We start from the raw sequence: 71328 nt of genomic DNA, 5'->3' as shown, positions 1-71328 counted from the left end.
CCCTCACTCACTACTCCATCCCCTCCCTCACTATCCATTCCTGCACTATCCCCTCCCGCACTATTCCCTCCCTCACTACCCCCTCCCTCACTATCCCATCCCTCACAATCCCCTCTCTCCCTCACTATCCCCTCATTCCCTCTCCCCTCCCTCCCTCTCCTCCTCCCTCACTCTCCCCTCCCTCCATCTCCCTCCTCCCTTCCTCTCCCCTCCCTCACTCTGGCCTCCCTCTTTCTCCGCTCCCTCCCTCTCCACCTCCTGCCTCCCTCTCTCCACACACTCCCTCCCTCCCTCACTCTCCCTTCCCTACATCTCTCCTCTCTCCCTCTCCATCTCTCCCGCCTCTCACCCCTCTCCTCCCTCACTCTCCCTTCCCTCCATCACACTCCCCTCCTTCACTCCGTCTCCCCTCCCTCGCTCCCAGTCTCTCCCTCACTCAGTATCCCATCCCCTCCCTCACTATCGCCTTCCTCATTATTCCCTTGCCCTCACTATCCCCTCACCATCCCTCCCTCACCAACCACTCACTCTCCCCTCCGTCGCTCCACACTCCCTCCACCTTACCTCCACTCTCCGCACTCTCACTCTCTTCCCCTCCCTCCCTTCCTCAATCTTCCCTCTCTCCCTAACTTTCCACTTCCTCTCTGACTCTCCCCTCCCTCCCTCACTCACTCTCCCCTTCCTCCCTCTCCCTTCCTCACTCTGCCCTTCCTTTCCTCATTCACTCTCCCCTCTCCCCTCCCCTACCTCCCTCACTATCCCATCCCCTCCCTCACTATCCCCTCCCGCATTAACCGCTCCCGCACTATCATTTCCTGCACGATCCCCTCCCGCACTATTCCCTTCCTCACTGTCCCCTCTCACTATCCCTTCCCTCACAATCTCCTCTCCCCCTCTCACGATCCCCTCTCCCTCCCTCTCCCCTCATTCCCTCTCCCCTCCCTCCCTCTCCCTCCTCCCCCCTCTCTCTCCACTCCCTGCCTCCCTCCATCCACGCACTCCCTCCCTCTCTCCCCTCCCTACCTCCCTCCATCACTCTCCCCTCCTTCTCTCATCTCTTCCTCACGCTCCCCTCCCTCACTCTTCGTCTCTCCCCTCACTCCTCCCTCACTCTCCCCTCCCTCCCTCACTCTCCCCTCCCTCACTCCCTCTCCCCTCCGTTGCTCCCACTCTCTCCCTCACTCTCCCCATCCTCACTCACTCTCCCATCCCCTTCCTCATTATCCCCTTGCCCTCACTATCCCTTCCTGCACTACCCCCTCCCGCACTATTCCCTCCCTCACTATCCCTTCCCTCGCAATCTCCTCTCCCTCCCTCACTATCCCCTCTCCCTCCCTCCCCATCCCCTCACTCTCCCCTCCCGCACTATCCCTTCCTTCACTATCCCCTCCCGCACTATTCCCTCTCACTATCCCCTCCCTCACTATCCCCTCTCCCTCCCTCCCTCCCCATCCCCTCCCTCCCTCCTCCCTCTCTCCTCCCTCCCACTCCCCTCCCTCTCTCCACTCCCTGCCTCCCTCTCTCCACGCACTCCCTCCCTCTCTCCCCTCCCAACCTCCCACCCTCACTCTCCCCTCCCGTAAGCACAATCCCATCCATCACTCTCATCTCCCTCAGTCTCCACTTCCTGCCTCGATCTCCCCTCCCACTCTCCCCTCCCCTCCCTTGCTCTCCCCTCCCCTCCCCTCCCTCGCTCACTATCCCATCCCCTCCCTCACTATCCCCTCCCGCACTATCCCTTCCCGCACTATGCCCTCCCACACTATTCCCTCCCTCACTATCCCTTCCCTCACAATCCCCTCTCCCTCCCCATCCCCTCACTCTCCCCTCCCTCCATCTCCCCTCCCTCCCTCTTCCATCATTCCCTCTTCCCTCCCTCCCACTCCCTCCTCCTTTCTTCTCCCCTCCCTCCCTCTTTCCACTCCCTGCCTCCATCGCTACACTCCCTGCCTCCCTCTCTCCACGCACTCCCTCCTTCTTTCCCCTCCCTACCTCCCTCCCTCACTCTCCCCTCCCTCCCTCTCTCCTCCCCTCGCTCATTCTCACCTCCCTCCCTTACTCCCTCCCTCTCCCCTCACTCTCCCCTCCCTCCATCACACTCCCCTCCCTCACTTCCTCTCCCTCTCTCCCACTGTCTCCTTCACTCTCCCCCCCTCACTCAGTATCCCATCCCCTCCCTCACTATCCCCTTCCTCATTATCCCCTTGCCCTCACGATCCCAACACCCTCCCTCCCTCACCAACCCCTCACTCTCCTCTCCGTCGCTCCACCTTACCTCCACTCTCCCCACCCTCACTCTTCCCCTCTCTTCCTCAATCTCCCCTTCCTCAATCTCCCCTCTCTCCCAAACTTTCCACTTCCTCCCTGACTCTCCCCTCCCTCCCTCCCTTACTCACCCCTCCCTCCCACTCCCCTCCCTCCATCACTCACTCACTCTCCCCTGCCTCCCTTCCCTCCTTCACTCTCCCCTCCCTTCCTCACTCTCCCATCCCCTCCCTCACTATCCCCTCCCGCACTATCCCCTCTCACTCCCTCCCCATCCCCTCTCCACCCTCCCTCCCCTCATTCCCTCTCCCTCCTCCCACCACCCTCACTCTCCCCGCCCTCCCTCTCTCTCTCTCCACTCCCTCCCACTCTCCACTCCCTGCCTCCCTTTCTCCACTCCCGGCCTCCATCTCTCCACACACTCCCTCCCTCTCTCCCCTCCCTACCTCACTCTTCCCTCCCTCCCACTCTCCTCCCTCCTTCCCTCTCCCCTCCCTCACTCGCCATCTCTCTCCTCACTCCCTCTCCTCCCTCACTCTCCCCTCCCTCCCTCACTCTCCCCTTCCTTCGCTCCCTCTCCCCTCCCCCCAACTCTCTCTCTCACTCTCCCCTCCCTCATTCAGTATCCCATCCCTCCCTCACGATCCCCTTCCTCATTATTCCCTTGCCCTCACCATCCCCTCACTCTCCCTCCCTCACCAACCCCTCACTCTCCCCTCCCTCCACCTTACCTCCACTCTCCCCACACTCACTCTCTTCCTATCCCTCCCTCCCTCAATCTCCTCTTCCTCAATCTCCCCTCTCTCCCTAACTTTCCACTCACTCACTCCACTCTCCCCCCTCACTTCACCCTCACGCACTACACTCTCCCCTCCCTCTAATCTCCACTCCCTCCCTCCAATCTTCCCTTCCTGCACTTTCCCCTCCCTCCATTCTCCCCTCACTCCCTCCACTCTCCCCTCCATCACCCCTCCCTCCCTCAATCGCCCCTCCCTTCACTCCCTCCCCCTCCCTCCTCTCACTCCCTCCCCCATCACTCTCTCCCCTTCTCTCCCTCCCTCCCTCTTCCCTCTCACTCCCTCCCCTTCACTCCACCTCCCCCTTCCTCCCACCATCCTCTCCCTCCCTTGCCATCCCCTCAATCCCCCCGCCCTCCCTCAATCTCCCCTCCCTTCACTCACTCCATCTCCTCCCTCCCTCACTCTCTACTCCCCCCTCCCTCCCACCATCCCCTCTCCCTCCCTCACCATCCCCTCAATCCCCCCTCCCTCCCCATCCCCACTACCCCCTCCTCCCCATTGCCTCACTCCCCCCTCTTCCCCATCTCCTCACTCCCCCTCCCTCGCCATACCCTCAATCCCCCCTCCCTCGCAATCCCCATCCCCTCACTCCCCATCCCCTCACTCCCCCCTCCCTCTCTCTCCATTCCCTCACTCCCCCTCCATCCCCTTCCCCACCATCCCCTCACTCCCCCCATCCCCATCCCCTCACTCCCCCCGCCCCCATCCCCATACTCCCCCCTCCCCATCCCCTCACTCCCCCCTCCCCATCCCCTCACTCCCCCATCTCCTCCCCATCTCCTCACTCCCCCCTCCCCATCCCTCCCCCCTCTCTATCCCCTCATTCCCTCCTCTCCATCCCCTCACTCCCTCCCCATCACCTCACTCCCCATCTCCTCTGTTATGTATGTAAACCTGTAATTACCATGTCTATCCACCAGAAGACTTATCCCCTGGAGTCCCAAGGGATCTTTATCGAAGACATAGCAACTGGCGACGAGACACAGATGATGAATCCCAACGCAACAATGTAGAGAACTGTGGGTATCCTGGAGAAATTTTTGGAGGGAGATGTTTTTGGGAAACCTTTGTGGAGCGACTTGACCAATACTTCGTAGCCAACGAGCTGGAAGGAGAAGGGAACACTGCCAAACGAAGGGCGATCCTCCTCACCGTTTGCGGGGCACCAACATATGGCCTCATGAAAAACCTGCTCGCTCCAGCAAAACTCACAGACAAGTCGGATGATGATTTGTGCACACTTGTCCGCAAGCATCCAAACCCAAAGGAAAGCGTTGGCGATCTGTCAGTTCTACACGTACAAGAGGTCTGAAGGCCAAGAAATGGCGAGCTACGTTGTCGAGCTAAGGCGCCTTGCAGGATATTGCGAATTTGAAGGACATTTGGAACATATGCTCAGGGATATCTGTGTACTTGGCATTGGCCATGAACTAATACTTCGCAAACTTTTGACTGTAGAGACCCCAACCTTGAGTAAAGCCATAGCGATAGCCCAGGCGTTTATCGCCACCAGTGACAATACCAAACAAATTTCCCAGCACACTAGTGCTGCTGCAAGTACTGTGAACATAGTAACGTGGTTTTCGAATCGAAATGTACATGGCAGGACTTAAACGCCTGCAGCTGCACGTCCGCAGATGACTCAGAGTCCGCCATCAAGGGTGGTGAATGCAAGGCCATTAACACCTTGTTGGCACTGCAGGGGTGATCATCAATTCCATTCATGCCGCTTCAAAGAATACATTTGCAAGGGCTGTGAAACAATGGGACACCTCCAACATATATGTGCAGGCGAGCTGCAAACCCTGCTAATCCTGCAAACCACCATGTTGCAGAGGAGGACAGATCCATGGTGGATCATGACGAACCAGAGCCTTAGACCGAGGAGGCAGAGGTATATGGGGTGCACACATTTACCACAAAGTGTTCCCCGATAATGCTGAAGATTGAATTAAATGGACTCCCAGTGTCCATGGAGCTGGACACGGGCGCAAGCCAGTCCATAATGAGCAAAAAGACTTTCGATAAATTGTGGTGCAGCAAGGCCTCAAGGCCAGTCCTGACTCCAATAAACTGAGAACGTACACAAAGGAACTGATTCCAGTAATCGGCAGTGAACATAAAAACATAAGAATTAGAAACAGGAGTAGGCCATCTAGCCCCTCGAGCCTGCTCCGCCATTCAACAAGATCATGGCTGATCTGGCCGTGGACTCAGCTTGACTTACCCGCCCGCTCCCCATAACCTTTAATTCCCTTATTGGTTAAAAATCTATCTGTGATTTGAATACATTCAATGAGCTTGCCTCAACTGCTTCCTTGGGCAGAGAATTCCACAGATTCACAACCCTCTGGGAGAAGAAATTCCTTCTCAACTCGGTTTTAAATTGTCTCCCCCGTATTTTGAGGCTGTGCCCCCTAGTTCTAGTCTCGCCGACCAGTGGAAACAACCTCTCTGCCTCGATCTTGTCTATCCCTTTCATGATTTTAAATGTTTCTATAAGATCACCCCTCATCCTTCTGAACTCCGAGTAAAGACCCAGTCTGCTCAATCTATCATCATAAGGTAACCCTCTCATCTCCGGAATCAGCCGAGTGAATCGTCTCTGTACCCCCTCCAAAGCCAGTATATCCTTCCTTAAGTAAGGTGACCAAAACTGCACGCAGTACTCCAGGTGCGGCCTCACCAATACCCTATACAGTTGCAGCAGGACCTCCCTGCTTTTGTACTCCATCCCTCTCGCAATGAAGGCCAACATTCCATTCGCCTTCCTGATTACCTGCTGCACCTGCAAACTAACTTTTTGGGATTCATGCACAAGGACCCCCAGGTCCCTCTGCACCGCAGCATGTTGTAATTTCTCCCCATTCAAATAATATTCCCTTTTACTGTTTTTTTTTCCAAGGTGGATGACCTCACATTTTCCGACATTGTATTCCATCTGCCAAACCTTAGCCTATTCGCTTAACCTATCTAAATCTCTTTGCAGCCTCTCTGTGTCCTCTACACAACCCGCTTTCCCACTAATCTTTGTGTCATCTGCAAATTTTGTTACACTACACTCTGTCCCCTCTTCCAGGTCATCTATGTATATTGTAAACAGTTGTGGTCCCAGCATCGATCCCTGTGGCACACCACTAACCACCGATTTCCAACCCGAAAAGGACCCATTTATCCCGACTCTCTGCTTTCTGTTTGCCAGCCAATTCTCTATCCATCCTAATACATTTCCTGTGACTCTGCGTACCTTTATCTTCTGCAGTAACCTTTTGTGTGGCACTTTATCGAATGCCTTTTGGAAATCTAAATACACCACATCCATCGGTACACCTCTATCCACCATGCTCGTTATATCCTCAAAGAATTCCAGTAAATTAGTTAAACATGATTTCCCCTTCATGAATCCATGTTGCGTCTGTTTGATTGCACTATTCCTATCTAGATGTCCCGCTATTTCTTCCTTAATGATAGCTTCAAGCGTTTTCCCCACTACAGATGTTAAACTAACCGGCCGATAGTTACCTGCCTTTTGTCTGCCCCCTTTTTTAAACAGAGGCGTTACATTAGCTGCTTTCCAATCCGTTGGTACCTCCCCAGAGTCCAGAGAATTTTGGTAGATTATAACGAATGCATCTGCTATAACTTCCGCCATCTCTTTTAATACACTGGGATGCATTTCATCAGGACCAGGGGACTTGTCTACCTTGAGTCCCATTAGCCTGTCCACCATACCCCCCTAGTGATAGTGATTATCTCAAGGTCCTCCCTTCCCACATTCCCGTGACCAGCAATTTTTGGCATGATTTTTGTGTCCTCCACTGTGAAGACCGAAGCAAAATAATTGTTTAAGGTCTCAGCCATTTCCACATTTCCCATTATTAAATCCCCCTTCTCATCTTCTAAGGGACCAACATTTACTTTAGTCACTCTTTTCCGTTTTATATATCGGTAAAAGCTTTTACTATCTGTTTTTATGTTTTGCGCAAGTTTACTTTCATAATCTATCTTTCCTTTCTTTATTGCTTTCTTAATCATTCTTTGCTGTCGTTCCCAATCTTCTAGTTTCCTACTAACCTTGGCCACCTTATACGCATTGGTTTTTAATTTGATATTCTCCCTTATTTCCTTGGTTATCCATGGCTGGTTATCCCTTCTCTTACCGCCCTTCTTTTTCACTGGAATATATTTTTGTTGAGCACTATGAAAGAGCTCCTTAAAAGTCCTCCACTGTTCCTCAATTGTGCCACCGTTTAGTCTGTGTTTCCAGTCTACTTTAGCCAACTTTGCCCTCATCCCACTGTAGTCCCCTTTGTTTAAGCATATTACGCTCGTTTGAGACACTACTTCCTCACCCTCAATCTGTATTACAAATTCAACCAAACTGTGATCACTCATTCCGAGAGGATCTTTTACTAGGAGATCGTTTATTATTTCTGTCTCATTACACAGGACCAGATCTAAGATAGCTTGCTCCCTTGTAGGTTCTGTAACATACTGTTCTAAGAAACAATCCCGTATGCATTCTATGAATTCCACCTCAAGGCTACCCCGTGCGATTTGATTTGACCAATCGATATGTAGGTTAAAATCCCCCATGATTACTGCCATTCCTTTTTCACATGCCTCCATTATTCCCTTGATTATTGCCCGCCCCACCATGAAGTTATTATTTGGGGGTCTATAAACTACGCCCACCAGTGATTTTTTCCCCTTACTATCTCTAATCTCCACCCACAATGATTCAACATTTTGTTCATTCGAGCCAATATTGTCTCTCACAACTGCCCTGATATCATCCTTTATTAACAGAGCTACGCCACCTCCTTTCCCTTCTTGTCTATCTTTCCGAATTGTCAGATACCCCTGTATGTTTAAATCCCAGTCTTGGCCCCCCTGCAACCATGTTTCTGTAATGGCCACCAATTCATACCCATTTGAATTTACTTTATTTCGAATGCTGCGTGCGTTTAGGTAGAGTGTTTTAATACTAGTTTTTAAACCATGATTTTTAGTTTTGACCCCTCCTGCAGCCCCTTTATGTTCATACATATTGTCCCTTCCTGTCACCATGTGGTTTACACTTACCCCAGTGCTACTCTGCTCTGTTGCCTCCTGCCTTTTGCATTCTTTCTTGGGGTCCTATTCATCTGAGTTCTCACCTACTCTAACTAGCTCAGAGCCCTCTCCTGGGTTCCGAATACTCCTTGCATTGAGGCACCGAGCTTTCATGCTTGCCTTTTTATTACACTTTGACCATTTAGAATTTTGCTGTACAGTGGCCCTTTTGGTTTTTTACCTTTGGTTTCTCTGCCCTTTTACTCATCTCCTTTCTGTCTTTTGCTTTTGTCTCCATTTTGTTTCCCTCTGTCTCCCTGCATTGGTTCCCATCCCCCTGCCATATTAGTTTAACTCCTCCCATAAAGATCTCCTATGATGGAGCGGTGCATGAGTTACCACTCTCGGTGGTACCGGGCAATGGTCTCACGCAGTTCGGCAGGAGCTGGCTGGGAAAGATATGCTGGAACTGGGAGACGTCCGAGCGCTTTCATCCGTCGACAACGCCTCGTGTCCAGGTCCTAAACAAGTTCCCCTCGCTGTTCGAACCAGGCATCGGGAAGTTCCAAGGAGCAAAAGTGCAGATCCATTTGATTCCGGGGGCGCGACCCATCCATCACAAGGCAAGAGCGGTACCTTACATGATGAGAGAGAGGGTGGAGATCGAGCTGGACCGGCTGCAACGAAGGGCATCATTTCCCCGATCGAATTCAATGAGTGGGCCAGTCCAGTCGTTCCAGTCCTCAAGGCAGACGGCACCGTCAGAATCTGTGGTGATTACAAAGTAACTATCAATTGTTTTTCACTGCAGGATTAATACCCGCTACTAAAAGCAGACGACCTATTTGCGACGCTGGCGGGAGGGAAAACGATCTCGAAGCTGGACTTGACCTCAGCCTACATGATGCAGGAGCTGGAGGAATCATCGAAAGGCCTCACCTGCATCAACACGAACAAAGATCTCTTCATTTACAACATTTACATCCCGTTTGGGATTCGATCGGCTGCGGCGATATTCCAGAGGAACATGGAAAGCTTGCTTGAGAAAGCTGGGAAGCTGTTACGTTCAAACAAATTGCCTGTGTTGTACGATCCATGTAAGCATTTGGTACTAGCATGTGATGCGTCGTCGTACGGGGTCGGGTGTGTATCGCAACAAGCTAATGAATTTGGGAAATTGCTTATGCATCCAGAAGTCTGTCTGAGGCTGAGAGGGCCTACAGTATGATCGAAAAAGAAGCGTTTGCATGTGTTTATGGGGTAAAGAAAATGCATCAATATCTGTTCGGGCTCAAATTTGAATTGGAAACCGACCATAAGCCAAGTTATAGCCCTCTTTTCTGAAAGCAAGGGGATAAATACTAATGCATCGGCCTGCATCCAGAGATGTACGCTCACGTTGTCCGCATACAACTACACCATCCGCCACAGGCCAGGCACAGAAAACTGTGCCGATGCTCTCAGTAGGCTGCCATTGCCCACCACAGGGCTGGAGATGGCACAGCCCACAGACTTAGTTAAGACAATGGAAGCATTCAAGAGTGAGCAATCACCTGTTACCGCCCGACAGATTCGAACCCGGACGAGCCAGGACCTTTTACTGTCCTTTGTAAAAAAACTGTGTGCTCCACGGGAGTTGGTCTAGTGCCCCGTTAAGAGATGCAGAAAGAAATAAAGCCGTACCAACGGCGCAGAGAAGAAATGTCTATATAGGCAGACTGCCTCCTATGGGATAATTGGGTACTGGTGCCAAAAAAGGCAGGAACACCTTCATTAGTGATCTCCACAGCACCCACTCAGGCATCGTAATGATGAAAGCGATAGCCAGATCTCACGTGTGGTGGCCCGCTATCGCTGCAGACTTAGAGTCCTGCGTGCACAAATGCAATACATGTTCACAGTTAAGCAATGCACCCAGGGAGGCACCACTAAGTTTATGGTCTTGGCCCTCCAAGCCATGGTCCAGAGTTCATGTCGACTATGCAGGCCCATTCTTGGGAAACATGTTCTTAGTGGTTGTAGATGCGTATTCCAAATGGATTGAATGTGTGATAATGTCGGCAAGCACGTCCGCTGCCACCATTGAAAGCCTACAGGCCATGTTTGCCACGCACGACCTGCCTGATGTCCTTTTAAGTGACAATGGGCCGTGCCGAGTTCAAGGAGTTCAAGACCTGCAATGGGATCAAACATGTTGCATCTGCCCCGTTTAAACCAGCGTCCAATGGTCATGCAGAACAAGCAGTTCAAACAATTAAGCAGAGCTGAACTGCTCATGAAAAGGGCACTTAAGACAAGGTTCTCGTTAGTCCACCTTGATCTACACAAACAGGTGGAGAGCAGGCGGCTTCAACAGAATACATATCATGATCACGCAAATGTGTCACGTGAAATTGAGATAAATGATCCTGTATTTGTGTTGAACTATGGACAAGGTCCCAAGTGGCTTCCTGGCACTGTTTTGGCCAAAGAGGGGAGTAGGATGTTTGTGATCAAACTCTCACATGGACTCAGCTGCAGGAAACACTTGGACTAAACCAAATTCAGATTTACGGACTAAACAACCCACAATAGACTCTACCTTTTTCGACCCTCCAACACACACACACACACACTAGTGGCAATCGACCCAACGGTTGACCACGGTGCAGAACTCATCACCCGCAACAGCCCAGCAGGACTCACCACCCACAGCAGCCCAGCAAGGCCAGCTGCGCAGCAACCCAGCGAGGGCCCAACAAACGACTCACCAAAACCAGCATTTGCACCAAGATGACCAGGGAAAGGAAGGCCCCAGATCGACTCACATTGTAAATAGTTACACTATTGACTTTGGAGGGGGGAGTGTTGTTATGTATATAAACCTATAAATACCATGTCTAACCACCAGAGGGCTTATCCCCTGGGATCCCACAATCCCTTGGGAGCACCTGTATATAAGGAGGCCTCACAGGCTGGAGAGGCACTCTGAGATCTGTAATAAAGGACTACGGTCACACTTACTTTGAGCTTGCAGTATCTAGTCTGACCCTTTATCCAAGACATAACACCGCCCCCCCATCTCCTCCCTCACTCCCCCCCCCCACTCCCTATCCCCTCCCTTCCCCATCCCCGTACTCACCCCTACTCCCTATCCCCTCCCTTCCCTATCCCCTCCCTCCCCCCCACTCCCCCCCACTCCCTATCCCCTCCCTCCCCCCCCACTCCCTATCCCCTCACTTCCCCCCATTCCCTCACTCAACCCCATTCCTTCACTCCTCATCATAAGAACATAAGAATTAGGAACAGGAGTAGGCCACCTAGCCCCTCGAGCCTGCTCCGCCATTCAATGAGATCATGGCTGATCTGGCCGTGGACTCAGCTCCACTTACCCGCCCTCTCCCCGTAACCCTTAATTCCCTTATTGGTTAAAAATCTATCTATCTGTGACTTGAATACATTCAATGAGCTAGCCTCAACTGCTTCCTTGGGCAGAGAATTCCACAGATTCACAACCCTCTGGGAGAAGAAATTCCTTCTCAACTCGGTTTTAAATTGGCTCCCCCGTATTTTGAGGCTGTGCCTTAGTTCTAGTCTCCCCTACCAGTGGAAACAACCTCTCTGCCTCTATCTTGTCTATCCCTTTCATGATTTTAAATGTTTCTATAAGATCACCCCTCATCCTTCTGAACTCCAACGAGTAAAGACCCAGTCTACTCAATCTATCATCATAAGGTAACCTCCTCATCTCCGGAATCAGCCTAGTGAATCGTCTCTGTACCCCCTCCAAAGCCAGTATATCCTTCCTTAAGTAAGGTGACCAAAACTGCACGCAGTACTCCAGGTGCGGCCTCACCAATACCCTATACAGTTGCAGCAGGACCTCCCTGTTTTTGTACTCCATCCCTCTCGCAATGAAGGCCAACATTCCATTCGCCTTCCTGATTACCTGCTGCACCTGCAAACTAACTTTTTGGGCCGCGTGGCCTAATGGATAAGTCGTCTGACTTCGATTGTAACTGTGATGTTATCAGAAGATTGCAGGTTTGGGTCCTGCCGCGGTCAGCTAACTCGCCGCGTGAAATTTCCCAAAAAGATTTTCATGTACAAGGACCCTCAGGTCCCTCTGCACAGCAGCATGTTGTAATTTCTCCCCATTCAAATAATATTCCCTTTTACTGTTTTTTTTTCCCAAGGTGGATGACCTCACACTTTCCGACATTGTATTCCATCTGCCAAACCTTAGCCCATTCGCTTAACCTATCTAAATCTCTTTGCAGCCTCTCTGAGTCCTCTACACAACCCGCTTTCCCACTAATCTTAGTGTCATCTGCAAATTTTGTTACACTACACTCTGTCCCCTCTTCCAGGTCATCTATGTATATTGTAAACAGTTGTGGTCCCAGCACCGATCCCTGTGGCACACCACTAACCACCGACTTCCAACCCGAAAAGGACCCGTTTATCCCGATTCTCTGCTTTCTGTTCATCAGCCAATTCTCTATCCATGCTAATACATTTCCTGTGACTCCGCGTACCTTTATCTTCTGCAGTAACCTTTTGTGTGGCACCTTATCGAATACCTTTTGGAAATCTAAATTCACCACATCCATCGGTACACCTCTATCCACCATGCTCGTTATATCCTCAAAGAATTCCAGTAAATTAGTTAAACATGATTTCCCCTTCATGAATCCATGCTGCATCTGCTTGATTGCACTATTCCTATCTAGATGTCCCGCTATTTCTTCCTTAATGATAGCTTCAAGCATTTTCCCCACTACAGATGTTAAACTAACCGGCCTATAGTTACCTGCCTTTTGTCTGCCCCCTTTTTTAAACCTTGGCCATCTTATACGCATTGGTCATCACCTCCCGCCCCCCCCTCACTCCTCTTCCCCCCCTCACTCCCTCTTCCCCCCCTCACTCCCTCCCCCCTCCCTCCCTCACTCCCTCTTCCCCCTCACTCCCTCCCCCCTCCCTCACTCCCTCTTCCCCCCTCACTCCTTCCCCCCTCCCTCACTCCCTCTTCCCCCCCTCACTCCCTCCCCCCCCTCACTCCCTCTTCCCCCCTCACTCCCTCTTCCCCCTCACTCCCTCCCCCTCCCTCTTCCCTCCCTCACTCCTTCCCCCCTCCCTCACTCCCTCTTCCCCCCCTCACTCCCGCCCCCCCCACTCCCCCCTCCCTCACTTCCGCCCCCCCCACTCCCCCCTCCCTCACTTCCTCCTCCCCCCCTCCCTCACTCCCTCCTCCCCATCCCCATCACTACCCCCTCCACTCACTATCCCCCTCTCTCCCCCAGTGGCCCCCACGAGCCGCTCTCCAGCTCGCGTTCCTCGCGTGGTGACAGCCCATTGGCCGCGCATTTCCGTTTCCCGTTCCTATTGGCCGTCCGACGACCATTCACCCTCTGCTATTGGTCGGTCAAAGGCGACGTGGCCATAGGCCCCACCCCCTCCTGACAGGCTGGGGGCGGGACCCCTGCTGCCCCGTCTCCCGGACCCTGCTGTCTGATAGGTCGCTGTGAGGAGCGCTGTGTTGCGATTGGCGGCTGGAGGTGTCAGTCAGGCGGGCGGCGTTCCGAGTGTCCGGTGCGAGGAGTTGGCGATCGGGCGGCGAGGCGCGGGCATGGCGTACCAGAGCGTGCTGCAGGAATACCGGCAGATCCCCATCGTGACCCGGGCCTACACCACCGCTTGTGTGCTGACCACGGCGGCCGTGGTAAGGACGGGGACCCCGGGCGACAGGCCCTGCCTCGCGCTGTGCAGCGCTCGGTGCCGACCTGGGCGGGCAGGCGGGCGGGCCTGGCTCCGGGGCCCCGGCTGGGGTTTGTCTTCCCTTCCACTCCCAGCTTTCCCGGATTGCCCAGGAGCCTCCTGGAATGGGGCATGGATTCCCCCCCGGGCAGTGTTCCGAGCTGGCTGGGGGAGCCATGACTGCAGCACCCACCCTGTGGCTGGGTAACATCACTCTCCGTGCCAAGAGCCATGACCAGCTAATGTGCACTGGAGTTTAGAAGGGTGAGAGGGGATCTCATAGAAACGTATAAGATTCTAACGGGACTGGACAGGTTAGATGCGGGAAGAATGTTCCCGATGTTGGGGAAGTCCAGAACCAGGGGACACAGTCTTAGGATAAGGGGTAAGCCATTTAGGACTGAGATGAGGAGAAACTTCTTCACCCAGAGAGTTGTTAACCTGTGGAATTCCCTGCCGCAGAGAGTTGTTGATGCCAGTTCATTGGATATATTCAAGAGGGAGTTAGATATGGCCCTTACAGCTAAAGGGATCAAGGGATATGGAGAGAAAACAGGAAAGGGGTACTGAGGTTATGATCAGCCGTGATCTTATTGAATGGTGGTGCAGGCTCAAAGGGCCAAATGGCCTACTCCTGCACCTATTTTTCTATGTTTCTATGACCGCATGGGGCCAAACTTCTCGTGCCCAGATGCCATGATCAAACTTCCAGCAATGCCTCCAACCAGAATTGGCAACCCATGCGCTGCTTAAGTTGCTGCCATCCACTTCATCTCAAAGTCAGGCCATCTCTCCATTCCAACTTTTCTTGGCCATCAGTGAACTGTACAATTCAAGGTATGGGCAGGTGCTCCCTGTAATGTGCCACGGTCAGAGGCGGAGGGTCATGATCCTCCAACCCGGCCGGGCCTGTGCCAGTGGTGGAGCAGCTAGATTTGGGCTCAGTATTCCTGGGATGTGGAGAGGGGAATCAGCCAGTGTTCATGCAACCAGTGCCCCAAATGTGTGTATGTGGACAGCATTGGTGTGATGTCCTACTTGTATGAATAGCCTGCCGACTTGGGTGCTGACTTTCATAGAATAACTGCAATTCATTGACAATCGGGACTGAAAACTGGGCAGGAAGTGGGGCTATCCAGTGCAATCACCAAGGTGACACGCAGTGCATACATAGCATGCTAACTGATTAACAGCAAATCATACATTGTGCTGCTCTTGTAGGCTGCACTTCAAGCACAACTTTAAGCAGTAAGTTCTTATTGTGGAAAGCTTTGCTCTATGTTGTACTGGGAATATTGGGCAGTGTGATGTATGTGTAATATAATGGAGCAAAGTGCGCAAGTTAAGGAGATAGTTTTGCCACCTGGATCTCATTCTGTTTAACATTTCGTGTAAGCTATTAACAAGGGTGCCTCCTCACCCTAAAAAATAACTGCCTGTTCGTTGGCCATGAAGAGAGGGAGAGGAAATGGACGCCAGTGTTAATGCACGCGGTTTGGGATTGACGTCGGAGGGCTTTTATCATTCATGTGTTGTCCCTTTTATACTGGGCTCCAGGTGGAGCTTGAACCTCCACCTGCTCTGGTCCAATCACAACTACCAGCAGACACTTCAGCAACAGTTTCTCTGAGTAACTTATTATGAGCATGTTACTCTAGTCAAGGAGTTCGAGTGAAGTCTGGCTGTGGGACTGTGACTTGAATACTATTCAGCGTTTACTGTACTCGAGAGTTTTAGAACTGCCCTAACCTCTCAGAATGGCCTCTCGCCATCTTTTTGCCCTGAGGACATTCAGCGTCAACTACACAATGTGAAACTGCAGTCACCTGTAGGCCATACTGGGGTGGGGGCAGGTTCCCTTCCCTGAAGGGCAATAGCGACTCGCAGTTTTCAGAGGCATTTACCTGGTGACAGCCAGCCTGGAAATTACTGGGTTTATTAAATTCAGCTTCACAGTTTGGCATGGTGAGATTTGAACTTCTGACCTCTGGGCTCCTGGTCCAGAACCATTAAATTATTGTACCCATATTTCATAACAGAGTAGTCGATCTCCTGTGGTATTACATATGAGGTGTCAAAACCAAGTGTAACTCAAGCGGGGTTAGAGGATGGGGAATAATTGGAGCAGGGTGCTCAGATGTAATTCATTCATTCGATCATCATCATAGGCGGTTACTCGAACGAGGAGGACTTGTTTCCACAAGAGTTCACAGATGTTTCAATGAAGGACCCGATGTTCCAGTCCTGAACTCCAGTTGAGGGGGTGGAAGATGCCTGTGCGTGGATTTTTTTTAAACGTGTGGTGACCGTTGCACATCAGCCACCACACAGGCTTGATAGAGCTACGCCTTTATCCACTGGCAAGCATTAACCAAGACGACTAGAGACCTGCTCTGCTGCACGGACCTAGTGCGCACACATAACGCAGTGTGGGCTGGTCCTTGCTGCCCCTCGGCCCTCGGCTCTTCTGGGCCCCGTACCCTCATTTGCCGCACCTCCACCGCGATGCTCCAGCTCTATAGCCCCGACCTGCGGTGGTGTTCCCACACAGGTCGGGGCAGCCCACAGTGTTCCAGGGCCCGGTGCTCCAGCTCTATTTATAGCCTGACCTGTGGTGGTTATGAATGACTGTCAGCTGTGGCTCAGTGGGTAACACTCTCTCATCTGAGACAGAAGGTTATGGTTCAAGTCTCATTCCAGAGACCAAGCACATAAATCTAGGCTGACACTCCAGTGCAGTGCTGAGGGAGCGCTGCACTCTCTGAAGTGACATTTTTCGGATGAGATGTTAAACCGAGGCCCTGTCTGCCCTCAGGTGGATGTAAAAGATCCCATGGCACTATTTCGAAGAAGAGCAGAGTAGTTATCCCCGGTGTCCAGGCCAATATTTATCCCTCAATCAACATCACTTTACAAACAGATTATCTGGTCATTATCACATTGCTGTTTTTTGGGAGCTTGCTGTGCGCAAATTGTCTGCCACATTTCCTATATTAAAACAGTGACTACACTTCAAAAGTAATTAATTGGCTGTAAAGCACTTTGAGATATCCTGATGTCATGAAAGAATTTATATAAATGCAAGTCCTTTTCTGGCTCCATGTCAAGAGGTGTCGTCTTCTTGGGCGGTCCCTCGTATCGAGGATGACTTGCTTTCACGTCAAAAAGGGATGAGTTCACAGATGTTTCAATGAGGGACCTGACATTCTAGGTCCCGAACTACATAACGTGAGGTGGCCGTTGCACACCAGCCACCACACGGGCTCGACAGAGCTAGGTTTTGGTCCAGTGGCAAGGATTACCCAAGACAACTGGAGACCTCTGCTGCACGGACCGAGCACACACACATATCGCAGTGTGGGCTGGCCCGTGCTGCCCCTGGGCCCTCGCCTCTCCTGGACCCCGATCACTCGCCGCTCCTGCTGCACTGCCCGCGCTCCAATCGGGAGGTGTAGTTACAGAGTGACAGCTTTACATCGGCAGTTTCTATTCAATGTGGAATTTATTATGGAAAAGTTGACGGGAAGACATTTACATTTTATTCTGGATGACACTGTCGAGGCAGGCTTTATTGCCCATCCCTAGTGGCCCTAAGGCATTCGGAATCTATACTAGTGCAGTCACATATAGGCCAGACTGGGTAAGGATGGCTGCTCCCCTTCCCTGAAGGACATTCGTCACCCAACTGGGTGGTTACCACAGTCTGGCGGTCATTCTCCTGGTGCCTGCCCAGAAATGTCCAGGTTTACTCAGTTCAGTTTCACAACTTGTAATGATGGGATTTGAACTGAAAACTCTGGATTAACAGAAGTGGATTTCGCTCCTTTGGTAGTTGGTGTGAGGATTGAGGAAAGGACTGACTGGTTGTGCGGGGACGGGCGGGCAGTAAGGGGATGGGCGATGTGGATATAGGTGATTCACAGTGACATATGATGTGACAATGGAATTGGGAGTTCCAATAAGATTCAGTTACTGCATTATATTTCTGTCCAGAGTTTTGATTGTTTGAGTGAAGATGGTGAGCCTTCCCTTTGAGCCACTGCAGTCAGTGCGATGACTGTGCTAAGTTAAGTATTTTTACAGAAATGTTATTTCACGAGCCGGCTGAGTAAGGGGGGGGGGGGGCGAGGGGGCGACGTTTGTGTGCTGTGGGCATTAAAGGGGTAAGTTAAAGTTTGGATTCGAGAATGGGATCCCTGTAGCACTTCAAGTTTCCTTTGCGAATGGGGCGGTGTTCAGATAGATTGACTATTGATGCAGGGTACAGAGTACAGTTTGACTTGAGCCGAGTTGGGCTGTGCTGTTCAGATACCAGTCAGACACCATGGCTCAGGAAGAGCAGCTGCTGTCTGCAGTGTGACGTGTCCTTCCGTGCACAGATGATGTGGCACTGGGGGTTTCTGCTGACCTCTCTCACTGGATTAGCTCATGTGGATGATCAATGCAGCATTCGGGAGCAAAATGCGTCCCTCTTTTCCAGATATCTCTCTTTCCTTCCCCCCCCCCACCGGCCCCTGAGGGATAGCTGTCCCAAGAAAGAAATAACTTTGTTTAGCAACTTTCTCCACCTCCGAATGTTACAGCCAATGAAGCGTAGTCACTGTTGTAATGCAGGAAACGTGGCAGCTAATTTACACACAGCAGGTTCCCACAAACAGCAATGAGATAATGACCAGATCATCTGTTTTAGTGATGTTGATTGAGGGATACATATTGGCCAGGACACCAGGGAGAATTCTCCTGTTCTTCAAATAGTCCTATGCTGTCTGACGCACGTGCTGCCCAATGATGTGAATGCAGTGGCTGAGATTTTCAGTATTTGTGAGCTGCAGTGAGTATTGGCAGGCTCTTTGTGGGCTAACGCTAACCCAGACCCTAACCCTAGCCCTAAATGCAGGCTTTTTGTGGGCTAGCCCAGGCCCGAGCCGTAACCCTAAATGCAGGCTCTTTGTGGGTTAGCCCAGACCCGAGCCCTAACCCTAATCCTGGGTGGTGTTACAATTGAGCCTGACTTGCTCTTGCCTGCCATACTTGTATATTCACCAGCATGGCAGAGGATCTTTGCTGATTTTTGTCTCTTCCCCTCCCCGCAATCCTAAAGCCCAGGGCACTGACTGAGATTGATTACTGCAGCAGGAAGCATGGATTAATTCTTGGATCTTCTGGTCTGTACCACACCTTACTATGACTAACCAAAGAAATGAGTCTTAACCTGATGACCAGAATCATCTCTAACCTCCCTGAAATGGATAAAGATACAAGTTAAGCACCTGTATACAAGAGCGTGAACATCGACTGTCTCTGGTGTCCTTCCCGTCCCACTGTCTGTAGTTCAATGGGATGTTTGTGTGCTGCTCACTTGTGTGTGCGGTTTTGTTGGGTCAGACCTTTGGTGCATGAAACTGTGTCCTGTAGTGAGCTGATGCCCTGGAGTAAATTCTCACTTGTCTTTTCACAGCAACTGGAGTTCATTACCCCATTCCAGCTTTACTTCAATCCCGATTTGATAGTCAAGAAATACCAGGTGAGTTGAAGAATGCTTTTACCCCACACTTCATGATGCATTGGTCCTAGATTTATTTGACTCTTTAGCATGCTGTGCAGGGAGACCTGCACTTGCTTGATACCCTTAATCCATTACCGCAAACCGCTTCCACAGTCCCATCACCCTGAAAATGTCACCAACCTTTCCATCTCTGTGAACTTGTACTGATCACTGTGATGGGTTAAGGGATTGGGATGTTGTGTATGTGTATTTCATTCATTTCTGTCTTGCCCTTGTTTTGCAGGTGTGGAGACTGCTGACCAACTTCCTTTTCTTTGGCCCCCTGGGGTTTAGCTTTTTGTTCAATATGATCTTTCTGTATCCTTTGTGTATGGTAGAACGGGATGCCTGATGGGTTGAGGTTAGGTAAGTTTCACACACAGACCCAGCGCTGAGTTCTGACCTGGACGTGATGTAATCAAAGTGGTGGGGCGACAACATTCGCTCCCCCAATCCCAATCTGAACTCACTGTGTTTTAGGGGAAGTCACAGGGCAGTGTTCTACTGCTCCTGATTCTTTTAATGCTTGAAGTTAGATTGAAAAAAAGCTTACAGAACGTGAATCCTGGTCCTTCACTGCACTGCTGGGGCCAGGTCGACTGGTTTATCCGGGATCTTGTGTGTGCCTGATGCCGACTCCCAGTGGAACTTGTTCCTGTCCCCACTCAGCACTGACGACCCTTGCCTGCTGATGAGAGCGTTTGCTGTGATCCAGTTTCCCAGTTAACGGAGTGGCCAATGCTTGTATTTAACAATAGGTTTCATAAGTTTGAATTTTCAAGTTGATCCCTTGGGTGTAATCTGAATAAAGGTATTAGAGAAAGCATTCTTGCTCGTCTCCCACCCTACACACACAAGTTCCAAGTATCCTGTCCCCAGGAGTTGGCGGCCCATATTGGCCCTGTCACACCCGATGACGGATCTCCTTTTTTGCTCTTTGGGTGCCTTTTTCTTTTTAGAAGGAAGAGCAGTGAAGGATGTATTTCAGTGGATCTGAAATTTCTGATGTTTTTTGGTCCTGCTTGCAATGCTCATAGCTTCAGCAATACTGAGCTATGGCAGGAGTTTCCTTTCAACTTGTTTGAGTGGCAGCTGAGCTGTTTCTGGTGAGTGAAGCTTTCGGTAGCTGCCGCTGGGTTAGATATCAACCCTCAATCGTCAATTAGAAGCCTTGCAGACTTTATGCCCTTCAGGTGTGTGAGGGGTTGGTGTGTTGAGCTCTTCCTATTCCACTTCAGACCCGGCCCCAGCAGTGCAGTGAAGAACCAGGATTCACGTTCTGTAAGCTAAGATTTTTTTTCAATCTAACTTCAAGAATTAAAAGAATCAGGAGCAGCAGAACACTGCCCTGTGACTTCCCCTAAAACACAGTGAGTTCAGATTGGGATTGAGGGAGTGAGTGTTGTCGCTCCACCACTTTGATTACATCAGGTCCAGGTCAGAACTCAGCGCTGGGTCTGTCTGTCAGGGCAGTGAGACCACAGAGGCAGCTGGAGATTGCAAGCTATGTGAGTTGTACAGCTGCTGTTGTCTCTTGGCTACTGGGCGTGGTGAGCTAACTGAGAGCTGCTGCGGTTTCTGGGCTGCAGCCTGTGAGGGTTCTGTGCCCAACACCACATTGCTTGCTGGGGTCTATCACTTTCAACTTTTAATGTTCTTTTCAATGCAACTTTAGAAACATTGCCACGTCTTGCCTGGTGTCTGCTTATCCTTACACAGCTGCCAGTAGTTTAGCAACAGTTGCTGAACTCGCTTTAAAATAAAAATGGCCTTTCTGTCTTTTTTTTTGTTTTGATGTAAAATGGTGTTTTTTAAAGGAAGAAGCCAATCATTGGCATTTGCAAGCTGGAAGTGATTGCTCGCTGACTTGACAGCTTCTGAGTAGTTAAATTGACCTGGATTTACCCATGAAGAATCGTGGCTTTAAAGGGTCAGCCAGGATTGCACATCACAGCTGGAGCCAAACTGAACACTCTTTCCTCCCCTCCCCCACCCCTCCTCCCTGCGGCCCAGTTTTCTTTTTGCTTTTCCCAAAGGTATTGATGGGATCCATGAGTGCCCTCCAGTACCTCTCTAAAGTACCATTCTTCTTTCAGAAATCAGCCAGTGAGTAAGCTCATCGATTGTGGGGGTATCACAATCAAGTCCAATCTTCTCATCCAGCGGACACACCTCACTCTTACTCTCCAGCGCACACACCTCACTCTTACTCTCCAGCGCACGCACCTCATTATTTACTCTCCAGCGCACGCACCTCATTATTACTCTCCAGCGCACGCACTCGCTATTACCCTCCAGCGCACACTCTCGCTATTACTCTCCAGCGCACACTCTCGCTATTACTCTCCAGCGCACACTCTCGCTATTACTCTCCAGCGCACACTCTCGCTATTACTCTCCAGCGCACACTCTCGCTATTACTCCAGCGCACACACTCGCTATTACTCTCCAGCGCACACTCTCGCTATTACTCTCCAGCGCACACACTCGCTATTGCTCTCCAGCGCGCGCACTCGCTATTGCTCTCCAGCGCGCGCACTCGCTATTGCTCTCCAGCGCGCGCACTCGCTATTGCTCTCCAGCGCGCGCACTCGCTATTGCTCTCCAGCGCGCGCACTCGCTATTGCTCTCCAGCGCGCGCACTCGCTATTGCTCTCCAGCGCGCGCACTCGCTATTGCTCTCCAGCGCGCGCACTCGCTATTGCTCTCCAGCGCGCGCACTCGCTATTGCTCTCCAGCGCGCGCACTCGCTATTGCTCTCCAGCGCGCGCACTCGCTATTGCTCTCCAGCGCGCGCACTCGCTATTGCTCTCCAGCGCCCGCACTCGCTATTGCTCTCCAGCGCCCGCACTCGCTATTGCTCTCCAGCGCACACTCTCGCTATTACTCTCCAGCGCACACACTCGCTATTACTCTCCAGCGCACACACTCGCTATTACTCTCCAGCAGGGATCTACTGGAGATTACAAAGTATTTACAGCATAGGCCATTTGGCCCAACAGGTCTGTGCTGGTGTTTATGCTCCACACGAGCTCCCTTCCACCTGCTTCATCTAACCCTGTCATCATATCCTTCTATTCCTTTCTCCCTCATGTGCTTACCTAGCTTCTCCTTGAATGCATCTGGACTATTTGCTTCTTCAATCCCTGTGGTAGCACGTTCCACATTCTAACTACACTCCGTGCAAAGAATTTTCTCCTGAATTCCTTTTGGATTTATCAGTGATTATTTTGTATTTATGATCCCTTGTTCGGGACTCCCCACAAGTGGAAACATCTTCTCTATGTCTACCCTATCAAACCCCTTCAGAATTTTTAAATACCTCTATCAGGACACCCACTCAGCCTTTTCTAGAGAAAAGAGCCCTAGCCTGCTCAAATTGATCAACCATGGTTTCATTTCACTACTCTAACCCAAACGTAGCACCCCTCCTGCTGCTGTGGCTCCGATCAGCTAACTCCGCACAGGCCAGAGCTGGAAGCTGCAACTTTCTGGCATGTAGGCTACACCTGCTGGTGCCTTTACCCACGAGGTCTCTGTTGGAGCCACCTGAAGGGAGAGTTAGCACCAATGTTGCCGCACAGTGGTCTAGAAGTCCCGCGCAGGCCGCTCACCGGCCTCTACTGGGAAGAAACTGTGCGTGTGCAAAAATTTGAATGGGCCAATTAAAGGGACTGTGCACTAAAAAAAATTGGGGCAACATTGGTTAGCACGCCTTTAGTATCCTGCGAACTACAGGCTTTATCTAAATGGGTTGAAGCAGGTTAACCCGTTAATGCGACTACATTCAGATTTGTCCAGCAAAAAATCCGTTGGCCCCCGCGTGGCACGTGCAGCTCATCATCTCCAAAGGCAGCTGTGAAAACAGCACCAACTCTGAAAAGGCTTCAGGTTATCTTGTGCTGCCATTATTGGAAGCCTCTACGTAAACTGGCTCTGTCCTTGAGCTATGATTAGATGTTATTTGCATAGGTGGAATTGTGTGTGCGTATTTGAGGTTGTAGCCCCTGATAATTTTTGACCAATCGACCTCCTGTAGTGCAGTGCGTGGGGAGTGCAGACCAAGTGCAGCCTAGGGTGAAGCAGTTTTGGGCGGGGGAGGCCCTGGACCACAGGTGGAATTCAGTCCCAATTTTAAAGCCACACATCTGTGTTTGTTTAAAAATTCTATTATAAATTTCTGTGCTGATACTTATAATGAAAACTGTCTATGTAAAGTTATTATTACCCACTTCCTGCAATTGTTGCGTCACAACGAGGAGAAAAAGCAAGGTCATTTGAGCAGTACTCGACAGAGAATGCATTCTGTACTGGCTCTTTGCTAGAGTGATCCAAAACTAATCCCACTGCCCCGCTCACTCCCCATAACCCTGAATCAATCCCAAACTAATCCCACTGCCCCACTCTCTCCCCATAGCTCTATATCAACCCCAAACTAATCCCATTGCCCCGCGCTCTCCCCTTATCCCTCTATCAATCCCCAAACTAATCCCACTGGCCAGCGCTCTACCCATAGCCTTGTATCTCACGCAGCTTCAAATGTTTAATTACTCTTCCCTTAATAGATGCAAAGGTCTGTGCCTCAGCAATTCCCAGTGGCAAAGTATCCATAGTCCAACATGTTTATCTGAAGACATTTCTCCTATCCTAATGGAAACAGTCTCTGCCCATCTTCATTCAGCCACCCAGAAGGACCTGACCATTCTCCCCTTATTTCAGCATCTACTTGTGTGTTTTTTTTTCCATAGTAGCACAAACGAGAAGGGCAATTGGTCATCTGCTGTGCTGTAAAACCCTGTGATTCTATAGGTGAAAAACATGGGTGAGGACAGAATCAAGGCTTGGGTGTGACACCCCTGTGGTTGAATAGCTTGCCACAACGCGCTGTCTAGGCTGATACAAGAAGAAAGCCAAAGTACGCTAGGGTAGCCAAGGTGTGGTATAATATCTCGGGAGAGGAAGAAGGCTGGAATGAATTTTTTAAAGTGTGATCGACGTTAAGTTGTTCATTCTTGGATACACTGGCTCCAGAGCTCAGAGTCAGCAAAGACCATTCAACCTATCGAGCTTGAGCCTTCCTAACATGTCCAATCACAGCCTGAACCAACCCATTCAATCTCCTGAGTGGAAAGTTCTGCTTAAATATTCTCAGATCCTTAAAAGTAATCAATATCACATCACAATTCACCCTCCAGACAACCTTCCTGTCCATTCCCCCTCCTCCCAGCATTGCCCTGCGGGGTATCTGACCAAACAATGCAGAGTAAGGAATGAGCTTGTGTGCTGGAACTAGAGGAGCTGCTTTGTGAAAGTTAAAGAGAGGAAAAGTCACATTTTGCATAAATTATGCGCTTAGTTCAATTCAATGGAGAATCAAGGGTCTAGCAAGAATGAGGAACTGAAGGAAATTAGTATTAGTTAAAAAAAAATGGTACTGATGAAATTAGTAGGACTGAAAGCCGATGAATCCCCTGGACCTGATGGCCAACATCCTCTGCTTTTGAAAGAGATGGCTATAGAGATAATGGATGCATCGGTTGTCATCTTCCAAAATTCCATAGATTCTAGAACGGTTCCCATGGATTGGAAGGTAGCAAATGTAACCCCGCTATTTAAGAAAGGAGGGAGAGAGAAAACGGGGAACCACAGACCAGTTAGCCAGACATCAGTAGTAAGGAAAATGCTAGAATCTGTTATTAAGGATGTGGTAACAGGACACTTAGAAAATCATAATAGGATTGGGCAAGGTCAATACGGATTTATGAAAGGGAAATCATGTTTGACAAATCTGTTAGAGTTTTTTGAGGTTGTAATGAGCAGAATAGATAAGGGGGAACCAGTGGATGTGGTGCATTTGGATTTTCTGAAGGCATTCGATAAGATGGTTATTAATCAAAATGAGGGCTCATGGGATTGGGGGTAATATACTAGCATGGATTGAGGATTGGTTAATGGTCAGAAAATAGAGAGTAGGAATAAATGGGTAATTTTCGGGTTGGCAGGCTGTAACTAGTGGGGTACCGCAAGGATCAGTGTTTGGGCCCCAGCTATTTACAATCTATATCACTGATTTAGATGAGGGGACCAAATGTAATATATCCAAGTTTGCTGATGGTACAAAGCTAGGTGGGAATGTAAGTTGTGAGGAGGATGGAAAGAGGCTTCAAGGAATATAGACAGGCTAAGTGAGTGGACAAGAACATGGCACATGGAATATAATGTGGAGAAATGTGTCTGGCAATACTTGATCTGGAAGAGCCAGTCAGATCACTGGAAGCTAACATGAAAGGTGTTTAAATGGCATTGGCTCAGTAAGATTCAGCCAGTGCGTTCCGAGCCGTGCTTCTGATCGCCGACGGTCAAATCCCTGGGCTGCTGAGTCAGCTCATTTGGGTCAGAGATTGGGGCACAACAATTGGCCTCAGCTCACGAAGGGGAAGATCAGCCACGTTTCCTACTCCTCATCTGTGTCCAGCGACTCTTGGTGTACAGGATTAGGCTCAGAGTTTGCTGTCCCTGCAGTTGAATAGCCTGCCGACACGCCCTGCCTATGTCTCTTGGGCAAAGTTTTGGCGGGTGAGGCGTATAGGTCTTACCCCAGAGAAGAGTCAGCAGTTGAGGAGGGGAGAAAATCCTCTCCCGGTGGAGAGCAACATGAAAGGCAGAGTTGGAGCCCTGACTGATTTCCCCCCCCTCCCATCAGACACAGAAGTGGGATAACACCTGGGATGAATAGTTCAGTACCATTCTGGGCAGTAGCTGACTGTAATGTCTGAATCTCAGTATGTGTAAAGTGTCTAGTTGCTGTGCGGATAACTGGAGGGTTTGGATTTGCATTGGGATGTTGCCCATAGCACTGGTGGGGATGGGTCTGATGGTGAATTGCACGCTGTCTTCCTTTACTTGGTGTCCCAGATACAGGTACTGTCGAATGTTGGAGGAAGGATCGTTCAGGGGAAGAACGGCTGACTTTCTGTTGATGTTTATTTTCGGCGGGTTTTTAATGACGGTATCCTTCCTGCAGTGTACCCGATTGTTGCAGTAGTCATTGTTACTGGTCTCTCATTATACTGCTTTTACACTTCTCACATTGGTGAGTGCCTCGACGATCATTCCGAACTAGTTGCTGTGGACTGTGTAATGGTGATGCCAGCTCTTTCCCCTGCCTACCCCTATCCCAGGTCTCGGATCACCATCTCCTCCAAATATCCAGGGAGGACGGTGTGCTTTTATACAGCACCTTTCATGGCCTCAGGTTGTCTCAAAGCGTGCTCCGTACAATGTAGTACTACTTGAAGTGTAGTCACTGTTGCAATGTAGGGAAATGATAGCAGTGCAATAAATCATGGGCAGAGGTATATACGGTCTCGCTTAGCACATCACTGGGGTCTGGGTGATGGACCATCAGCAGTGCGAAACATCAAGGAAGCCTCTGTAAATCACTAAATATCTCGAGCAATTTGTCAAACAGGCTGACATGGCGCTGTAGTGTGGATGTGGCTGTTCACCTTTAATTGCGCACTATCCCTCAGATGTCCCCTTGCACCCCAGCACAAATGGCCCACGTGCGTAGCGCCTTCACATCGCGGTGCGGAGTTGGTGTCTGTAGTGTGGCTTGTGAAGAAATTGCTGGGCAGGTGGGCAGTGTGGCTGTACACCTTGGGCCAGAAAGGCTGAATGAAGGGAGGTGTAGCAGTGGGCTATGCAGAGCGTGGCCTACACACCGTGCCTGGAGATCGGTTACACAGCTCTGTTGCCACAGGTCAGGAATAGTGTGGCAATCACTCGCAGGATGGCTGAGAAACATAGAAACACAGAAAATAGGTGCAGGAGTAGGCCATTCGGCCCTTCAAGCCTGCACCGCCATTCAATAAGATCATGGCTGATCATTCCCTCAGTACCCCTTTCCTGCTTTCTCTCCATACCCCTTGATCCCCTTTAGCCGTAAGAGCCATATCTAACTCCCTCTTGAATATATTCAGTGAACTGGCATTAACAACTCTCTGCGGCAGGGAATTCCACAGGTTAACAACTCTCTGAGTGAAGAAGTTTCTCCTCATCTCAGTCTTAAATGGCCTACCCCTTATCCTAAGACTATGTCCCCTGGTTCTGGACTTCCCCAACATCGGAAACATTCTTCCCGCATCTAATCTGTCCAGTCTCATCAGAATCTTATACATTTCTATGAGATCCCCTCTCATCCTTCTAAACTCCAGTGAATAAAGGCCCAGTTGATCCAGTCTCACCTCATATGACAGTCCAGCCATCCCTGGAATTAGTCTGGTGAACCTTCGCTGCACACCCTCAATAGCAAGAACGTCCTTCCTCAGATTAGGAGACCAAAACTCCAGGTGAGGCCTCACTAAGGCCCTGTACAACTGCAGTAAGACCTCCCTGCTCCTATACTCAAATCCCCTAGCTATGAAGGCCAACATATCATTTGCCTTCTGCCTGCTGTACCTGCATGCCAACCTTCAATGACTGATATATCATGACACCCAGGTCTCGTTGCACCTCCCCTTTTCCTGATCTGCCGCCATTCAGATAATATTCTGCCTTCGTGTTTTTTCCCCCAAAATGGATAACCTCACATTTATCCACATCATACTGCATCTGCCATGTATTTGCCCACTCACCTAACCTGTCCAAGTCACCCTGCAGCCTCTTAGCATCCCCCTCACAGCTCATACCGCCACCCAGTTTAGTGTCATCTGCAAACTTGGAGATATTACACTCAATTCCTTCATCCAAATCGTTAATGTAAATTGTAAAGAGCTGGGGTCCCAGCACTGAGCCCTGCGGTACCCCACTAGTCACTGCCTGCCATTCTGAAAAGGACCCGTTTATCCCGACTCTCTGCTTCCTGTCTGCCAACCAGTTCTCTATCCACGTCAGTACATTACCCCCAATACCATGTGCTTTAATTGTGCACACCAATCTCTTGTGTGGGACCTTGTCAAAAGCCTTTTGAAAGTCCAAATACACCACATCCACTGGTTCTCCCTTGACCAAGTAGTGCGCAGTGGAGAAATGCTGGTCTTTGCTGGATATGGGAGGGTTTACTCTTTCTGGTGCCTGACTCACTTCTGGGCTCATCACAGAGCGTGTTACCTAGTCTGTGATAATCAGGAATGATGTTTCACTTGCTTTTTAAATGACCAGTGAACAGAGCACTGGAAGTGTGCAAAGGGCCGATCTCTTGAAATGAACGTGGATGCGAGCCAGCTAACTGTACGAGAGGTACCCGGTGTCAGATCTGCTCTCTTCATGTTCCGTCAGCCTTGACTCTGTAGTACTCAGCTGTTTGGAATCTTTGCGAGCTTGTTCTTTCTGGGCCAGGCCTTCACCATCATGCTGGTGTACATCTGGAGCAGGAGGAACCCATTTGTACGAATGAATTTCTTTGGACTGCTCAACTTCCAGGCTCCCTTCTTGCCATGGGTGCTGATGGGATTCTCACTGCTCCTGGGAAACTCTGTCATCGTTGACCTGTTGGGTACGTTCCAAGTGTTTGAATTTACAAAGTTGTTCATGCTCAACCCAGAAAGCCCTGATTTAACACATCATTCTAGGGCTGATGGTGAGCTGACTGAAAGGGCAAGTGGATGCTTTTCGGGATTACAAAGGGGGATAGCTGCACTGACCGGTCTCTTGATTGCTCCGGTCTTAAGCTTCATAGATGCTGATTCAAGGAATTCACAAATAACCTTCCGGAAATACTAGGGGACCAAGGGTCTAGTGAGAAGGAGGAACTGAAGGAAATCCTTATTAGGCGGGAAATTGTGTTAGGGAAATTGATGGGATTGAAGGCCGATAAATCCCCGGGGCCTGATAGCCTGCATCCCAGAGTACATAAGGAAGTGGCCCTAGAAATAGTGGATGCATTGGTGATCATTTTCCACTATCGACTCTGGATCAGTCCCTATCGACTGGAGGGTAGCTAATGTAACTACTTTTTAAAAGAGGAGAGAGAGAGAGAGAAAATGGGTAATTATCGACCAGTTAGCCTGACATCAGTAGTGGGGAAAATGTTGGAATCAATTCTTAAAGATGAAATAGCGCATTTGGAAAGCAGCGACAGGATCGGACCAAGTGAGCATGGATTTATGAAAGGGAAATCATGCTTGACAAATCTTGTAGAATTTTTTGAGGATGTAACTGGTAAAGTGGACAAGGGAGAACCAGTGGATGTGGTGTATTTGGACTTTCAAAAGGCTTTTGACAAGGTCCCACACAAGAGATTGGTGTGCAAAATTAAAGCACATGGTATTGGGGGTAATGTACTGACGTGGATAGAGAACTGGTTGGCAGACAGGAAGCAGAGAATCGGGATAAACGGGTCCTTTTCAGAATGGCAGGCAGTGACTAGTGGGGTGTTGCAGGGCTCATTGCTAGGACCCCAGCTAATTACAATATACATTAATGATTTAGATGAAGGAAATGAGTGTAATATCTCCAAGTTTGCAGATGACATGAAGCTGGGTGGCGGTGTGGGCTTTGAGGAGGACGCTAAGAGGCTGCAGGGTGACTTGGACAGGTTAGGTGAGTGGGCAAACTAAATGTGAAATTATCCACTTGGGTGGCAAAAAAACGAAGGCAGAATATTATCTGAATGGTGGCAGATTAGGAAAAGGGGAGGTGCAACGAGACCTGGTACATCAGTCATTGAAAGTTGGCATGCAGGCTGTGAAGAAGGCAAGTGGTATGTTGGCCTTCATAGCTAGGGGATTTGAGTATAGGAGCAGGGAGGTCTTACTGCAGTTGTACAGGGCCTTGGTGAGGCCTCACCTGGAATATTGTGTTCAGTTTAGGTCTCCTAATCTGAGGAAGGACGTTCTTGCTATTGAGAGAGTGCAGCGAAAGTTCACCAGACTGATTCCAGGGATGGCTGGACTGACATATGAGGAGAGACTGGATCAACTGGGCCTTTATTCACTGGAGTTTAGAAGGATGAGAGGGGATCTCATAGAAACATCTAAAATTCTGACGGGTCTGGACAGGTTAGATGCAGGAAGAATGTTCCCGATGTTGGGGAAGTCCAGAACCAGGGGACACAGTCTAAGGATAAGGGGTAAGCCATTTAGGACTGAGATGAGAAACTTTTTCACCCAGAGAGTGGTGAGCCTGTGGAATTCCCTACCGCAGAGAGTTGTTGAGGCCAATTCATTGGATATATTCAAGAGGGAGTTAGATATGGCCCTTACGGCTAAAGGGATCAAGGGGAATGGAGAGAAAGCAGGAAAGGGGTACTGAGGTGAATGATCAGCCATGATCTTATTGAATGGCGGTGCAGACTCGAAGGGCCGAATGTCCTGCTCCTGCACCTATTTTCTATGTTTCTGTTTAGCTGCTCACAATGCGAAGGTCGTACCACTGACCTTGGGCTGTGTTTCCAATCTGTGTATGTGAGGGAGCAGATTGTTATAGAGGGGCGGGGGGGGGGGGGGGCGTTGGCGGTGGGGGCACGGATGGGCCCAATGAGGAAGGACGTTCTTGCTATTGAGGGAGTACAGCGAAGGTTCACCAGATTGATTCCCGGGATGGCAGGACTGACATATGAGGAGAGACTGGATCGACTGGGCCTGTATTCACTGGAGTTTAGAAGAATGAGAGGGGATCTCATAGAAACATATAAAATGCTGACGGGATTGGACAGGTTAGAGGCAGGAAGAATGTTCCGGTTGCTGGGGAGCTCCAGGACCAGGGGTCACAGTCTAAGAATAAGGGATAAGCCATTTAGGACTGAGATGAGGAGAAACTTCTTCACTCAGAGAGTTGTTAACCTGTGGAATTATCTACTGCAGAGAGTTGTTGAGGCCAGTTTGTTAGATGTATTCAAGAGGGAGTTAGATATGGCCCTTACGGCCAAAGGGATGAAGGGGTATGGAGAGAAAGCAGTTAAGGGGTACTGATATTGAATGATCAGCCATGATCTTATTGAATGGCGATGCAGGCTCGAAGGGCTGAATGGCCTGCTCCTGCACCTATTTTCTATGGGCCCAGTGTGTGTGGGGTGGGGGAGAGGGGGGAGGGATCCAGTGTTGGTGAGTGTGCGGGGGAGGAGGGGCCCAGTGTTTGGGGGTGAGGGCAGTGTTTGGGGGGGGGGGAAGAGTGGGGAGGGGGAGCAGTGTTTGGGGGGGAGGGGGCCAGTGTTTGCGGGGGGGGGGGGTGCGATGATGAAATGCGGGAGGAGGTCACTGAGGGAGTTTGGGTGAAGAATAGAAGGATTTTCAGTGAGGATGAAATGCGAGTGGCTGCAGACCTGGACTACCCGTGAGTAACAGTGCGGAGGATCCCGATATGATATAACTGTGTAAATATTGAGCTATTGTGTGTGAGGTACTAGTGCACTGATCCCTAGTCCATGTCCCTGTCCATAGCATCAGATAATTCTGCCCAATGGGAATCGGTGTGAGAAGCCCTTGAATAACCTGAAGCCTGTATTCCCTCTGCTTCGATACAGGGATTGCAGTCGGTCATATATATTACTTCCTAGAAGATGTATTTCCGAACCAGCCGGGAGGAGTGAAGCTGCTAGTGACCCCGGGCTTTCTGTAAGTCTTTGCCTCTTTATTTTCTTATTACCGTTTTTGTTATTACAGTGAACAAAATATATTCGGCTAAATCAAGCTGGCTGCTGAGTGCTGGAGTAAATCCCCCTCACTCCACTGGCTGCTGAGTGCTGGAGTAAATCCCCCTCACTCCACTGGCTGCTGAGTGCTGGAGTAAATCCCCCTCACTCCACTGGCTGCTGAGTGCTGGAGTAAATCCCCCTCACTCCACTGGCTGCTGAGTGCTGGAGTAAATCCCCCTCACTCCACTGGCTGCTGAGTGCTGGAGTAAATCCCCCTCACTCCACTGGCTGCTGAGTGCTGGAGTAAATCCCCCTTACTCCACTGGCTGCTGAGTGCTGGAGTAAATCCCCTCACTCCACTGGCTGCTGAGTGCTGGAGTAAATCCCCCTCACTCCACTGGCTGCTGAGTGCTGGAGTAAATCCCCCTCACTCCACTGGCTGCTGAGTGCTGGAGTAAATCCCCCTCACTCCACTGAACATGTATCCATTGTCCTACCTTTTTATGGCCTTAGTAGTTTGACTTTTGTTATTTTTACTTTCTAAGTTTTTTTACCTTCTCTGAATGCCCTGTTCTGAAGGCTGCTGACTGATGCTGGGGGAGGGTTCCCTGGGCACTGGCTGCACTCTTATCCTGCTCCATTGTGAACATAATGTGTGCTGACTGGCTTTTCAACAGTGGACGGTATTATAGTGCTTATGTTACTGGACTAGAAATCATAGAATCATAGACGTTTACAGCACGGAAGGCGGCCATTTCGGCCCATCGTGTCCGCACCGGCCAGCAAGAGGCTATCCAGTCTAATCCCACTTTCCAGCTCTAGGTCTGTAATCCTGCAGGTTGCAGCACTTCAAGTGCACATTCATGTACTTTTTAAATGTGGGGAGGGTTTCTGCCTCTACCACCCTTTCAGGCAGTGAGTTCCAGACCTCCACTGCCCTCTGGGTAAAGAAACTTCCCCTCAAATCCCCTCTAAAACTTCTACCAATTACATTAAATTTATGCCCTCTGGTTGTTGACCCTCTATCCACTATATCGAGGCCCATCATAATTTTATACACCTCAATGAGGTCTCCCCTCAGCCTCCCCTGCTCCACTGAAAACACACCCAGCCTTTCCAATCTGTCCTCATAGCTAAGATTCACCACTCTCGGCAACATTCTCGTAAATCTCCTCTGTACCCCTCTCAAGTACAATCACGTCCTTCCTGTAATGCGGTGACCAGAACTGCATGCAGTACTCCAGCTATGGTCTGACCAGTGTTTTATACAGTTCAAGCATATTCCCCCTGCTCGTGTATTCTTGGCTAAAAAAGGCAATTTAATTTGGGCGTCAATCTTTGCCCCTGTGAGCGGGCTGTGATTAGCGGGTGGACAATAGGTCAATATATAAGGAATATGAGGTGTGGCGAATGTTTGTGGCAGAGGAGCAGCAAGAGATCGTGGCGGAGGTGCGGCAAATGAGGGTACGGGGCCCAGAAGAGGCGAGGGCCCAGGGGCAGCACGACCAGCCCACACTGTGATGTGTGTGCGCACTAGGTCCGTGCAGCAGAGCTGGTCTCCAGTCGTCCTAGTTAACCCTTGCCACTGGACCAAGACCTAGCTCTGTCAAGCCCGTTTGGTGGCTGATGTGCAACGGTCACCACACGTTAAAAGAATCCACACACAGGCATCTTCCACCCCCTCAGTTGGAGCTCAGGACTGGAACATCGGGTCCTTGATTGAAACATCTGTGAACTCATGTGGAAGTTTGAGGGACCGCCTGTGATGATGATAAAGGCAAGCATTCCGTATGCCTTCTTAACCACCTTATCTACCTGGCCTACTACCTTCAGGGATCTGTGGACATGGACTCTAAGGTCCTTTTGTTCCTCTATACTTCAGTGTCCAACCATTTAATGTATTCCCTTTCCTTGTTAACCCTCCACAAATGCATTACCCCACACTTCTCCGGATTAAATTCTATTTGCCACTGTTCTGCCCACCTGACCAGTTCATTGATATCTTCCTGCAGTCTGCAGCGTTCTTCATTATTATCAACCACACAGCCGATTTTAGTATCATCTACAAACTTCTTAATCATACCCCCTAGATTCAAGTCTAGATCATTGATGTATACCACAAAAAGCAAGGGACCTATAGTGAGCCTTCAATCAGGTTAGTCAGACATGACCTTCCATTAACAAATCTATGCTGACTGTCCTTGATTAATCCATGTCTTTTTAAATGAAGATTTATCCTGTCCTTTAGAATTTTTCCAATAGTTTTCCCACCACTGAGGTTAGGCTGACTGGCCTGTAATTACTCGGTCTATCCCTTTCTCCCTTCTTTAAACAACGGTACAACGTTTGCAGTCCTCCAGTCCTCTGGCACCACACCTGAAGCCAGAGAGGATTGGAAAATGATGGTCAAAGCCTCTGCTATTTCCTCTTTTGCTTCGCTTAACAGCCTGGGATACATTTCATCTGGGCCTGGGGACTTAGTCACTTTCAAAACTGCTAAACCCCTTAATACCTTCTCACTCAGTATGTTTATTTCATCTAATATTTCACACTCCTCGATAGCAGTATCTGCATCGTCCCTCTCTTTTGTGAAACCATACCCACATCTTCCTCCTCCACACACATTACCCTCATGGTCTCTAATAGGCCCTACCCTTTCTTTAGTTATCCTCTTGCTCTTAATATATTTATAGAACATCTTTGGGTTTTACTTGATTTTACTTGCCAATAATTTTTCATGCTCTCTCCTTGCTTTTCTATTATCCCTTTTAAACCCAGAGACATGAGTTCAAATCCCACCAGCTAAATTTGGAATTAAAAAGCTAGTCCATGAAACTACCGGATTGTCAGAAAAACCCAACTGGTTCATTAATGTCCTTTAGGGAAGGACATCTGCCATCCTTACCCGGTTTGGCCTATATGTGACTCCAGTAATGTGACTGACTCTTAACAGCCCTCTAAAATGGCCTAGCAAGCCACTCAGTTGTACCAGAATTGCTATGACAGGTACGAAGGACTGCAGCGGTTGAAGAAGGCCATTGGGGGCAATTTGGGATGGGCAATAAATGTCGGCCTTGCCAGCGATGCCCACAACCTATGAATGAATAAATGATTAAAGCAGCACAGACCAAACAAATCTTGTTCACTTTCTGGCGTTGCGTACCAGGTCCAGCCTCCCCAGCCCGGCCTGGCCCATTGTCATTTTTCCACTGCCACTTCAGCACAGGTCTGGGGCTTCCACCACCACACCAGGCAGTACATATATCCACAAAGCTGGCAGAGGAGCTACCCGCAAATCTATTGGATCATGGTAATCACAAACCAGTAATGTGGCTCGAATAACCACACCGAATGCTATGCAATTTGGAGAGTGTCCTGGTATTGGTTGTGTTTGGGAGATGTCCCAATGTATCAGCGAAAGCTCCTGCTTAGTTGTTTGACACGGAACAGGAGCTGGCTGCACTGCCTTGGTGTGACCAGTGCCCAGCGTTCGCTCCAGCCGTCCCTCAGTCGAAAGCTGATATACAAACGTCCCGCCCTGTCCCCCGCCTCGCCCTGTCCCCTGCCTCCCCGCCTCGCCCTGTCCCCTGCCTCCCCGCCTCGCCCTGTCCCCTGCCTCCCCTCCCCGCCTCGCCCTGGCCCCTGCCTCCCCTCCCCACCTCGCCCTGTCCCCTGCCTCGCCCTGTCCCCTGCCTCCCCTCCCCGCCTCGCCCTGTCCCCTGCCTCCCCACCTCGCCCTGTCCCCTGCCTCCCCACCTCGCCCTGTCCCCTGCCTCCCCACCTCGCCCTGTCCCCTGCCTCCCCACCTCGCCCTGTCCCCTGCCTCCCCGCCTCGCCCTGTCCCCTGCCTCCCCGCCTCGCCCTGTCCCCCGCCTCGCCCTGTCCCCCGCCTCGCCCTGTCCCCCGCCTCGCCCTGTCCCCTGCCTCCCCGCCTCGCCCTGTCCCCTGCCTCCCCGCCTCGCCCTGTCCCCCGCCTCGCCCTGTCCCCTGCCTCCCCGCCTCGCCCTGTCCCCCGCCTCGCCCTGTCCCCTGCCTCCCCGCCTCGCCCTGTCCCCCGCCTCGCCCTGTCCCCCGCCTCGCCCTGTCCCCTGCCTCCCCGCCTCGCCCTGTCCCCTGCCTCCCCGCCTCGCCCTGTCCCCCGCCTCGCCCTGTCCCCTGCCTCCCCGCCTCGCCCTGTCCCCCGCCTCGCCCTGTCCCCTGCCTCCCCGCCTCGCCCTGTCCCCCGCCTCGCCCTGTCCCCCGCCTCCCCGCCTCGCCCTGTCCCCTGCCTCCCCGCCTCGCCCTGTCCCCTGCCTCCCCGCCTCGCCCTGTCCCCCGCCTCCCCGCCTCGCCCTGTCCCCTGCCTCCCCGCCTCGCCCTGTCCCCCGCCTCCCCGCCTCGCCCTGTCCCCTGCCTCCCCGCCTCGCCCTGTCCCCCGCCTCGCCCTGTCCCCTGCCTCCCCGCCTCGCCCTGTCCCCTGCCTCCCCGCCTCGCCCTGTCCCCCGCCTCGCCCTGTCCCCTGCCTCCCCGCCTCGCCCTGTCCCCTGCCTCCCCGCCTCGCCCTGTCCCCCGCCTCGCCCTGTCCCCCGCCTCGCCCTGTCCCCCGCCTCGCCCTGTCCCCTGCCTCCCCGCCTCGCCCTGTCCCCTGCCTCCCCGCCTCGCCCTGTCCCCTGCCTCCCCGCCTCGCCCTGTCCCCCGCCTCGCCCTGTCCCCTGCCTCCCCTCCCCGCCTCGCCCTGTCCCCTGCCTCCCCGCCTCGCCCTGTCCCCCGCCTCGCCCTGTCCCCTGCCTCCCCGCCTCGCCCTGTCCCCCGCCTCGCCCTGTCCCCCGCCTCCCCTCCCCGCCTCGCCCTGGCCCCTGCCTCCCCTCCCCGCCTCCCCTCCCCGCCTCGCCCTGCCTCCCCTCCCCGCCTGGCCCCTGCCTCCCCTCCCCGCCTCGCCCTGTCCCCTGCCTCGCCCTGGCCCCTGCCTCCCCTCCCCGCCTCGCCCTGTCCCCTGCCTCCCCTCCCCGCCTCGCCCTGGCCCCTGCCTCCCCGCCCCGCCTCGCCCTGTCCCCTGCCTCCCCTCCCCGCCTCGCCCTGGCCCCTGCCTCCCCTCCCCGCCTCGCCCTGGCCCCTGCCTCCCCTCCCCGCCTCGCCCTGTCCCCTGCCTCCCCTCCCCGCCTCGCCCTGCCTCCCCTCCCCGCCTCGCCCTGGCCCCTGCCTCCCCGCCCCGCCTCGCCCTGTCCCCTGCCTCCCCTCCCCGCCTCGCCCTGTCCCCTGCCTCCCCTCCCCGCCTCGCCCTGGCCCCTGCCTCCCCTCCCCGCCTCGCCCTGTCCCCTGCCTCCCCTCCCCGCCTCGCCCTGTCCCCTGCCTCCCCGCCTCGCCCTGTCCCCTGCCTCCCCTCCCCGCCTCGCCCTGCCTCCCCTCCCCGCCTCGCCCTGTCCCCTGCCTCCCCTCCCCGCCTCGCCCTGCCTCCCCTCCCCGCCTCGCCCTGTCCCCTGCCTCCCCTCCCCGCCTCGCCCTGTCCCCTGCCTCCCCTCCCCGCCTCGCCCTGCCTCCCCTCCCCGCCTCGCCCTGTCCCCTGCCTCCCCTCCCCGCCTCGCCCTGCCTCCCCTCCCCGCCTCGCCCTGTCCCCTGCCTCCCCGCCTCGCCCTGTCCCCTGCCTCCCCTCCCCGCCTCGCCCTGTCCCCTGCCTCCCCTCCCCGCCTCGCCCTGTCCCCTGCCTCCCCGCCTCGCCCTGTCCCCTGCCTCCCCTCCCCGCCTCGCCCTGCCTCCCCTCCCCGCCTCGCCCTGGCCCCTGCCTCCCCTCCCCGCCTCGCCCTGTCCCCTGCCTCCCCGCCTCGCCCTGTCCCCTGCCTCCCCTCCCCGCCTCGCCCTGCCTCCCCTCCCCGCCTCGCCCTGCCTCCCCTCCCCGCCTCGCCCTGCCTCCCCTCCCCGCCTCGCCCTGTCCCCTGCCTCCCCTCCCCGCCTCGCCCTGCCTCCCCTCCCCGCCTCGCCCTGTCCCCTGCCTCCCCTCCCCACCTCGCCCTGTCCCCTGCCTCCCCTCCCCGCCTCGCCCTGTCCCCTGCCTCCCCTCCCCGCCTCGCCCTGCCTCCCCTCCCCGCCTCGCCCTGTCCCCTGCCTCCCCTCCCCGCCTCGCCCTGCCTCCCCTCCCCGCCTCGCCCTGTCCCCTGCCTCCCCTCCCCGCCTCGCCCTGCCTCCCCTCCCCGCCTCGCCCTGTCCCCTGCCTCCCCTCCCCGCCTCGCCCTGCCTCCCCTCCCCGCCTCGCCCTGGCCCCTGCCTCCCCTCCCCTCCCCGCCTGTCCCCTGCCTCCCCTCCCCGCCTCGCCCTGTCCCCTGCCTCCCCTCCCCACCTCGCCCTGTCCCCTGCCTCCCCTCCCCGCCTCGCCCTGGCCCCTGCCTCCCCTCCCCGCCTCGCCCTGTCCCCTGCCTCCCCTCCCCGCCTCGCCCTGGCCCCTGCCTCCCCTCCCCTCCCCGCCTGTCCCCTGCCTCCCCTCCCCGCCTGGCCCCTGCCTCCCCTCCCCACCTCGCCCTGTCCCCTGCCTCCCCTCCCCGCCTGTCCCCTGCCTCCCCTCCCCGCCTGTCCCCTGCCTCCCCTCCCCACCTCGCCCTGTCCCCTGCCTCCCCTCCCCTGCCTCGCCCTGTCCCCTGCCTCGCCCTGGCCCCTGCCTCTCTGGGCCATGTGCATCGGACACTCTGCCACAGGTGTAGAGATCTTTATTGCAGTTCCCACACATGACGTAACTCTGTTTCTTGCTTCTCTCTGAATTATAGGAAGGCAATTTTTGACGGCGCGGAGGAGGATCCCAATTACAACGTGCTCCCTGAGGATCGGCCCGGGGGGTTCAACTGGGGTCAGGGGCAACGACTCGGGGAGCAGAACGAACAGAACCCTAATGCGCGGCAGTGATGCCTCAAGTTCTGACCGGAGAATGGACATTACAGAAACGGAGAAAGTTTATTTTTTATTTTATTTTATGTACAGATTGTGGTGCTTTCAGGACCTTTGATTCCTGACTGTGACAATTAAAGTGATAATTGATCGCAGTTGTTGCATCACCGTCATCGACAAATTCCAGAATGTTTTTAAAGAGTTGGTGGCAGAGTTTCTCATCGTGCTTTGAATACCTTTACTCGTGTGTAAGTCCATTGTATCCAAGCTCTCACAACTTGCCTCATCTCATAGCATCAGAGTGACGGACTCCCTTGGTGTGAAAGTGGCTCTATTTTACTCGTGTTACTATCTCAAACTGGACAGTTGCTGAGCCTCCCAGCTGGTGCGTGATGACAGTATTGAGCCACACAATCACCATGTCCTGTCAATCCCCCAGGCTCGAATGAGTTAGCTGGGCTACAATTGGCCTCAGCAGCCCCGGGTGAAGGAGGAGGAAAAATCCACCATGATTTCCACTCCTGATTGTTATCCTCCTGGGAAATGTGTGCTTTTGCTGTGATGCTCCCCATGTCTGAATATCCTGTGGACAGTCACTGTCCAGGTTCACGTGAAGAATGTCGCCTGTGGACCTGGACACAAGCGAGAGTGTGCACCTTCAGGAGGGGTGGGGGTGTAATTGTGACTGGGGATTGCTCACTGGGTTTTTTAATCTTTCAGTTACAGACCTGGGTTACAAATCAGCCCCGAGCTGAGGGTTTATCAATCCCTGGTAAAAGGGAGCGACTTGTTTGGGGCAGGGGTAGAAACAGAACGGATTTTGGCACAGTGGGATCTCTGCCTGTTCAGCACCATTTGTCTCTGGAGAAATGGAAGCTTCTGACAACCAAGTTTCTTCATAAACTAGTTTCTAATTTAAAAAAGAGATTTCATGCTCTTAAAGGTGTGGAAGCCCTGGTCGTACTGCTGATTTCCCTTTTTATTCCAGAGAGCTGCGGATGCTCCGTCGTTGAGGATATTAAAGATAGCGAGTGATAGATTTTTGAATACTAAAGAGAATCAAAGGATATGGGGATCGATGGGAAGGTGGAGTTGAAGTCGCAGATCAGCCATGATCTTACAGTATGGCGAAGCAGGCTGGAAGGGGCAAATCTCCTACCCCTGTGTTCTGATGATCAGACTGCTGTGTGTGTTGTGCGAGGAGGGCCTTTTGGGGCGCAATCACAGTGGGCAGTGCCAGCAGGAACTGTACCTCAGGAGGAGTTAGTACCTTCATGAGGGACGGAAGGGAAGAGAATTGGTAAAGAAACAATCCACATCAGTGATGGACAGCTAGAGAAAGTAGCTGTGCACTCTCCCTCCCCTTTTTACTGAGGCCAGAGGCCCGAATAAATTGGCAGACCTGAAATGAATGATAATAATTGATAAAGGGAAGATGTGTGTGGCACCAGGCTGGAGACTGATGTAACTTGTGCTGCTATTGACAGGCTGAGCCTGGGGCAGCAGCGTTTACATTGGGGTCCTTATTTCACAGGGTTGCAAGCTTTTGGGGCTCATTGAAGGGGAGTTAGTCAGGTTGATGATATTCTCGGGACAGTGGGCTGAATGGCCCTTTCCATCCCAGCACCATGTGAAATTTGAATTTTTTAAAAACTTGTACTCTACTTATCTACATGAAACCACTTCATGTTGAAGCCTTTTGCACTTCAAAAAGAATAGAATAGACTAGTAATGGGGGAGGAAGATTCACAGGTCAGGCAGTACCTGAGGAGAGACACCGAGTTAACGTTTCGAAGTCATGGGCCAGAGGAATGCCAACTCCCATTGCCATGGTTAGCCAACAGCTCCATTATCAGAGTATCGGTACCAGGATGGGAGAAGGTGAACTAGATGGACCTTGGTCAAGCAAGGAGAGTATTCAAGTGGCTGTGCTCCTCCTCCCCTGGGTTGCAGACCTTGCATATTATAAGTGCAAATTCAGTTGGCAGGAAACTCAATGCAGTGCTGAGGGAGTGCTGCACTGTCAGAGGTGCCGTCTTTCGAATGAGACATTAAACTGAGCTCCATTTTCTCCCCTGCCATATTCTACTTGAAGGAATAAAGTATTTTGCTTTTTCAGCAGTGGATACACACGTTTGCAGTGACTTCTGTATTAAACACGATATATTACCCCGAACTAAAGAGATACAATCTCTTGTGACTTGTGTACATTTTTATTTATTACAAATGTATACTATGATCCTGTGTTTATATTTATAACTTTGTAAATGGGTTGCATATACAGATCATATTTTGTAACCATGAGCACCTTGGAAATAAAATGCACAAAAAAGTTTTTTTTAAAACCCCGGTTGATTGTGGAGAGCAAGGAGTCATTTATTAACTATAACTCTGGAAACTCCAGTAACGAAAGATCAACAGAAAGATGGAGCTCAATATATATCAATGATTTAGACGAAGGAATTGAGTGTAATATCTCTGAGTTTGCAGATGACACTAAGCCAGGTGACGGTGTGAGCTGTGAGGGGGATGCTAAGAGGCTGCAGGGTGACTTGGACAGGTTAGGTGCGTGGGCAAATGCATGGCAGATGCAGTATAATGTGGATAAATGTGAGGTTATCCACTTTGGGGGCAAAATGCAAAGACAGAATATTATCTGAATGGTGGCAGATAAGGAAAAGGGGAGGTGCAACAAGACCTCGGTGTCATGGTTCATCAGTCATTGAAAGTTGGCATGCAGGTACAGCAGGTGGTGAAGAAGGCCTTCATAGCTAGGGGATTTGAGTATTGGAGCAGGGAGGTCTTACTGCAGTTGTACAGGGCCTTGGTGAGGCTTCACCTGGAATATTGTGTTCAGTTTTGGTCTCCTAATCTGAGGAAGGACGTTCTTGCTTTTGAGGGAGTGCAGCGAAGGTTCACCAGACTGATTCCCGGGATGGCTAGACTGACATATGAGGAGAGACTGGATTAACAGGGCCTTTATACATTGGAGTTTAGAAGGATGAGAGGGGATCTCATAGAAACATAAGATTCTGGCAGGACGGGACAGGTTAGATGCGGATAGAATGTTTCTGATGTTGGGGAGGTCAAGAACCAGGGGAAACAATCTTAGGATAAGGGGTAGGCCATTTAGGATTGTGATGAGGAGAAATGTCTTCACTCAGAGAGTTGTTAACCTGTGGAATTCCCTACCGCAGAGAGTTGTTGATGCCAGTTAATTGGGAGTTCGATATGGTCCTTACGGCTCAGAGGATCAAGGAGTATGGAGAGAAAGCAGGAAAGGAGTACTGAGGGAGTGATCAGCCATGATCTTATTGAATGGTGGTGCAGGCTCGAATGGCCTACTCCTGCACCTATTTTTCTATGTTTCAACAGAACTTCAAACAAGGTGGGGATGGGGAGGAGCAGGTGGTCAGACACGGGCTGCTTTAGTTCAAGGAGGCAGGTCTGAATCTAGCCCAGATAGATGGGTTACAAGTCTCCTGGTCATCTGTAGAAAGGTATTTGGGCGATCTCCAACCAGATCCCAGTGAGAGGGACCCTTTCGGTACAAAAATAGCCCCAACCTGGTACTGAAAGGCTGCAGCAGAGAAAGGCCATTCTATCCAGATGCTAGCTCTTCAATGGCAGTCATCTGCTCTGACTCACATTTCTCTGCCCTTTTATATTCTTCCTTTTCAAATGGTTGTGTAATTCTCTTTTAAATGATGTTTGATTGTAAATTGTTAGGTGAATGCTATCAGTAGAACCAAGCTAAGTCAGAAGGTCATGGGTTCAACCTCACTCCAGAAATGTGAGCACATAATCCAGGCTGACATTCGTCGGAGATGCTGATGTTAAGGTGAGTGTCATAAAGCTCACCTGCTTGTAAGATCCCACGGCATTATTTGAATGAAGAGTAGGGAGTTCTCCTAGTTTCCTGGCCACCATTCACCCTCATTCAACACCACCAAAGAAAGATTAACTGATCCTTCAGTATATGTTTGCAGGACATCAGCAGTGTGCACATTGCTGCATTTACCGATATAACACTGATTGACCTTCAAAAGGTGCATTGTTTATGAAGAGCTTTGGAATTACATGCAGCCATAAGGTACGATATAAATAAAAGTGCTTCTGTCTCTGGCCACATGTGGTAAATTCATCCCATGTTCTAGTAACCCCGGGAAAAAACTCTTCAATTCCCCTTTATTCTAATGATATTCTCGTCTGTAACCCTGTTATCGATTTACTGATCAATCACCATTTTCCCTCTCAAAACCTTCCGTAACGTTTAAAACGTTATTATATCCCTCTTACTCTTTATTCCATTTCTGGCATTCTTCTGAATCTTCGGGGCCACCGTTCTATGGCTCTATATCCTTCCTAGAACTCCATGCAACATGACAAGCGAGAGCCTATTCATGTCTGCTACAAACTGACTATCACCCGAGTATGCACCTGCATCATCAGAGACATCTGAGGAACCTGCCAGGGGACTTCAACATGTCAGCAGCTGGGGGAGTGAAAGAAATAACCAATGCCCAGACCACCCCTCAGTTTACCCTTATTCAGGGGTCCAGGGCACATCCTAGAGGGCCCATGTTCACCCTCCTGTAGGACAATGGAGGCATTACCCTCCAGGAACCATCTACAGACGGAATCTGTGTTCTCGGCAAGCAGAAGCTCCATCCTTTACAGACTAACTGGGATGTTGTCTGGAGGGCCAGGACCTGGTATATTGGCCCCAGGTTTCTGAGCCTGGCTCTTGCACTTCCACCGGCCGGGAGAATTTGGCTTCGAATTGTCAAACACCAGCTCACTTAATAAATCTGGTAAATTGACTGTCCCCAATTAGCCTTTAACTTCATCCTGCATTATGGATTCTGACCTTACCTAAAACTGAAGTCAGGTTAGTTGGTCTGTAATGTCCCCCTTCTTGAACACGTTGGAACATCTGCACCATCCTGGCCTTTGGCACCATTCCCCTTTGTGAATTTGTTTGAAAACACTGCCATTAGCTCCCCAAACTCCCTCGGTCTGCGTCTGGTCATTCGCCCCATTAACCTGTTCTAATATCTCCAGTAGTGGCTCCTCCATGTCCTCCTCGGGGTTGCATACCTCGCGGTTTAAAATCAGAGGTGAAATATTTATTAACCATTGCTGCGGTTACCTCATTCAAATACAAGATGGCCCCTTCATCTCCCAGTTGTCCCATTCTGTGTATCATTTTCCTCGTGTCCTTATAAAAGCCTCTTTATATGGACATCCAGTCTGTCTTTCTCACTCTTAGCTATTTCATCTCCCTCGTTGCTTCTCTGACACTTGTTTCCTATATTATCTGAGCAGATCACTGAAGCCTTTCCTTTCAATGGCTGCGATCATTAATAAGGCCACCTCCTCCTTCCTGTCCTGAACTTCTAGAGGCAGGAATATTTAGTTCCCATTCTCGCTCCAGCTGAAGCCAGGTTTTCATCAAGGCTCCTACATCACATGCCTCCATTAAGTAATGGCTCTAGTTCCACGGTTATTTCTACTGTTTGGTACACTGCATATAAACCTGCAATCCATCAGTACCTTTTTTCCTTTTTGCTTCACTCTTTCTCAGCCTCTCTGCACCTGTCTCTTCACATATTCCACCATCCCAGTTTTCTATGGTAGCTTGCTTTGCCTTGAGCTATACTTTATCCTCACCACCACCTCCCTACATACCAAGATGTCCCTCCCCTGCCCTTATCCAGCTGACAGTGATGAGCAGGAGCAATTGTCACATCAGTCACCGCTGGAGCGCCACCCGATACTCCAACAACAGGCACAGTCGCACCAGCATCCTCGCCTTTTGCATTTTTTGCTCCACTCCCTTCACTGCAATGGGACATTATTTAACACAAGGTGCTGTGTCAGCAGAGAAGATCAGGGGCAGTGCTGTTGAGCCAGTCGTCAATCTCTGGAACAGGCTCCCCAGGGACACGGTAGAAGCAGAAAATATTGGTTCATTCAAATGCAAATTGGACAGATTTCTTTCAGAAAACGGTACGAGTAATTTGAGGCATCTCGTGGTGAGTGCAGCATGTTTGGGAGCAACAGACGTCTTTGGACCATGGCTCCCAAAGCTCTGGGATTTCCTCACCTAATGTTTGGTTCTGTTATAGACTCATTGATGGAGGTTGGTTGCTGTGATTTGTCAACAACTCCTTTATCATCATCATCATAGGCAGTGCCTCGGAATCGAGGAAGACTTGCTTCCACTCTAAAAATGAGTTCTCAGGTGACTGAACAGTCCAATATGAGAACCACAGACTCTGTCACAGGTAGGACAGATAGTCATTGAAGGAAAGGGTGGGTGGGACTGGTTTGCCGCACACTCTTTTGAACTCCCTTTTGAATATATTTAGTGAATTGGCCTCAACAACTTTCTGTGGTAGAGAATTCCACAGGTTCATCACTCTCTGGGTGAAGAAGTTTCTCCTCATCTCGGTCCTAAATGGCTTACCCCTTATCCTTAGACTGTGACCCCTGGTTCTGGACTTCCCCAACATTGGGAACATTCTTCCTGCATCTAACCTGTCTAAACCCGTCAGAATTTTAAACGTTTCTATGAGGTCCCCTCTCATTTCTCACCACAGAAAGTGGTTGAGGCTAATTCACTAAATAAAATCAAAAGGGAGTTAGATGAAGTCCTTACTACTAGGGGGATCAAGGGGTATGGTGAGAAAGCAGGAATGGGGTACTGAAGTTGCATGTTCAGTCATGAACTCATTGAATGGCGGTGCAGGCTAGAAGGGCCGAATGGCCTACGCCTGCACCTATTTTCTATGTTTCTATGTTTCTTTCCGCTGCCTGCGCTTGATTTCTGCATGCTCTCGGCGATGAGACTCGAGGTGCTCCGCGCCCTCCCGGATGCACTTCCTCCACTTAGGGTGGTCTTTAGCCACGATCTCCCAGGTGTCAGTGGGGATGTTGCACTTTATTAAGGAGGCTTTGAGGGTGCCCTTGTAACGTTTCCTCTGCCCACATGGGGCTCGTTTGCCGTGAAGGAGTTCCGAGTAGAGCGCTTGTATCTGGCATGCAGACAATGTGGCCTGCCCAGTGGAGCTGATCAAGTGTGGTCAGTGCTTCAATGCTGGGGATGTTGGCCTGGTCGAGGACGCTAGTGTTGGTGCGTCTGTCCTCCAAATGGATTTATAGGATCTTGTGGAGATATCGTTGGTGATATTTTTCCAGAGACTTGAGGTGTCTACTGTACATGGTCCATGTCTCTGAGCCATACAGGAGGGCGGGTATTACTACGGCCCTGTAGACCAGTGGTGGCAGTTTTGAGGGCCTGGTCTTCGAACACTCTTTTCCTCAGGTGGCCGAAGGTTACACTGGCGCACTGGAGGCGGTGTTGATAGGAGGCTCCCGAGATATGAGAAGTGGTCCACGTTGTCCAGGTCCGCGCCATGGATCTTGATGACTGGGGGGCAGTGCTGTGCGGTGAGTACGGGCTGGTGGAGGACCTTTGTCTTACTGATGTTTAGCATAAGGCCTATGCTTTCGTACGCCTCAGTAAATACGTCGACTATGTCCTGGAGTTCAGCCTCTGTATGTGCGCAGATGCAGGCGTCATCCGTGTACTGTAGCTCGACGAACAGAGGTTGGGTGGTCTTGGACCTGGCCTGGAGACGGCGAAGGTTGAACAGCTTCCCACTGGTTCTGTAGTTTAGTTCCACTCCAGCACGGAGCTTGTTGACTGTGATGTGGATCATTACAGCGAGGAAGATTGAGAAGTGGATTGGGACGATGATGCAGCCCTGTTTGACCCCGGTTTGGACGTGGATTGGGTCTGTGGTGGATCTGTTGGTAAGGATCACTGCTTGCATGTCGTCGTGGAGCAGGCGGAAGATGGTGACAAACCTTTGGGGGCATCCGAAATGGAAGACGCTCCATAGACCCTCGCGGTTGACAGTCTTTGGCATTTGTAAGGTCAAAGGCGGCCATAAGAGCTGGTGCTGTTCCCTGCATTTTTCCTGTAGTTGTCGCGCTGCAAAAATCATGTCTGTTGTCCTCCCACCAAGGCAAGGCCCCATCCTGCTGCTGGCCAAGAACAGGGAAACACTCAAAGACACCGAGACAGTCAGGGCCCGCTAGAAAGAGCACGTCGAAGATCTCCTCAATCGAGACTCTGCCTTTGACTCGAGTGTTCTCGATTCCATCCCCCAGCATGCTACTCGCCACCACCTCAGTGAGACCCCAACCCTGCACGAGGTAGAAAAAGCCATAAGGCAGCTTAAGAACAACAAGGCTTCTGGAGCGGATGGAAGCCCTGCTGAGGCACTGAAGTATGGCAGTGAAGGGGGCAAAATTACCCCTCCCCCCTCCGTGTTTAGACACATTGGAAAGGAAATTTAATTTGGAACTATCTACCAGAAAGTTTGAAATCCTAAAGTACACATGGAAGAAACTACGAAATTTAATCAAATTTGGGATTTTACGAGACAAATTTAGTCTGTGTGGGCAGGGCTAGAGAACTAAAGGATGGCTATCCTACAAAGAAACCAGTTTGAGTATCGAAGCTGTCTGGGGTATTGAAACTAAAGTAAATTGTCTGGCGAATTGTAGATATTCGAAAACCCTTCCCCACAGGAGGCAACAATTAACCCAGAGATAGCTAACCATCAGTCTGAATCTGGAAAGCCATTTCAGCATATGCATAACAAAGGCCCATCCAGCCCACATGAAAAAACCCAAGCACAAACAGGCATTGCAAATACTGAGCTAATATTTCCATCAAGAAACAGATTTAGAAGATCGATACACCCGAGACAAGTTAACATTTTAATGAGCCCGCCAAAATATGACAAAGAAATACCAAGCCTGCCAAAAATTAAACAAATAATCCATACTGATTTGGCACGAAGATTAGGACAGCTCCAACAGTATAACTGGGCCCTGTTTTAACAAAGGGTATGCCATGCAGTTGCTACTGTCTCAGAAGACACTGCTAGGGACACTTAGCATCAAGAAGGGAGAGAGATCACCGCAGCAGTTGTAACTAACTTCTCCAACCTCGACTTCCTGAAATCGGAAAAGGAAGGAAGAACATCACCATCGCGGCAGCAACTGACCACAGCCAACGTGGTACCACTGAAACCACCACGCTCGACCAACCTCGAAACAAAACTCCACAAGGAAGAAACAGAGGAATCGAAAGTTTCCACTCTAGAACCTAGGCCTGACTACCAACAGGTGAAAACATTACCTAAAGAGACTTTAACCCTATTTCTAACGAAAGAAAACAGGTATTTACCCCATAAGTCCAAAACGCGCCCTACCACATCAGTGGACACCACCCAACTGAAGACTGCGCAGTAAGAAATCTTCTCCGACGTTCGGGGTACAAGAAGCAGAACCTACAGAATCCAGCGAACCCTGAACTACCGCCAACTGACCAGAAAGGATTGGTAAGCATAGTCCCCGTTTGCCCTGGAGTCTAATCTAGTCAGTGTTAGGTATTGGGAGGTGGGAGGTGTATTATTCATTGTAACCCCTTTAAATGTGTGATGTACTGTTCTTTATTAGAATAATTATAAGTTTAACATTGTATTTTCTTGTCTTTAATAAAATCAAAGTTCTTTTGCACCAAACTAGTTGTCTCTTGCACTTTATCACATCCCCCAAATGAATTCAGAGTCTAGAACCCAAGGAGTGGGAGCGATTCGAACCGCTCAGAAAGGTCAGAGGTGAACCTGACCCCCAGGACCACCCCTTACAGCAGAGATGCACTACTGGCGCGAATACATGACCTCATCTCTCTCATCTGAGGGAGGAGAGCATACAGTGATCGTGACCATCTTTAAAAAAGGGGACAAGTCCGACTGCGGCAACTACAGAGGAATCTCCCTATCAGCCACTGGGAAAGGTCGTCGCCAGAATCATTCTCAAACGTCTTCTCGCGGTGGCTGAGGAGCTTCTCCCAGAGTCAGTGTGGTCTTGGACCTGACCAATCGTCAGTAAGTTGGGCATTGAATGCCATCAGCATGCAACAGCGTGGGAAAGATACTGCCTATTGCCCTGCACAGCACAGCTCTTCAATCCAAGATCTAGGTTTCAAAAGTCTGGCCATGAGGGAGTGCCCAACACCAATAGAAATCAACATGTGAATGGCTGTGCATAACTCAAGCCCATGAGACACAGACTGGAAGCTCGTCAAAACTATTTTGACAGCAACATTCAAGCTAAATTCAAATGCAGGCTCCAGTGGCCTCCCTAGTCCCCCAGTGGGTTTGGGGGCCCTCCGACATGAAGGTTTTAAAAGATCGACAGACACTGATGAGCATTTTCACCAATCACTGCCTCGCACAATGATCAGTGTTCTCACCATCATCATCATAGGCGGTCCCTTGATCGAGGCTAACTTGCTTCCATACCAAAAGGGATGAGTTCACTGGTGTTTCAATGAAGGACCCGATGTTCCAGTCCTGAATTCCAATTGAGGGGGTGGAAGATGCCTGTGTGTGGATTTTTTTTAAACCTGTGGTGACCGTTGCACATCTGCCACCACACGGGTTCGACAGAGCTAGGCCTTTATCCAGTGGGAAGGGTTGAACCAGGACAACTGGAGACCTGCTCTGCTGCACTGACTTAGTGCGCACACATATCGCAGTGTGGGCAGACCTGTGCTGCCCCTGGGCCCTCGGCTCTTCTGGGCCCCATACCCTCATTTGCCGTTTTTCTGCCACGATCTCTCGCCGCTCCTCCGCCACAATCTCTCACCGCTGCTCCGCCACGATCTCTTGCCGCTCCTCCGTACAAACATTCGCCGCACCTTCACCACAATCTCTCGCCGCTCCTCCGTACCAACCTTCTCTCTCCTCCGCTGTGCCTGGGCCCTGCCGATGTTCCTGCCCACGCTCCAAATGGCGAACTGGGCTTGGATGACGTCACCCAGTCACCCATCTTAAAGTTATTGTATACTTGGAGAAGGGCTCACACTGGAAGTTGTAGTGGTATGCCCACGATGTTGTAGGGCCCACGCTCCAGCGCTTTTATCCTCCCGACCTGCAGTGGTGTCCTCTCACAGGTCGGGGTGGCCCACGATTGGTTCTCACCAATCACTGCCCGACACGATGATCAGTGTTCTCACCAATCACTTCACTTCCTTTGGCTCTCGGTGCTCGCCCCAGACACAAGTACGGCCCACTACACTTCAAGAAAAAAAACATTTGTGACTAAGCTCGTTGGTTTCAGATACCAGAAGGAGCTTTGCCTTCAAATCTATCTGAACATGTGCAGACACTTCATCTTCCATTCACCAAGGCACCAACGGGCTGGGGATGTGGTGAGGTGGGAGAAACAGCCAGTAGGTATGATTTACGACCAGTTTTATAATCTCCCCCAAGCAAATGGTCACATCAGTAGGCAATAAAAAATGAAAACTATTACTATATAATTAAAATTAAGAACTTTATTTAAAAAAAACTGCTCTAGAAGTGCAATGGGCACCTATACAAAAGACGGATTAAGGCAAGATTGTTGTGCACTGGATTGAAACTGGATACGATGAAGACATCTTGCGAGATGCTCAGACGACTACTGCACCAGTCTTTATACACAGTGTGGGGGTCTGCAACAAGGCCACTGTGGGGAATGTCTACTCTTCTTTCAGAACTAGCACTTGCAATGCTTGTTGCAGGAACTGCACCACCTGAATCAGGCTGGAGACCAGGGTGAGACGGGATTGCTCACCGGGCTGGAGACCAGGGCGAGACGGAATTGGTCACCAAGCTGGAGACCAAGGTGAGACGGGATTGGTCACCAGGCTGGAGACAGGGTGAGATGGGATCAGTTACCAGGCTGGAGCTGTGTTTGCGAGACGTCTCATGCGCCTGTAAAACAAAAAAAAATGGCAGTACTTGTATAGTATTTAAGAACATAAGAAATAGGAACAGGAATAGGAACCATTTGACCCCTCGAACCTGCTCCGCCATTCAATAAGATCATGGCTGATCTGATCAAGGACTCAGCTCCACTTCCCTGCCCGCTCCCCATAACCCTTTACTCCCTGATTGCTCAAAAATTTGTCTATATCCGCCTTAAATATATTCAATGACCCAGCCTCCACAGCTCACTGGGGCAGAGAATTCCATAGATTTACAACCCTCCGAAGAAATTCCTCCTCATCTCAGTTTTAAATGGGCGGCCCTTTATTCTGAAACTATGCCCCCTAGTTCTAGTTTCCCCTGAGTGGAAACATCCTCTCTGCATCCACCTTGTCGAGCCCCCTCGATCTTATATGTTTCAATAAGAATACCTCTCATTCTTCTGAACTCCAATGAGTACAGGCCCAACCTACTGAACCTATCTTCATAAGTCAACCCCCTCATCTCCAAAATCAACCTAGTGAACCTTCTTTAAACAGCCTTCAATGCAAGTATATCCTTCCTTAAATAAGGAGGCCAAAACTACGCAGTACTCCAGGTGTGGCCTCACCAATACCCTGTACAATTGTAGCTGGACTTCTCTGCTTTTATACTCTATCCCCCTTGCAATAAAGGCCATCATTCCATTTGCCTTCCTGATTACTTGCTGTACCTGCATACTAACTTATTGTGTTTCATGCACAAGGACCCCCAGGTCCCTCTGTACTGCAGCATTTTGTAATTTTTCTTCATTTAAATTATAATTTGCTTTTATTTTTTTGCGCCAAAATGGATAACCTCACATTTTCCCACATTATACTCCATCTGCCAAATTTTTGCCCACTCACTTATCCTGTCTATATCCCTTTGCAGATTTTGTGTCCTCCTCACAATTTCCTTTCCCACCCATCTTTGTATCATCAGCAAACTTGGCTACATTACACTCTGTCACTTCATCCAAATCATTAAATAGTTGAGGCCTCAGCACCGATCCCTGTGGAACCCCACTAGTTACTGATTGCCAACCGGAAAATGATCCATTTATCCCGACTCTCTGTTTTCTGTTAGTTAGCCAATCCTCTATCCATGCTAATATATTACCCCCAACCCCGTGAACTTATATCTTGTGCAGTCACCTTTTATGTGGCACCTTATCGAATACCTTCTGGAAATCCAAATACACCACATCCACTGGTTCCCTCTTATCCACCCTGTCCATTACATTCTCAAAGAAGTTCAGCAAATTTGTCAAACAAGATTTCCCTTTCATAAAATCATGTTGATTCTGCTTTACTAAATTATGATTTTCTAAATGTCCTGCTACTACTCCTTAATAATGGACTCCAGCATTTTCCCAATGCTAGTTGTCAGGCTAACTGGCCTATAATATCCTGTTTTCTGCCTGCCTCCTTTTTTTAAAAATAGGGGCATTACATTTGCGGTTTTCCAATTCGTTGGGATCTCTCCAGAATCCAGGGAATTTTGGTAGATTATAACCAATGCATCCACAATCTCTGCAGCCATTTCCTTTAAGATCCTAGGATGTAAGCCATCAGGTCCAGGGGACTTGTCTGCCTTTAGTCCCATTATTTTACCGAGTACTACTTCTTTAGTGATAGTGATTATTTTACGTTTCTTCCTCACTGTAGCCCCTTGACTATCCACTATTGGGATGTTTTTAATGTCTTCCACCGTGAAGACCGACACAAAATATTTGTTCAAAGTCTCTGCCATTTCCAACACAGAAACAGGCCACTCGGCCCAACGGCGTATGTCGTGTTTATGCTCCGCGCGAGCCTCCTCCCACTCTATTTACTTCATCGCCCCATCAACGTATCCCTCTACTCCTTTCATGACATATCTAGCTTGCACTTAAATGCATCTACGGTATTCACCTCAACCACTCCACATGGTAGCCATTTCTACATTCGAACGACAACATATAGTTCACCATCGCCCTTAGGCTTAGCTGCATTGTCACCAGGGTTTAGCTAAAGCCCGATCCGGTTCTCACACATACCCAAACTTCAGTAGGAGGCACAAAGTGGTGAGTGACACTCCAGTGCAGGACTGAGGGAGTGCTGTCTTTGGGATGAAATGTTTTAACCGAGGCCCCATCTGCCCTCTCAGGTGGGCATAAAAGATCCCACAGATTATGGGATTATCTGGTCATTATCACATTGCTGTTTGTGGGAACAAATTCGCTGCCACATTTCCAACATTACAACAGTGACTTCATTTCAATTGAAATTCAATGACTGAATCGTTTTGGGGGAACCTGAAGCCATGAAAGGCTCTATATAAATGCAAGTCTTTCTTTCTGACAGTGTAGAGGGAGCTTTACTCTGTATCTAACCCGTGCTGTACCTGACCTGGGAGTGTTTGATGGGACTGTGTAGAGGGAGCTTTACTCTGTATCTAACCCGTGCTGTACCTGCCCTGGGAGTGTTTGATGGGACTGTGTAGAGGGAGCTTTACTCTGTATCTAACCCGTGATGTACCCTGCATCTTAGTGAGTCACACAGAAAAGCAAAAGGGTAGTTAAACAGTTTCAAACGCTGCAGAAGGCCGGGGTAGGGGGGCAGCATGTGCGAGGGCAGTGTGCTCTATATGAACCTGTGTGGGGTTCAGTAACTCGGGGAGATAGACCTACCTCGTGTTTCTGTCCTGATCCCGGATCTTCTTCTCCATTTCGGCGTCAGTCAGCGTCTCCAGTAGGGGGCACCACTGGTCAGCGTCCCCTGTGTTCCGGATCGCGATCTCCACTGTGGGGAGAGGGTTCTCACTGTCACAGCGTGGGAATTAGAAAGCAGACCGTACAATCACTTACTGCAGAGAAGCACCGGAACAGCCCTCACCACCCGCGCCCCCTCTCACCTCAGCAGGTAGATGAACGGCATGCGGAGCGCCCGCCCGCCCACCCCCCCCCACCCCCACGCCCCCGCTCCCCCCACACGGCTCAGTGGGTTGGGGTACCGCAGGGATCAGTGCTGGGGCCTCAACTATTTACAATCTATATCAATGACTTAGATGAGGGGACTGAATGCAATGTATCCAAGTTTGCTGACGATACAAAGCTAGGTGGGATTGTAAGCTGTGAGGAGGATGCAAAGAGACTTCAAAGGGAAATAGATACGTTAAATGAGTGGGCAAGGTGACAGATGGAATATAATGTGGGGAAATGTGAAGTTATCCACTTTTGTACAACAAATAGGAAAGCAGAGTATATATATATATATTTTTTTTTTAAAAAGATGGCATTTAGAGGGACCTGGGTGTACACAAATCATAGAAAGTTAACTTGCAGGTACAGCAAACAATTAGGAAAACAAATGGTACGTTAGCCCCTGTATTACAAAGGGATTGGAGTATGAGTAAAGACATCTTACTACAATTATATAGGGCCAGAATCAGTTTTGGTGTTCTTACCTAACGAAGGATATACTTGCCTTAGACAGAGTGCAACAAAGGTTCAGCAGACTGATTCCTGGGATGGGGGGATTGTCTGTGAGAAGAGCTTGAGTACAATGGGCCTATATCCCCTAGCATTTAGAAGAACGAGAGGTGATCTCATTGAAACATTCTTAAGGGGCTTGACAGGGTAGATGCAGTGTGGATGTTTCCCCTGGCTAGGGAGTCTAGAACCAGGGGTTACAGTCTTAGAATAAGGGGTCGGCCATTTAGGACTGAAATGAGGAGAAATTTCTTCACTCAGAGGGCGATGAATTTTTGGAATACTCTACCCCAGAGGGCTGTGGAGGCTCAGTCATTGAGCATATTCAAGACAGAGATCGCTAGATTTTTGGATATGAAGGAAATTAAGGGATATGGGGACAGTGCGGGAAAGTGGAGTTGAGTTGGAAGATCAGCCATCATCATAGGCAGTCCCTCGAAATCGAGGAAGACTTGCTTCCACTCGAAAAGTGAGTTCTCAGGTGACTGAACAGTCCAATACGGGAATTACAGTCCCTGTCACAGGTGAGACAGATAGTCGTTGAGGGTAAGGGTGGGTGAGGAGTCTGGTTTGCCGCACGCTCTTTCCGTTATCTTTGTTTGATTTCTGCATGCTCTCGGCGATGAGACTCGAGGTGCTCAGCACCCTCCCGGATGCTCTTCCTCCACTTAGGGCGTTCTTTGGCCAGGGATTCCCAGGTGTCGATGGGGATGTTACACTTTGCGAGGCTGTCCTTGAAACGTTTCCTCTGCCCACCTGGGGATCGTTTGCCGTGTAGAAGTTCCGAGTAGAGTGCTTGCTTTGGGAGTCTTGTGTTGGACATGTGGACGATGCCCAACACGAGAAGATCAGCCATGATCTCATTGAATGGCGGAGCAGGCTCGAAGGACCAACTGGTCTGCACCTGCTTCTATTTATGTTCCCCTTCACAGGAGCTGGGGCTCACGGGTAAGAAGGCAACACATGCAGTCTAGGCCCAGGCATGGTCACTGGGCTGGTGCCACTCAGTGATGCTGTTTCCAGGCTGGGAGCCAATGCCTGCAGAAAGGATGGGAGGAACCTGGTAAACAAGCAAGGGCTCCAGTAATTCCGAGTGGACTAATGGGGAACGGGGAGGGGGAGGCAGCAGAGTATCATAGGCAGGGAATTGGCTAGGTGGTAGGAGACAGAGTGTAAGGGTAAAGGGAATGTTGTCCAATTGACAGGATGTGACTAGTGCTGCCCCCCAGGGATCTGTGCTGGGGCCTCACCTTTTCACTATATTTATCAATGACTTGGATGAAGGAATAGCGAGCCATATATCCAGGTTTTCTGGCACAGTAAATAGTGTCGATGGGAGCAGGAAGCTGCAAAGGGGCATTGATAGATTGAGTGAGTGAGTGAGTGGGCAAAACTGTGGCAGATGGAGTTCAATGCGGGGTCATCCACCCTGGACCCAAGAAAGACAGATCAAAGTATTCTCTAAATGATGAGAAGCTGGAAACGTGGAGGGGCCGAGAGATGAATGGGTCCGTGTACAGAAATCATAAAAACGAAAGAGCAGATACAAAAAGCAATCAAACTGTGCCAACCTTGGCCAGTGGAGAGCAGGCCTACCTGAAAGCGTACGTGCGCTGATGCCAACTCAGCTGGCCCCGGATACTGTAAGCGATGGTGGTGACGAACTCCCCTCCGAGGCCCAATTCAGAGCACAGCTTCAGAGCAAACTTCTCAGGCGAGTTCTCCCTCTCGGACATGTCCCACTCAAACTGATCCACCAGCGAGATATTCCCCACGTGAATGTTCAGCTGCACAAACACAACACTTCCATTACTGCCCAGTGTTACTCAGGTCCCGACTGTGTAAATAACTGAGAGTGGAAGGCTGGCCGGCAGAGGGGCTGGAGGCAGGGGGCAGTCTGGGCTCTGGGGCGGGGGAGCTTGGGCCCCGGGGCGGGGCGGGGTAGGGGGGAGCGGAGCCTGGGGCCCGGGTGCGGGGGAGCTTGGAGCTTGGGCCCCGGGGCAGTGGGAGCCTGGGCCCAGGGCAGGGGTGGGGGACGGGGACAGCCTGGACCCCGGGGAGCCTAGGCCCTGGGGCGGGGGGGGGGGGGGGGGGGGGGGGGGAGTCTGGGCTCTGGGGCTCACAGGCTGAGCAACAGATGGAGCCTGGGCTCTTCCTGCTCTGCGGGCAATAACCCACTCACCAGAATCCTGACAGTACGTGGTGACAGACTATTTAACCACTGTGGGATCACAGACCAGCCCCTTGTTACTGGTCTGTGGCCGCACTTTCCCACGGGGTGGAATGGGTCTATGTAGTAACCAGCTCCCTAGCGCAGGGGCACAGAAGACAATTGGAGTGCCAAGATCGGCCAGCTCAGCAACTCGAACATGGTTCTCAGTATCGCAGCAGGCCGTGCAGTTAATGCCACTAGGGAATCAGGCGAATCATCACATCCAGGAGGAGCTAGGTGCTGTTCACCCAGTGCGGCCTGTGTCCCTGGGATCAAACTCATTCCCTTCCCGCTGGAGCTGCCTCTACCCAGAGATCCTTTCCTGTTGCAGCATCCTTCTTATTAGGACATAGGTCGAACTCAACTGGAGGCATTGGCATCACAACAAGGGCAGCTTTGGCACAGACCTACAACTGGACCACCAGCACTCCTGGCCGTGCTGAGATAGACCAACGACTGGACCACCAGCACTACTGGCTGTGCCGAGATAGACCAAGGACTGGACCAACATAGCTGGCCGTGCCAAGATAGACCAAGGACTGGACCACCAGCACTCCTGGCCGTGCAGAGATAGACTAAGGACTGGACCAGCACTCCTGGCCGTGCCGAGATAAACCAAGGACTGGACCAGCACTCCTGGCCGTGCTGAGAGAGACTAAGGACTGGACCAGCACTCCTGGCCGTGCCGAGATAGACCCAGGACTGGACCAACATATCTGGCCGTGCCGAGATAGACCCAGGACTGGACCAACATACCTGGCCGTGCCGAGATGGACCCAGGACTGGACCAGCACTGCTGGCCGTGCCGAGATAGACCCAGGACTGGACCAACATACCTGGCCATGCCGAGATAGACCCAGGACTGGACCAGCACTGCTGGCCGTGCCGAGATAGACCCAGGACTGGGCCAACATACCTGGCCATGCCGAGATAGACCCAGGACTGGACCAGCACTGCTGGCCATGCCGAGATAGACCCAGGACTGGACCAGCACTGCTGGCCGTGCTGAGATAGACTAAGGACTGGATCACCAGTGCTGCTGGCCATGCCGAGATAGACCCAAGACTGGACCACCAATATGCCCGGCCATGGGTGAATTCATTTGGAAAAAATGGGTTAGATCTGTGACCAAAAACAAAGGCTACTCAGCCTATCACAGGCTCTGCCTCAAGTGTAACTATGACTGAGAATAAAATCTAGGCCGCCTTCAAACACTGCTCCATGGTGGCATCGAGTTCCAGGGAAGCCAGGAACCATGCCAGTCTGTGTCGGCAGGCTATCCGACCACAAGGGGATTTCAGCCCAGCCTCATCTCGCCCTCACTACTTTGCAGCAGAAATACAACAAGTTGGAAGCATCAGCCTGGCTGGAATTATTCCCCTCGCTAGCCCAGGGCACTGAGATCAGGGCCTGAGCCGGGACTGCTGCAGGATTTGGCAGCATTCACTAACCTTAATGATGACCCTCTGATCGGACTGATCCTCTAGAATGCTGTCCGTGGGGTAAGAGTCAATCTGTTGGCGAATCGCTGAGGCGATGGCAGGCACAAAGGTCAAAGGATTCAAATCCAGGTCGTCACACAAAATCTCCGCAAACATCTCCGGGGTCATCAACTTCTCTGCAAAGGAGGGGAGACGCTGGTTGTGAACAGGAAAAGCAATGCTCAACACCAAGCACAACAAGGGTAGCACACACCGCAGTGAAAGGGCAGGCCAGCCTCACCGACACTCCTGCTCCCGTGCCCAAGGCCAGCTACAGATATTCAGTGGTCAGCCATGCTTCAGTGGGCAGCTCTCTCACCGCCGAGTCAGAAGGTCATGAGTTCGAGTCCCACTCCAAAGACTGGAGCACAAAAAAAAATCTAGGCTGACACTTCAGTGCAGTGCTGAGGAGTGCTGCACTGTCGGAGATGCCGCCTTTCGAATGAGACGTTAAACCGAGGGCTGTCGGCCTGCTCTAACACCAGGCCATCTAGCATAAAAGATCCCATGGGACTATTTTGTAGAGCAGGGGAGTTCTCCCCAGGCTCTCTGGCCAATATTTATCCCTCAACCAACATTACTAAAACCGATGATCTGGTCATTGGCTGTGGGAGCTTGCTGTGCACAAATTGGCTGCTGCATTTCCTACATTACAACAACAACTACACTTCAAAAGTACTTTATTGCCGATGATTGCTTAGGGATGTTCTGGGCCCCGCACCTCAGGTAGGATATATTGGCCTGGGAGGGGGTGCACGCAGACTCACCAGGATGATACCAGGGCTTAGAGAGTGAAAATAATGAGGACATGAGGTCTGCATTCCCTTGAGTTTAGAAGATTGAGGGGCGATATCTCGAGGTGGAATTCAGTGGGGTGGATACAGAGAATGTACGTCATCAGGTTCTCACACTCGGCCTCCTGCCAGCCTAATCTGCCCAATCCCGGAGTTTCTTCACCGACACAGGACAACCCCAATGTCCCAGCTACCTGGTTATTTTGCATTATCAAGGTCAGTGCCGTGTACCTGCAGTATTACATCAGGGGCTTTAGCAAAGGTCACGAGGCAGGGGGAGGAGGAGAATTATTATTTTTAGTTGCTGTTATCGGGAATGCAATGCCTTAAAGGGTATTGGAAGCTGATTTCATAGTAACTTTGAAAAAGGAATTGGATAAGTATATGAAGGGGAAAAGTTGCAGGACTATGAAGAATAGGCAGGGTGTGGGATAATTGGATAGCTCTTTCCAAGAGCTGGCACAGGCACGATGGGCTGAAGGGCCTCCTTCTGGGCTGCATCAGTCTATGTTTCTACGACTGCGCCTCCAGGCCACAATGGGAGGAGTGAGCCAGGGCCTGTCTTGTGTGTGAACACGTCCTCTGTTCCCCTCACAGCTCGGTACTGGATTAAGCACAAGGACTGAAGCAGAACTATTTGGATGTGCCCTACAGATCACTACCTTAGCTTGCACTGATGGGTGGGATCACAGCGAAGGGGAGACCAGAGGTATTTCCATCGCTGTTACTCACCATTCATGTTCCATGTGAAGGCGTCCCTCAGCTTCTGCCCGTCTATCTCCATGTCAAGACGGATAGGAACCAGCACCTCACACTGAGAGGCATTTTCATGGATCACAGCTGGGTCATGGTCATCAAAGCTGTGGAGGGTGGGGGGGGGGGGGGGGCGGGGAAAGAGAGAGAATCAAAGGTCTTATTTAATGCACCCCGACACCTGCAGTCTATTGCAGCATCTGTACTTGCTCAGTGAGTAGTCACTGCTGAAACATTTATTTCAATCAATGCTTAACCTACATTACAGGACATAGCAGGCCATTGCTAAATAAAATGCAGCCAATGAACAGTTAATCTTTCAGGAAATACTCAGCAGATCAGGCAGCATCTGTGGAGAGAGAAACAGAGTTAACGTTTCAGGTCGATGACCTTTCGTCAGAATTGGCAAAGGCTAGAGATGTAACAGCTTTTAAGCAAAGATGCGTTTATTTGTACTAATAAAATGGTCGCTGTGTCTGTGATTGGCTCGCCATTATCACATGACCTATTGCTGATTGGTCTCCTTGGAGGATAAGCCACACCCTGAAGTTTCTCTGGAATGTATAACTGGAACCACCCAGCCCAAGTTCTGACTGATTTTGCAAATTGTAATTCAATCCATTCTGACTTCAGAAGCCAGATAGGACAGATCTCCAACAACCCAGCAAAAGCCACCAAGGTCCAGCCAAAGTCCCTTACCCCAGCGCAATTGTATGACCTTACCCCTCACCTCCCCCCCGGCCATAGATGGGGCATTTTGTGTGGGTCACGGATTGTTAACAGGTTTATTGGGTATGGTGAATAGGGTCATGGTTTCTGGATTTCATCCACTCCAACGATGTCCCTGACGCACCAAGCTTTCCGAGAAACATGATCCGTCTTCCCCAAGTTCCCTATCGTCCTTCTCTCTGCCCCCTCTCTCCCCCCTACCCAGTGTCTCTCTCTCTCTCTCCCCCCTACCCAGTGTCTCTCTCTCTCCCCCCTACCCCCGTTTCTCTCTCTTCCCCCCCCACCCCCGTTTCTCTCTCTTCTTCCCCCTCCCACCCCCGTTTCTCTCTCTTCTCCCCCCTCCCCCCATGGTAAGAAATAGGAGCAGGAGTAGGCCATTCGGCCCCTCCAAGCCTGCTCCACCATTCAGTAAGATCATGGCTGATCTTCTATCTCAACTCCACTTGCCTGCACTATCCCCATATCCTTTGATTCCCTCAATATCCAAAAATCTGTCTATCTAAGTCTTGAATATACTCAACGACTGAGTTGCCACAGCTTTCTGGGGGCAAAGATTCACCACCCTCTGAGTGAAGAAATGTCTCCTCATCTCAGTCCTAAATGGCCGACCCCTTATTCTGAGACTGTGACCCCTGGTTCTAGACTCCCCAGCCAGGGGAAACATCCTCCCTGCATCTACCCTGTCAAGCCCTGTAAGAATTTTGTATGTTTCAATGAGATCACCTCTCATTCTTCTAAACTCTAGAAAATATAGGCCTAGTCTACTCAAGCTCTCCTCATAGGACAATCCCGAGAATCAGTCTGGTGAGCCTTTGCTGCACTCCCTCTATGGCAAATATATCCTTCCTGAGGTAAGGAGACCAAAACTGTACACAATACACCAGGTGTGGTCTCACTGGGGCCCTGTACAATTGCAGTAAGACATATTTACCCTTATACTCAAATCCTCTTGTAATAAACGGCAACATACCATTTTCTCTAATTGCTTGCTGTACCTGCATGTTAACTTTCAGTGTTTCGTGTACAAGGACACCCAGGTCCCTCTGAATACCAACATTTCCCAATCTCTCACCATTTAAAAAATACTCTGCTTTTCTATTTTTCCGACCAAAGTGGATAACTTCACATTTCTCCACATTATATTCCATTTGCCATGTCGTTGCCCACTCACTTAGTCTGTCTATATTCCCTTGAAGCCTCTTTGCATCCTCCTCACAACTTACACCCCCACTTAGCTTTGTATCATCAGTACACTTGGATATATTACATTTGGTCCCCTCATCTAAATCACTGATATAGATTGTGAATAGTTGAGGCCCAAGCACCGAGCCTTGTGGTGCCCTGCTAGTTACAGCCTGCCAACCTGAAAATGACCCGTTTATTCCTGCTCTCTGTTTTCTGTCCGTTAACCAATCCTCAATCCATGCTGGTATATTACCCCAATCCCATGAACCCTCATTTTGTTTAATAACCTTTTAAAAGGCATCTTATTGAATGCCTTCTGAAAATCCAAATACACCACACCCCTTATCTATTCTGCGAGTTACAACCTCAAAATACGGCAACAGATTTGTTACACATGATTTCCCTTTCATAAATCCGTGCTGACTCTGCCTAATCCTATTATTATTGTCTAAGTGCCATGCTGTAATGCGTCATCACCCATACCCCATCCCTGCTTCTCAAATTTGTGTTCTGAATTCCTGGGCTTCACTCACCAAGACTACGTCCTGCACTGGACCACACTGGGCTACACCACTACGTCCCTGCATTGGACCACACTGGGCTACACCACTACGTCCCTGCACTGGACCACACTGGGCTACACCACTACGTCCCTGCACTGGACCACACTGGGCTACACCACTACGTCCCTGCACTGGACCACACTGGGCTATACCACTACGTCCCTGCACTGGACCACACTGGGCTACACCACTACGTCCCTGCACTGGACTACACCACTACGTCCCTGCACTGGACCACACTGGGCTACACCACTACGTCCCTGCATTGGACCACACTGAGCTACACCACTACGTCCCTGCATTGGACCACACTGAGCTATGCCACTATGTTCCTGCATTGGACCACACTGGGCTATACCGCTATGTCCCTGCATTGGACCACACTGAGTTGCACCACTACGTCCCTGCATTGGGCCACACTGGGCTATACCGCTATGTCCCTGCATTGGACCACACTGAGTTGCACCACTACGTCCCTGCATTGGGCCACACTGGGCTATACCGCTATGTCCTTGCATTGGACCACACTGGGCTACACCACTACGTCCCTGCATTGGACCACACTGGGCTACATCACTACGTCCCTGCATTGGACCACACTGGGCTACACCACTACGTCCCTGCATTGGACCACACTGGGCTACACCACTACGTCCCTGCATTGGACCACACTGGGCTACACCACTACGTCCCTGCATTGGACCACACTGGGCTACACCACTACATCCCTGCATTGGACCACACTGGGCTACACCACTACGTCCTGCACTGGACCACACTGGGCTACACCACTACGTCCCTGCATTGGACCACACTGGGCTACACCACTACGTCCCTGCACTGGACCACACTGGGCTACACCACTACGTCCCTGCACTGGACCACACTAGGCTACACCACTACGTCCCTGCACTGGACCACACTGGGCTATACCACTACGTCCCTGCACTGGACCACACTGGGCTACACCACTACGTCCCTGCACTGGACTACACCACTACGTCCCTGCATTGGACCACACTGAGTTGCACCACTACGTCCCTGCATTGGGCCACACTGGGCTATACCGCTATGTCCTTGCATTGGACCATACTGGGCTACATGACTACGTTCCTGCATTGGACCACACTGGGCTATACCGCTATGTCCCTGCATTGGACCACACTGAGTTGCACCACTACGTCCCTGCATTGGGCCACACTGGGCTATACCGCTATGTCCCTGCATTGGACCACACTGAGTTGCACCACTACGTCCCTGCATTGGGCCACACTGGGCTATACCGTTATGTCCTTGCATTGGACCACACTGGGCTACACCACTACGTCCCTGCATTGGACCACACTGGGCTACATCACTACGTCCCTGCATTGGACCACACTGGGCTACACCACTACGTCCCTGCATTGGACCACACTGGGCTACACCACTACGTCCCTGCATTGGACCACACTGGGCTACACCACTACGTCCCTGCATTGGACCACACTGGGCTATACCACTATGCTTCTGCACTGGACCACACTGGGCTACACCACTACGTCCCTGCATTGGGCCACACTGGGCTACACCACTACGTCCCTGCATTGGGCCACACTGGGCTATACCACTATGCTTCTGCACTGGACCACACTGGGCTACACCACTACGTCCCTGCATTGGGCCACACTGGGCTATACCACTATGCTTCTGCACTGGACCACACTGGGCTACACCACTACGTCCCTGCATTGGGCCACACTGGGCTACACCACTACGTCCCTGCATTGGACCACACTGGGCTACACCACTACGTCCCTGCATTGGGCCACACTGGGCTACACCACTACGTCCCTGCATTGGACCACACTGGGCTATACCACTATGCTTCTGCACTGGACCACACTGGGCTACACCACTACGTCCCTGCATTGGACCACACTGAGCTACACCACTACGTCCCTGCATTGGGCCACACTGGGCTATACCACTATGCTTCTGCACTGGATCACACTGAGTTACACCACAACGTCCCTGCATTGGACCACACTGGGCTATACCGCTATGTCCCTGCATTGGACCACACTGGGCTATACCGCTATGTCCCTGCATTGGACCACACTGGGCTATACCGTTATGTCCCTGCATTGGACCACACTGAGTTACACCACTATGTCTCTGCATTGGACCACACCGAGTTACACCACTATGTCCCTGCATTGGACCACACTGAGTTACACCACTACGTCCCTGCATTGGACCACACCGAGTTACACCACTACGTCCCTGCATTGGACCACACCGAGTTACACCACTACGTCCCTGCATTGGACCACACTGGGCTATACCGCTATGTCCCTGCATTGGACCACACTGAGTTACACCACTATGTCCCTGCATTAGACCACACTAGTCCCTGCATTGGACCACACTGAGTTACACCACTACGTCCCTGCATTGGATCACACTAGTCCCTGCATTGGACCACACTGAGTTACACCACTATGTCCCTGCATTGGACCACACCGAGTTACACCACTACGTTCCTGCACTGGACTACATGGACTCATTTGCTGTGTCAAAAATCTGCTGCTAAAACAAAAACATATCTTGCTCACTGTGGCTGTTTCTCTGCTGAGCTGGGTGACTCGTATTACTGGTTTTTCTTTGTTGGTCACTGGCTTGTGATGGTTTTATATTTTCTCCGCTGCTTCGGATCTACGGTGACCTCCAACTTTGCGGGAATTCCGCCCTCATATTCCTGCACTGAAACTGACTCTCATTACCATGGCAATAACCTCCATCCTTCAAATAGCTTCTGGACTTCTCTCGCCTGCTACTCCTGTCACCAACCTATTCCCTGTTACTGCCAGGAAATATACATCTCTATAATTGCTACATAACCAGGCCAATGTAACTTGAGATTTTCCCTGTGTCCATTTGCCATGTGCATTTTGGCTGCTGCTTCAGACCCGAGCCATTCACTTCTATTTCCAATTCTTTCTCCCGTTTTTTCTTTTCTCGCTATCCCTCCCTGTCCAGTCTCTCCTGTCGTCATGCCGCCTTTCATCTCTCCTCTCTCGGATACTCTGCCCCAAATCCCTAGCCCAACCCTTCATTACTCTTCGACCTTCCTACTCTCCTGCCACCGTCCCAGGCCAGTCTACAGCTTCCCCCTGGGCCTCTCTTGGCATCCTCCAAAGGGCCCATTGAGGCACTCATCGCGGTCTCCTCACGAGTAACAACCCAACTGTCCCATCCTACTCTCTCACTGACCTTGTCGCACAGCTTGTCCGTGGGGGGGGCTAACCTTGTCAACCTCCTCCCTGTCCAACTCATCCCTCCAAGCACTGACTCTGTGGCTGCTGGCAGTGGATCAGCCATCATCGACCCTCTCCGCATCTCCTTGCAGAATGTCCGTTCACTTGCGAACAAAGCCCTTGCCATCCACGAGCTTATCGTGGATGACTGCATCGACCTCATGGCCCTGACGGAAACCTGGCTGAGGGATGACACATTACCTTTAAACGAAGCCTCCCCGCCTGGTTGCACCTTCCACCACTTGCCCCGCCCAGACCGCCGTGATGGCGGTGTGCCTCTCATCACTAAATCACACCTTGGTCTGTCCCCCTACTCCTCCGGTACTTTCTCCTCCTTTGACCATCTCTCTTATTCCACCCCTTTCAGCTCTCATTCAAAATTCTCGTTCTCTACAGCCCACCCAAACCATAAAAATGTTATTATTGAGATATCTTTACTGCTTTCCTCCCTCAGTCTCTGCACCAAACGACTTCTTATCCTTAGTGATGTCAACCTCCATCTCAATTCATCATGCTCTCTCTCCTCTGAGTTCACTAGCCTTCTGTCCTCCCTTAATCTCTCCTTTCATGTAAACTCCCCAACCCATATTCACGGCCACCCCCTTGACCTTGCCATCTCTCGTGGCCTCGCTACTCCTACCGTGTCAATTACAGATAAGGCCTTCTCAGACCATTGCCTTGTATTGCTCTCCACCCACATCCTCCTCTGCTGCCCCTACCCCCAACCATACCTCCTTCTGTGTCTGCCCCTGGAAAAAAATTCTCTCCCGACTCTCTTACAACTGCACTTAACTCCAGCCTTTGGCCCTCCTTTTTCACCATAACACTTCTGCAGCCACCGATCTGCTCAACCACAACCTTTGATGCCCCAATCCCTATTAAAACCATTACTCTCTCTAACCCTGGATGATCCCCGGCACAGCCCTCATCTTCACTCCCTCAAGTCAAAGGGGCGCAGATTGAACGAATGTGGCAGACAGCTGGTTTAGCCATTCACCGCCAGATCTGGCTGGACCACAGAAAAGCATTATTGGGTCCTATTCGTGCCTGCCAAAACTGCTCACTATTCCAGCATCATTCTGAAATGCAACGATAACCCCCAGCTACTATTCTCTACTGCTAATCATCATCTTAAAGATTTTCAGAATAAGGGGTCGCCCATTTAAAACGGAAATGAGGAGGAATTTCTTCTCTCAGAGGGTCATGAATCTTTGGAATTCTCTCCCTCAAAGAGCTGTGGAGGCTGGGTCATTGAATGTAGTTAAGGTGGATAGACACAGATTTTTGAAAGATAAGGGAGTAAAAGATTATGGGGAGAGGGCAGGGGAGTGGAGCTGAGTCCATGATCGGATCAGCCATGATCTTATTGAATGGTGGAGCAGGCTCGAGGGGCCGAATGGCCGACTCCTGCTCCTATCTTAATATCATGGCTGATCTGATCATGGACTCAGCTCCACTTCCCTGCCCGCTTCCCATAACCCTTTATTCCCTTATCGCTCAAAAATCTGTCTATCTCTGCCTTAAATATATTCAATGACCCAGCCTCCACAGCTCTCCGGGGCAGAGAATTCCACAGATTTACAACCCTCTGAGAACAAATTACTCATCAATGGGAAGCCCCTTATTCTGAAACTATGCCCTCTAGTTCTAGATTCCTCCACGAGGGGAAACATCCTCTCTGCATCCACCTTGTCGACCCACCTCAGAACTTTATACATTTCAATAAGATCACCTTCCATTCTTCTGAACTCTAATGAGGATAGGCCCAACCTGCTCAACCTTTCTTCATAAGTCAACCCCCTTTGTCTCAGGAATCAACCTAGTGAACCTTCTCTGAACTGCCTCCAATGCAAGTATATTGTAGTGTAGTTTAAAACAAACTTCACTCCACGTGTTTAGATAGGTTTACAACCAGCTCGCTTCTTTCGATACAAGTCTCACCAGCAGCTCCTCGCTGCCGATGACACCACAGTTAGGACACATACCAACAAGACAAACAGAAACACACTGATGAACCATTAAACTCTACAGACTTCACCCCCGATAAACAGTGCAGTCTTCCCTCTGTTACGGAGTCCGTGGCACGTGAATCAACACGTAGAGTTAAAAATTATCCCGGTGTCCCTACAATGATTTCTTTCCCCAACTGCCAAGTCATTTAACAATGGTACTGCATCGTGAAATGTTCTATGGAGTTGTTTTTTTTGGCGCCAGTATTTATTGGCCATCCCGAGTTACCCTGAGGGCATTGAGATTCAACCACATAGTGATAGACTGGAGTTACCTGTAGCCAGACAGGGTAAGGGCAGTAGGTTCCCTTCTCTGAAGGACATTACTGACCCAGTTGGGATTTTACAACAATCTGGCAGATTTCAGTGTCATTTTCCTAGTGCCTGCCACAAATGACCAGATTTACTGAATTCAATTTCAGAACTTGCCATGGTAGGATTTGAGCTCTGGGTTCCCATTCAAAGACCAGAAGGACAGGGTCTCAGCTCAAGGCCCTTGCCAAGCTTGGCAGTGATGTTCAGAGACACTTACCAGAGTGGGAATGTCCTCTTCTTGTCCCGGCTCATCCGGTTGCGATTGATGGTTGTGGAACATGGCACAGCATCCAGGTGGTGCGAGCTGTTGGGCAGGGTGGGCACCCACTGACTGTTCCGTTTCGCCTTCTGCTCTCTGTATTGGCATAAAGAGGCGAAGAATAGCCATGAGGCAGCTGCTGCAGTGCTCCAAGGTCACAACACTTCCAGTCTTGATTCAGATAATGCCACACATCCTTTACACAAGGCTCCCCACATTATGCTCCTACCAATTCGTACTGACCCTCATTAATCCCAGTCTGCACTGACCCGTATTAATCTTATCAGTGTGTGCTGTACTGGGACATTGTAAGATACAGACAGTACCTGAGATAGGCAGGTGGTTTAGTGTGTGCTGTACTGGGACAGAGAGAGATACAGACAGTACCTGAGATAGGCAGGTGGTTCAGTGCTGATCGAGATGGCCTTGTACTTCTCATCGTTCCCCTCTAGGATTTCTTCGACCTCCGCAGCCTTAAGAAGCGTCACACTGGTAGCTAAAGTGGTATAACCATGATCTGATCAATTAAAAAAACACAACATAAATACTTGAAATGTACAGTTTTAATCTAAAACTCTAGAATAGCAAGCTTTGCAGCGGTGTCTCAATTACATTTCAAGGCTTCTCCATGCCAGCTCCGACACAACGTGGTGTCCTGTTCCATGGCCTTACTGCTGCTGCAGCACTGGGAGATACAAGGTGTGCAATCAGCCGGGGTGACAACTCCTCTGATCTCTCCTCCCCACGCTCCTTCCCCTCCCCACGCTCTCTACTTGCTGGTCATTAGTGTAAAAAACACAATATTACCAATAATATGTTAATGGTCATGTGATTAGCAGCAACCTATGAAGCGGGGTTACTAGGATTAATGACAGTGGAGACGTAGTCATTATGGTTCTCATGGACCAATCAGTTCAGTAGAATGAGACTTGTTAAGTTGGAAGTGCAGTGATTCTGGAGTTATAAGAATAACACACACGTTAGATATTTCATCAATACTTCTGTCAGTTCAAAGCATGTAAACAGGCCAAACACTAACAGGCTAATTATTATTTATCCGTAGAGTAGCAAATTAAATGGCAGCCAGGGCGAAGGTGGGGGTGATACAAACAGCCTTCACACCTTTGGGCTTGGAGGGGTTTGAAAAGCAGCCGGAGCTTATGACCCTGATCGGTATCCGGCCCCCAGGCCCTGATCGGTATCCGGCCCCCAGGCCCTGATCGGCATCCGGACCCCAGCCCCCAGATCAGTATCCAGCCCCCAGACCCTGATCAGTATCCAGCCCCCAGACCCTGATCAGTATCCAGCCCCCAGACCCTGATCAGTATCCAGCCCCCAGACCCTGATCAGTATCCAGCCCCCAGACCCTGATCAGTATCCAGCCCCCAGACACTGATCAGTATCCAGCCCCCAGACACTGATCAGTATCCAGCCCCCAGACACTGATCAGTATCCAGCCCCCAGACACTGATCAGTATCCAGCCCCAGACACTGATCAGTATCCAGCAACCCAGACACTGATCAGTATCCAGCAACCCAGACACTGATCAGTATCCAGCCCCCAGACCCTGATCAGTATCCAGCCCCCAGACCCTGACCAGTATCCAGCCCCCAGACCCTGACCAGTATCCAGCCCCCAGACCCTGACCAGTATCCAGCCCCCAGACCCTGATCAGTATCCAGCCCCCAGACACTGATCAGTATCCAGCCCCCAGACACTGATCAGTATCCAGCCCCTGATCAGTAACCAGCCCCCAGACCCTGATCAGTATTCAGCCCCCAGACACTGATCAGTATCCAGCCCCCAGACACTGATCAGTATCCAGCCCCTGATCAGTAACCAGCCCCCAGACCCTGATCAGTATTCAGCCCCCAGACACTGATCAGTATCCAGCCCCCAGACCCTGATCAGTATCCAGACCCCAGACCCTGATCAGTATCCAGCCCCCAGACCCTGATCAGTATCCAGCCCCTGATCAGTATCCAGACCCCAGACACTGATCAGTATCCAGACCCTGATCATTATTCAGCCCCCAGACCCTGATCAGTGGGGATCCAGCCCACACACACTGCTTGGCTCACATGTGCTCTCTGGGTCACAGTACGGGGGCTGGGGGAGCGATGTGGAATCCCAGCTCGAGGAAAATCACCCGGGACAAGAGGGGAGAGAGCAAGGTGCTTCACATTAGTCTTCCACATCATTCAAAACTGTGCAAAGCTAAATCAGACATGTACACGGTTATACACCAAAGACATATAATCCTACAGTACAGGAAGCCATTCGGCCCATCGTGCCTGTTCCAGCTCTTTGGAGGAGCAATCCAATTAATCCCAACCCCCGGCTTGTTCCACATAGCCTTGCAAAATTTTCCTTTTTCAAGTATTTATCCAATTCCCTGTTGAAAGATACTACTGAATCTGCTTCCAGCGTCCTTTCAAACGACAATGTGCATTCTGCAATCTATTAAAGAGTTAGAGTGGGAGCCACTATACATAAACACTGGACTCTTGGCTACATGCCCCAATGGACACTGGACTCCTGACTACATGCCCCAAAGGACACTGGACTCCTGACTACATGCCCCAAAGGACACTGGACTCTTGACTACATGCCAATGGACACTGGCACGCCGGCTGTCCCAGGCTGTCCACTGAGGGGAGAGGGGATGAGCAGCTGTGGTTACAAATCGAGCACAAACTTCTGGGGGTTCCACAGACTGCGTCGATGGCAGAGTTGACCGTTTGGCTCTCTCCCCTCCCTCCACCACTGGTGGGCGGGCAGGTTCCTTGGAGCTGCTCGGTTATGGGGCCAGCGCTGCACTTCCAGCACTTGCACCCTGATGGAGCGGAGCAGAACTGAGGAATTCCCAGGACAGTTTGGGCACGTACCATTTAGAGGCGAAAATAGAAATGTCGTCAACACGTTCCCCACTGGCCTCACAGATAAAGGCTGGCGTATGACCCACTCTCAAGCATCAAGGTCCCAGGTATGAGCCTGGCTTGTGCCAAGTTAGTAGTTCCCAGCCTCGAACCCTGTGGGAGGGGGGGGGGTGGCGGAGAGTTCCCACACCTGGTGGCTGTCCAATGACCCCCGTTTGAAAGTACAGGTTATGTGCATTGGATTTGGGCATAATGGCTCCTACGGTTAAACAGCAGGCCAATACTCCCCACTCACATGAAGAATTGGTGGGCTGAGCTCCCAGTACAGTGAGTCAGCACCTTCAGGAGAGCTGGGGGTGGGGGTGGGGCAGCTAGAGGTAATAAATACAAAAACAATACAACTGATGCGGAGCTGACCTGGCAGAAACACCTCAAACACTTGCCCTTTCAGCAACATTGGATGGGACAGCCAGCAATGGAAAACAAACACTGCATGCCAGCCGGTGAGGGCTCAGGGTGCCTACCGTGTGAGGATGCGACAATCTTCTTCCTTTCTTCAACTGTGGCCAGTCGTCGACACAGAGACGGGTACCTCTTGTACAGGGAGCCCCTGAACATGCGCAGATAGTTACCAACCTGAGACAGAGACAGGCAGTGAGAGGGGTTGCGATAGATTATCTCCTCATTCAACA

General features: G+C 51.0%; 2 protein-coding genes across 4 annotated transcripts; one reads left to right on the top strand and one right to left on the bottom strand.

The window, feature by feature from the left end:
* Window positions 1-13668: 13668 nt before the first annotated feature.
* Window positions 13669-41167, top strand: LOC139268794 (derlin-2-like). 2 transcript variants are annotated; one of them, XM_070887495.1, is made up of 7 exons: window positions 13669-13821; window positions 19315-19380; window positions 19646-19719; window positions 26317-26410; window positions 28702-28897; window positions 31865-31955; window positions 38707-41167. In XM_070887495.1, the coding sequence occupies exons 1-7, from the start codon at window positions 13729-13731 to the stop codon at window positions 38840-38842; spliced, it is 750 nt and encodes a 249-aa protein (XP_070743596.1). In that variant the 5' UTR covers window positions 13669-13728; the 3' UTR covers window positions 38843-41167. The 2 variants fall into 2 exon arrangements, with proteins under 2 accessions (XP_070743596.1, XP_070743597.1); XM_070887496.1 differs by lacking the exon at window positions 26317-26410 and having other exon boundaries at window positions 28695-28897.
* A 9062-nt stretch (window positions 41168-50229) lies between these two features.
* On the bottom strand, window positions 50230-71271 carry LOC139268791 (SWI/SNF-related matrix-associated actin-dependent regulator of chromatin subfamily B member 1-A). 2 transcript variants are annotated; one of them, XM_070887492.1, is made up of 8 exons: window positions 71161-71271; window positions 68144-68273; window positions 67715-67852; window positions 59377-59504; window positions 57821-57987; window positions 55754-55944; window positions 53357-53488; window positions 50230-50670 (listed from the first exon to the last, which is right to left on the bottom strand). In XM_070887492.1, the coding sequence occupies exons 1-8, from the start codon at window positions 71252-71254 to the stop codon at window positions 50631-50633; spliced, it is 1020 nt and encodes a 339-aa protein (XP_070743593.1). In that variant the 5' UTR covers window positions 71255-71271; the 3' UTR covers window positions 50230-50630. The 2 variants fall into 2 exon arrangements, with proteins under 2 accessions (XP_070743593.1, XP_070743594.1); XM_070887493.1 differs by having other exon boundaries at window positions 68144-68252.
* Between the last annotated feature and the right edge of the window lie 57 nt (window positions 71272-71328).

The sequence above is a fragment of the Pristiophorus japonicus genome, chromosome 8, assembly GCF_044704955.1.
Source record: "Pristiophorus japonicus isolate sPriJap1 chromosome 8, sPriJap1.hap1, whole genome shotgun sequence".
Taxonomy (NCBI): Eukaryota; Metazoa; Chordata; class Chondrichthyes; family Pristiophoridae; genus Pristiophorus; species Pristiophorus japonicus.
Note: the sequence above shows the minus strand (reverse complement) of the source record. Positions and strands in the feature narration are given on the sequence as shown.

Coding starts and splice junctions, on each gene's coding strand:
- LOC139268794 (XM_070887495.1), top strand. CDS start 13,729: ATGGCGTACCAGAGCGTGCTGCAGGAATACCGGCAGATCCCCATCGTG. Junction 13,822..19,314: donor TGCTGACCACGGCGGCCGTG/GTAAGGACGGGG, acceptor GTCTTTTCACAG/CAACTGGAGTTCATTACCCC. Junction 19,381..19,645: donor TGATAGTCAAGAAATACCAG/GTGAGTTGAAGA, acceptor CTTGTTTTGCAG/GTGTGGAGACTGCTGACCAA.
- LOC139268791 (XM_070887492.1), bottom strand. CDS start 71,254: ATGTTCAGGGGCTCCCTGTACAAGAGGTACCCGTCTCTGTGTCGACGA. Junction 59,505..67,714: donor AAGAGGACATTCCCACTCTG/GTAAGTGTCTCT, acceptor CACCCTCCACAG/CTTTGATGACCATGACCCAG. Junction 57,988..59,376: donor CTTCACATGGAACATGAATG/GTGAGTAACAGC, acceptor CCTCCTTTGCAG/AGAAGTTGATGACCCCGGAG.